This window comes from Argiope bruennichi, chromosome 8 (genome assembly GCF_947563725.1).
Source record: "Argiope bruennichi chromosome 8, qqArgBrue1.1, whole genome shotgun sequence".
NCBI lineage: Eukaryota > Metazoa > Arthropoda > Arachnida > Araneae > Araneidae > Argiope > Argiope bruennichi.
Genome location: NC_079158.1, coordinates 93,120,365 through 93,192,453, shown reverse-complemented (window position 1 = coordinate 93,192,453; position 72,089 = coordinate 93,120,365).

Sequence of the window (72,089 nt, the reverse complement as noted above, 5' to 3'; positions counted from 1 at the left end):
CGAGTGTCCGACCAATTGCAGCGGAAGGACTGGCTGGAAAACAAAAACAAAAAAAAAAACCCGGATAGGTCGGATTTCTATAAATTTATTTCTTTTCCCACCAATACCAGAAGACAAAGTTTTTATACCAAAACTCCCAATTTTAATACGCATTTTTTCGCATCGTATTGAGAACTCCATAAGCCCTCCATTTATCTCAATATGAACGCAGCCGCGACCCGGTGAATCATAGGAGCAGTTGCCGGTAACGTATGGAGTTAAATAGGAGGTTCTGTACTGGTATTTTATATATTTTTATATACTGCACTACCCATTTCAAGAATTTATTAAAGAAAAAATAAGTTAAAGGATATAAATTGCTGACATTTTAAGATAAATTCAGTAATGCCTAATTTAATTGCAGAAAACATGAACAATATTGCAAAGGCAACGCCTTATTAACTACGATGAAATAAAAAAAAACAAGGATGGATAGAACGGAAGCCGGATAGTCGAGAAACGGATACTCGGGAGTGTGCTGTATATAAAACTAAGCAATCTTAGAATCTTATATAATCTTATTGCAGTCTAAGAATTTGGTAGTAAGCAAAGTTGATACATTTCAAATAAGATAGCCAACGGATTTATAGACAATACATCTGCAATTTATTGTTGAACTATTAATGCTATCGTACTCGAAGCAAATTTAAAAGGTTCAAGAAATGTTTGATTAAACTTACAATAATTCTAATATAAGAAGACACTTCCATCACTAATTCCCGTGATGTGGATTTTTTTTCATTTATCTAAATTTATGCCAAAATATTTTCAATGCCCTGGGATGAGATTTGTGACACGATTGAGAAGTAATTATGAATTTGAGTGCTTACTCCGTTTGAAAAAAAAAATGCAGTTTTCTGAGTAGAGAAAGGGAGAGAATTCATTCTTATGGAAACAGTCTATCAAATTATGAATTGTAATCTCTCGCTCGATAAATCGCATAATTCTAGAATTTATTTTTTTACTTTTAAAGGCCATTTATTGAGAAAAATTGGTACAAATCAAACAAAAGAAGAAATGAATGTCCAAAATGTAATTTGGAGTCTTCCATGATTGGAGTCTTTATACACCGAATAACTCAATAATACTAAATGGAATACTTTCAAAATGATGACTAAAAGAGTGATAGTAAATTGGTAAAACTCAGAACCATTGCGGTTTATATAGTGACTTAACATGCTTACCAATAGATGTCGCTGATTAAAATACATGCAAGCACCGAATATAATGAGAAATCGGCGGATACTAAATCCCAAGAAAAATAGCTTAAGCAAAAACATACGAGGGGTGATACAAAAAAAAAGTTTTCAAGCAGTAATATTTGGAAAGTAGAAATTATGGATGGGAATATTGTTACCCAAAGTAGAGACACATGGCACTAGTTGTCTTAGACCACTCGTTCGAGCTGATAGTGTTAGGACTGAGACCTGAAACAATGATAGTAATGGCAAGACGTTTAGAGAAGTGATCTCGCACAGAGGTGTGAGCCGTGATACGATTTGTACGGGCCAAAGATGTGTCCCCATAGAATATTCACAGACAAATCGTTGAGGTGTACGGGGACAGAGCAATGAGTAGACAACAGGTGGCGAAATGGTGTCTCTCTTCTGAAGCGGGCAGAGAGATTGCTGCAAACGTTTAGGTGGGAGGTCTGGGGCCAATCCCTATACAGCCCCGATTTGGCTCCCAGTGACTATTTCCTTTTCCCGGAATCGAAGAAACACTTATCCGAAACAAAGTTCATATCAGACGGTGATGTTTAAAGAGGTACCAAAGGTTAAAAATGTATTAATAGCCTGGGACCTGATTATTACCAAGACGGGTTAAACAAATTGGTCCAACTGTGTGATAAATGTCTCTAAAGGTTGTGAGATTATGTAGAGAAGTGATCGCCACATATATCTCTTAATTCATTTGTATCCTGTGTTTATTGTTAATAAAGCATTTTTCCTTTGCCTTGCAAACTTTTTTTGGGGTCACTCCTTGTAAAAAGTAAAGAAAACATAAATATTATTTTTAATTAATGACGCCTGCTTTTGTCATTTAATATTTTTTTAATTAAATTTATATAATTGAAATTGTTGAGGTTTGAATACTTGATCTATAAATTGATAATTGAACTTTTTCGAAATGAAATAACTATGCGGTAACAATTACAATATGTTAACAATTATTAAACAATGACAATTTACAAACAAGGCAATTCTAAATTAAGCCATTTTTTTTCTCATTTTAATCTAACTCAAATGTTAAAACAAAGTAACTTAACATAAACATTATTGGAATTTTATTTGAATTTTTTGTCTGGGAATTTTCTTTTATCAAGTATTCATGCATAATTTTTGAAAGATGTAGAAGGATTGACCTTGAGATCAGGTATGAATTTTGGTTTAACAGATGATTATCGCTAAATCTTAAGAAAAATAACTTCAAATCAATACTTTGATCATAAAGCCGAAGATTATCCAAATATATGGATTTTTGAAAATTTATTTAAATAATATACATAATATAGCACTCAGAAAAGGCATTTATTGAACTCTAAATATTGTAGAATGTTAGAAGCGGCTTTTCACATCATACGGCGAGAATTAATGAGCTTGTCAGAAAACATCTGTGAATGGTTGGACCTATTTTTCGGTTTCCAGTAAATAGAAGTCACTCCCCTCTTTGTTTTTACATCCAATTTCTGTCGTTACATTTTACCAAGCACTATTTTTTCCCCACCGTACTAATGACGGTAAATTTCACTTGATTTTAATTTTTTGTTTTATTTCCAATTTTTATGGCATTTATATGCTTTGTACTTACAGGGTACCGATAATTTAAGTTGAAAATACTTGATAAGTAGCATAAAATGGAATATGTTTTTGAATGCCTTTTTTCTCACCGATTGGAGTCGAAATTTGAAATTAAACTACAATTGGCTGTCACCAGATCAATTAACCAAATTTCACTCATTTAAATCACTGCAATTACATGCAGGTGGAAGTACAAATCGACATATGGTCAACAGTTAATAGATGTGGTTCAAAATTTCAACCAAATTTTATTTACCTAAATCGTTAATAGTTTGAATTGTTGCTTTCACATGTACGCAAAGATACAGATAGACAGATGGCCAATCTCGTGAGGAATTTTGCTATAAATTTGAATCGAATTTGTACTTTAAATGCTAAACCTATGAACCAAATTTTATCAGACTAATTCTTTATGTTTTATTAGAAAAATTTGTTCTAGGACAGAAAAACTTCTTTTGAATACATTTAATTCAGCATTTAATAGAAGTCTGCAAGTTTAGTGTAAAGTCCCCTATATACATTTCAGCTTTAATTTATCTTGTTTACAACAGACATATAATTAAAAAATACGTCTATTGTAAACATGATTTTTTGGACTCAGAAAGATTCAATATAAGTCTACAAGTTTCGTGTAAAGTCCCCTATATGAATTTCAACTTTAATTTATCTGAAAACCACAAAGAAAGCCTCGCACAAAAACTGGTCAGAAGTATGGGTAAATGAAGCAAGTCAATACATTTGCCTTTTAATATCTCAGCAAATTTTACAGGTAGAAGCATGAAAATTTGCTTCTTTGTCGATAAATTGAGGAAAAATGTTTTAATCACTGACATTTTTCCTCAGGGAAGGAACTATGAAATTTTTTTTTTGTGAATATATATATATATATATATATATATATATATATATATATATATATATGTGGGAAAAGGCAACGACCAGCATTAATATTTGAAATATATTTATTAAGATTAAAGTACAAAGGACAAAACATTACTACATAGAACATAAAAGATACATGAGCGTGAGCTACACGTCTTGCAGTCTCACTCCCTAACTCTCGTCTGCCAATAATGGCGGGAAAGCATCACGTGATTAATGACGTGACGCAACATGGCCAGCATGGCGCCATACAGGATACGGGATCTGTCAGCGCTTCCCACATCGGCCATCATGACAGGATAGGCGACCTCGCCTTATGGTATACAGTACATTGAAGTAAATATATAAAACAAACAGCAAATACGGGAAAATAATAATATGTAAAATTGAAATATTCACAAGATAAAACAAATAAAATAGTCATACCATCCGTGACAGCATAAGTATATAGCAATACAATAGCGTGCACTGGAAATATCGAATAACTAACTAAAAATAAAAATAATATTAGTGTTGAACATATAAAAATATAAAAACACAAAATAAACAGAGAAAAAAATCAAAGTCTATATCGTCCAAATATACACACACAAAAAGAAGGAAAGTAGTTCTCTTTCTCTTTAAGTAGTGTTCAGTGTTTACTTTTAACACAATTCAAGTGATATGTTCTATATTGCTGGACCATGGTTTCATATATTCTGCACAAGTTGAAGTTTTTGATGGTCCATCGAAGAAATCACACTTTTCAACATCGTATGTGTCGTTTGCTTTAATTTTGATTACTTTATATGGTCCGAGAAATTTTTGTTTCAATTTCAGACCAGGGCCAAATTGAGTGCGCTTGATTGCGACGAGATCATTCAATTGAAATTTTTGAGCATGTTTCCTACGCAGATTGTAGGTACGGCGATTTTCTTCTTGGATTTTGAGGATTTGTTGTTTTGCATCTTTACGGAGCTCATCACGCTGTTGGAGAAATGCAGACTGGATCTCTTCGTTGACGATTTCGAGGATTTTTATATCATGCTCAGATTTCATTTTAGTTCCAAACAGAATTTCGAATGGAGTAGAATTGATACTTCGTTGAAATGTAGAATTAATAATTTGCTGAACGGAAGCAACATGGCTATACCATTTCTCAGGGTTTTCTATGGATAGCTTGGAGAGTACAGATATGATAGTAGAATTAAGTCTTTCTACCTGACCGTTTGATCTAGGAAGTCCAGCTGTAATAGCAATGTGGGTGATATGCTGATGTTCACAATATTCTTTGAATGACGTAGATGTGAAAGCGGTACCTCTGTCCGTAATAATCCTTGAAGGATTACCGAAAACTGATCTTTGGCATTCGAGCTTATTGAGAACTTCAGCGGTGTCGGTGGACTTGGTCGGGTAAAGCCACACAAACTTCGTAAAGGAATCGATGATGGCCAGAATATGCTTATATTTCTTAGAAGTGCTGGGAAGAGGAACCAAATGATCAATATGATATGTATGAAAGGGAGTATCGTCTTTGTCAAGTGGATGCAAAGTGCCATCTAATTTGCCACGTTTTCTGTTATTTAGAATGCATGTTACACAGTTGCGTATGCATTGTTCAATTTTCTTTTTCAAGTTCGGAATAAAGAATTCTTTGTTTAACATTTCCTGCTTGCGTTTTACTGCAAAATGGCCTCGTTCATGACAGGATTTAATAATGTTGGCCTGCATATCATCAGGTACGACAAATAAATCGATTCCGTCTAAGTTCTTATATAAAATGTTGTTTTTGACTATGTAGTTCTCGTAAGGTGCATTTTGAAGTAATGCTTTTATAGCTGTAATATGCTCATCTGTCTGTTGAGCTTTGAAAATTTGAAGATTGACACAGTCTTGAATGATCATGCAGCATGGGCTTCGGCTAAGAGCGTCGACATGAGTCATCTTTGCACCGGTTCGATGCTCTATTTCGTAGTCAAAATCCTGAAGGTATAATGCCCATCGCGAAATGCGTGAATTCATTTCTTTTTTATTTAACGTTTTGACGAATGCATTACAGTCAGTGATAATTTTAAAGTGTGATCCGAGGATGTAAATTCGGAATTTTTTAAGAGCTTCTACAATGGCGAGTACCTCCAGTTCATAGCTGGTGTATTTTCTTTCGCTGTCAGACGTTTTCTTGGACATATAATACACTGGATGTAATTTGTTATCATCTTTGGATTTTTGTAGTAGGACTGCCCCCAAGCCATCAATTGACGCGTCTGTATGAATTTCAATGGGACTGCCTTGATTAAAAATAGTTAAAACGGGTTTATCAGAAAGTAACTGTTTTAAGCGTAAAAACGCAATTTTTTGCTGAGCTTGAAATAGAAAGGGGCTGTCCTTACGAAGAAGATCACTAAGTGGTTTTGCTATAGTAGAGTATGAGGGAATAAATTTTCTAAAGTATCCCGTAAGACCTAGAAAACGTTGTACGTCTTTTGCATTTTTTAACTCAGGATAATTAAGAACGGCTTTAGTTTTGGAGGGTGAAGGGAGCAATTTGCCGTGTTCTACTACGTGACCCAAAAATTCAATCTGACTATGCAAAAATTGACATTTTTTAAAGTTTATATCTAGTCCATAATCGCGAGCTACTTTTAGAACAGTGTTAAGGCGTTCGAGAGCCTCAGATTCATTATTTGCGGGAATGACGATGTCATCCATATACGGGAGGACAATGCCTTTTGCAATAAGATCACGAAAAACGGCATTTATGTATCGCATAAAGACAGGAGGACATGAACTTAAACCGAATGGCATATAACGGAATTGAAACTGACCTGTATTTGTGACGAAACTGGTGTAACAACGACTTTTTTCTTTTACCGGCACATGAAAAAATCCGTTACGCAAATCGAGAGTACTGAAAATTTTAGCATTTTGAAGACGATCTAAAATGTCATCAATTAATGGTAGTGGATAATGGTCTTTAACTAATTTACGATTTAATTTTCTATAATCTATACAGACTCTATGTTTTCCATCTTTCTTACGAACTACGACAACTTGACTAGCATAGGGTGAAGAACATGGTTCTATAATTCCATTTTTTAACCACTCGTCTATCTGCGCATTTACTATATCACGTTCGGCAAAGGGTAAACGTCGAGGAGAGTGGAAAATTGGCTCCTCGTCAGTAAGCGTTATATCAAGTGCGATGTTCGCGGTTTTAGTTTTGCTAGGTTTATAGGCTAACAAAATCTGTTCAACCTCATTGCGAGTTTGTTTAGAAATATTCTGACCTATATCAAACGTGGGAGTTTCGGCAGAAATAGCCATTATAAAACTGTCAGTTTCAACAGGATCATCAGATTTAGAAATTTTGGAAAATACAACACCGTCAGGTTTAATTGTCAAATTTGCCTGATTTATTACGTCGCAACCTATTATTAGGTCATAAGTAGTACAATTATTAGGTACCACAGAAATAAAAACAGGAAAACTTTGTTTGTCAATAATAATTTCAGATTCAAAGGAACCTATTATTTTAGTTTGGGAAAAACCGAATCCAGTTAGTGTCATCTTGTTATTCGTCAACGGCGGCGATCCTAGTTTAATCCATGCAGAATGTTTGAGAAGTGTCGAAAAACTACCAGTATCGACTAATCCGGAAAGTGTATTATTAAGAATAACAACCTCTTTATGCATATTCGACGGAGAATGCAATAAATGTAAAGTGTTGACATTATCCCGTGGGGTAGAACTGTCATTCCGAGTAGTACGATGACAATCGGAAGATTTATGTCCGAAAAAATTACAAGAAAGACATTTAGGACCACGATTACGATTAGGGCAAGACTTTGCGATATGTCCAAAATCATTACAGTTAAAACAACGCGTCTTACTGTTAGTCGGATTACTAAGATTCAATTTTGATTCTCTTTGTTGGACAGGGATTTTATGTATTGTATCACGTCTTTGGCCGTCATTAGCATATCTAGAATACGACATCTTTGAATTATTTGCGTTCATTGCACTTACGATAGTTTCGAAAATTCGTAATTTTTCTTTAAACTCAGAATAACATTTTGCACCATAAAGAATAATTTTATCAGAAGGAGAACCCTGTATCCCATTTATTGTGTATTGAATAACAGAACATTCATCAATAAGGGTTTCAGACTGATTCGCAATTTCACGCATGGCAATAAAATATTGCATAAAAGTTTTATTCGAGCGCATTTTACGTCTTTCTAGTTGTTTATGTATTTCAATCGAAGTTACTTTATCGGAAAATTCATTAATGAATGCACTTTTAAAAGCATGATAGGAATTTAGATTTCTTTGAAAGAATAAAAAAGATTTAGCTGCGCCGGAAACTAATCTCTTTACAAAGATTAATTTTTGTTGTTCGCTTAAAGAAGGAAAAAGAGAAAAATTCTCTTCAACATCATAAAAAAAACTTTTAATCGAATAGGAATCATTTCCTGTGAAGTTTCTGCTACTACCACAGAGATCGCGTAATAAAAAACAAAACTGAAGGTTTATTTCATTCATCGTTTGTTTATTCGAGGGATCATTTTCGAGTGATTCCCTTTTGGCGCCAGTAATTAATGCCTGACTGTTATTTATTAATATTTCGTCTGAAGTTACGGGGATGGGGAAGGAAGAATTATTACCCGTATTACTCATAGAGCTGTTATTAATAGATGAAGTTTCGGTTTGAGAAACCTTTTGAGGAGACAAAGGTTTTTCTTCTGTTTCCGATAAAAAACTAATATCTAGCGAGTTCTGAAATTCATTTAAATTTGTTAGGGCTTTAAAAATATTTTCACACATAGCATCTTTGTCGGTCTCAGTTACTTCTAAGTGTAATAAATTAGAAACGGAGATAAAATCAGATAAAGAAAAAATCTTCAGCAATTCTTGTTTATGTTTTTCTACATCTAAATTTTCGAATCTTTCAAAATTTCTCATTCTTTTTCGAGAAGAATGGTCAAAATTACTGTAACCTAACACAGAGTTAAGCAATTTTACGGAATTAGTTTTTGCATATTTAAGGGAGTTAGCGATTAATTGAATATCGCCTAGTTTTAAAGACATTGTAATGAGTTAAAACAGAACTAATGCACATTCACTCGGGATTAAAATTTAAAGGGAGAATGGAATAAAGTAACGTACTATACTATAAATTACAAACTTGGGAAAAAATTGCGCCTACCTGGTTGGGAGCAGTCGAATTATTCACTCTTAAAAGTTCCTTTTTTTTTAAAGCAGCCAGTATATGTCAGCACAGTTGCACAAGAACACGAAGTAATTGAACCTTTAACGTTTCCACTTGAATCATATCCATCCAAAACGTGCACTAACATCCATTAAAATATCCACGGCAAAAATCCACTCTTATCAAAATTCTTAGCATCAATTTAACGTCTTAAATTGTACTAACGTCCACAGCTTTTCAACAATTTGGCGGGATTTGCTAGGGGTATTCACGAGAAAGGCCGAGCCCCCAAAAATGTGGGAAAAGGCAACGACCAGCATTAATATTTGAAATATATTTATTAAGATTAAAGTACAAAGGACAAAACATTACTACATAGAACATAAAAGATACATGAGCGTGAGCTACACGTCTTGCAGTCTCACTCCCTAACTCTCGTCTGCCAATAATGGCGGGAAAGCATCACGTGATTAATGACGTGACGCAACATGGCCAGCATGGCGCCATACAGGATACGGGATCTGTCAGCGCTTCCCACATATATATATATATATATATATATATATATATATATACAGTGTGTTGCCGAATTCGACCGACAAACTCAGAGGGGTAATAACAGGCATCAAGAGGATAAAGAATCACCATACAAATGGGGTCGCGAACAACGTTTAAAGGGGATGAAAATCGCAAAAATATAGGGATTCGGAGAACTGTTGGAAACTGTAAAAAATTAATAAAAAAAATAACGAATGGTGTTTCAAATAGGAATTTTTTTTAAAGTGAAAACACATTTTTAAAGGCTGCGTTTCATGTAAATAACATGCCGATTTAATGACCCAGGGGGTCGTAAATTATTGAAAACGAAAAAGTATTTTAAAATCCATATTTGCAAAAATATTAAAACTAAAAGAAAAATAAAAGCTTGGAAATATGAAGAATTTTATACTCTTTAATTTGACATAAGTCTGCAGTGTGAAAACTGAGGAGGTTTTAAGATATTCAATAAAAACTAAAATGTTTGCCGGGAAACATTGCTGCAGCATCGGCACCGATGTTTACAAAAGGTATTGCAAAATTCTACCGAAAAATTCTGAGGAGTGATAGTAGGCAAAAAGGCGATAAGAATTTCCAAAGAAATAAGTATAATGTCTCAAACGATGGTGTAAAATTTATTTGGTGGAATACAGATACAGCACAGACATTTTAATATAAGAAAGGAGATGATGGGAAACTTTTATAAAAATTACTCAATGTTGCGGCCGCGAAGACCATTACATAACCAATGTTTAAAGGGCCGCCGGATGCGCTCAAACATACCAAGTGTTCTTGCGATTTCTCCAGCAGCAACGACGATCCGTGCTGCGAGATCTTCCACTGTATCCAAAAGTGTCTGATAAACAAGAGATTTCAGGTGACCCAGAAAAAGAAATCCAAGGGATTGATGTCCGGGGAACGTGATGGCCAATCAACAGACCTGAGATAAAATCTGAGAATAAAATTCTTGCAGGAAAGAGTGCATTTTCCTGTGTGACACCAAGCATCCAGCATGCCGAATACCCAATTCAGCTGCAATTGATCGCGTGTTTGTTAATGTGGTATCGACAAAGCGCTGTAAAACTCGGTTTTCTGTTTCAGGTGTGCATGCTTACCCTGCATTTGGCCTCGTTATTTTGATGGATCCTTTTTTCAGCAACCGTCGATCAATATTTGCAAAGGTGCTATGGTGTGGACAACGATTACTTGGATATTGTCTTGTATATTATTTGTGCTATTCGTCCATTACCATCCGCTCTACCGTAAATTAAATGCATATCCGCATATTCGCCATTTGTGAAATCTGACATGTTGTTTACGAATGAAACTTATCGACTATCAATTCTGCATTACTCTTTAAGGAATACAAGCTGCTTTTATACTCATCGAACCATCCATTTTGCAATGCTCGCTGCTTCTATATTCTTCAAACTCATGGAAAATTTACATACGAGAAAGCTTCTTCTTCTCGACTACATTATTCCAAATCCTCGTATTCATATGGCCATTCTCTTCGACAGGCTAATTGTCTCTTCGATGTCTGTTTTTGCGAGATTCACAAAATAGACGTCTCCTGCCACCCTATGTTTTTATAACAATTTTTCATCTCTTGAATGCCTACTATCACTTCTCTAAATTTACCTTTCCAATTTGGCAACGCCTTCTGTAAACATCGGTTCCGATGTTGCAGCGATGTTTCCCGGCAAACATTTCAGTTTTTCTTGAATATCTTAAAACCTCCTCAGTTTTCACACTACAGACTTATATCAAATTAAAGAGTATAAAATTCTTCATATTTCCAAGCTTTAATTTTTCTTAAAGTTTAAATTTTTTTGAAGATAAGAGTTCTAAACTACTTTTTCGTTTTCAATAATTTACGCCCCCCTGGTTCATCAAATCGGCATGTTACTCACATGAAAAGCAGCCTTTAAAAATGTGCTTTCACTTAAAAAAAATCATATTTAAACACCATTCGTTATTTTTTTTTAAATTTTTTGCAGTTTCCAACAGTTTTCCGACTCCCTTTATTTTTGCGATTTTCACCTCCTGAACGACCTTTGCGACTCCATGTTGTATGGTGATTCTTTATCCTTTTGATGCCTACTATCACCCCTCTGAGTTTGTCAGCCGAATTCGGTCACACCCTGTATATATATATATATATATATATATATATATATATATATATATATATATATATATATATATATATATATATATATATACACTCATGTCCAAAATTAAGGTCACAAACATAAAATCTGCGAAAAATGAACAACTATTCATTGTTTTGCCATGAAATTTGGCACAGAGGTACACTAGAATGGAAGAACGAATATAGACACATAACAACATGGAAAAGATTTTAATTAGGAATTAAGAAACAGGGTATATCAAAAAGTGTTACATTATGAATCAGAGATAAAGCATTTATCTCGGGGAAAGCCTGTCTAATATGGAGTGTGACCACCGTGCACTGCTGTACAGGCTTCATAACGAGCTTTCATACTGTTTATGAGGGTGTCAATAAATGCTTAGGGCAACAAAGCTCATTCTTCCACAAGCGCGGCTTTTATCTCTTGGGGGATATTAGGAGGGGGGTTACGCTGTGAAATGGCTCTTCCGAGATCATCCCAAATATGTTCAGTAAGATTAAGATGCGGAGACCTCGAGAGCAAGTCCATACGTCGAATATTCTCTTCCTCAAAAAAATCATCAACGATCTGGGCTCTGTGTGAACGCGCGTTATCGTTCATAAACATGAAGTCTGGGCCAAAAGCACTCCGGAAAAACCTCACATAGGCTTCAAAGATCTCATCCCTATAGCGATGTGCATTGACAGTACCATCGCTATCGAAGACGTGCAGTGATGTGCGACAGCCCAACATTATGCCACCTCAGACAAGAATTCCTTTGCCACCAAATCTGTCGATTTCTTTTACGTAGGAGGGATGATTGTGAGCTCCTCGCCCTCTTCAGATGAAGATTCGACGAGTGTCACTCTGTGGTAAATCTTGACTCATCACTGAAAAGAACACTTCCCCATTCTTGCTGTGCCCAAGATTGATGTGTTCGGCACCACAACAACCGGACGTTTCTGTTGAATGCAGTCAAAGGGACGCACTCAACTGGTCGCTGGGCATAAAGGGCCCTCTCTGCTAGACGTATGTATGCTATTTGTCTGGAAATTCTTATTCCAGACGCAGCAGCAATGTCACGAGCAAGCTGAGGAGCCGTTATCAGCCTATGCCGCCGTGCGTTTAATGCCAAATAGCTATCCTGTGCAGGCATCGTTGCTCTGTGACTGCCTTGGCCATCCTTCCTGGTCACAGTACCATTTGTTTGGAATTGATTCCACAACCTGGATATCACTTTCGGTGCTACTTGTAACCATCGAGCCACCTCCACTTGAGACTGAACAGCTTCAAGCCTGCCAACGGCTCTCCATCTCAAGGAGTCATCTAAACGATTATGAGAACTCATTCTCACTGGAAACAAGTTAAATGTTTTGTTTTAATGCAATATTCTCAAAATTACAGGCAAAATTCCCAGATGCCTAAACGGTCTAATTTCAGTTGTTCCTCAAAAACTAATGCTAAACAACATTTTTTCCCCCAACAAAGATTAATATCGAGTTGCCGGTCCTTCACAATATATAAAATATAATTTGTTTAAAATTTACTGGTAGCCATTTAGAATTACTTGGAAAAACATTTTTGTGACCTTAATTTTTGGACATGAGTGTATATATATATATAGTTTTACTTTTTTGAGACTCTCTGTATACTTTAAAATGGAAAAAATGTTATTTTGAAATAAAATTTGATCTTCTTTTCAATTGTAATAAGTTATTGTCGAACGAAAGAATTGATTACTAAAGATATACAAATTACTATATTAAAATTTACAAAATATGTAATTCTTTTTCAATTAAACACTAAATACCTCTTTCATTTGTTTCCCACACTTCTTCGCTACCTAATTCTTGTATTTTCATATGCCCATCCGAGGCTCAGGGAAATGTGTTTACTTTCTTACTTATATAAAGTGAAATAAAAATGTTATTTTCATTTTTTACTTGCATTTTCTATAAATTAGATTAATTGCCCATAGGAACTCTAATGACTAATCATACTTACAATAAATATTTATATTTATATCTACATAATTCCTTTAGATAAAAACTTTCACTTTTAGTCCCCAATAGAAATTCCTATCATGATTATTGGCATATATTCGATTGTTAAGATGTTATCATCGCATTTCAATTGTTATCGAAAAAAAATATTTCAACAGTCACTTCTGTTGTTATTGTCATCAGCTATGTAACTGTTTAAATATTCAACATATTTACAAGATACAAACAATGTAGCAGAAGGAACAATGAAAACATACACTGTTGCTTTCAACTAAAATTCATTTACTTTTCTGCAACCGTTCGTTGTGTAACTTTTTCTTGTTCTGAGCAATGCTTAGTGCGTTTCTTGACTGTTTCACTGTGGCTACGGCCGTCGGTGGACTCATCGTTTTTGTGTCTATTTGGGAATTGATAAGATATTCCCTATTTCCCCGTTTAACATCTACTGGGGATTTCGTTTCTGATCTTAATTTGGATCCAAATGCGGTAGTACCATCTCAACTGCCTGAACCACGAGTTGCCGTGGTGCGCTCGTATGCAGTGTTTCGATTTTGCCAGGCATTGGACATTCCAGCTGAACTGGCTGCTGCTCAAGTCCAGAAATCTGAGGCTTCGGGAGTGAAATCATACATGGTTTATAAATTCTGCTGTGGATTGAACTTGCCGGCCCGATTGGCTCCCATCGGTGTCCCAGTTGTGGAGTCATATGAAATCTATCTGTTTTCCTTGGCTCTGGACTTGCAGGCGGAATACCGACAGCGGATATAGACAGTTTAACATCGAAACTGTTGGCAGTCTCCGAAAACTGTTCATGACTGATTATCTGCTGACCAAAGATTATCTGCTGCCAAATGTTCAAAGACCGTATCTGCTCCGGATGCTAGTTCAAAAACTGTCATGTGCTTCTGGAAGCTGTTTAATATTATTTACAACATCACAAACTGTGCTCGGTTGTCATATAAAATTATGAAACAAGCATGTTGTCATCATCAAAAACAAAAACATCATCATCAGCAGCAGCAAAGAAAAAAAAAAAACTTTTGTCAGTTGCAGCGATGAAGGGAGGGTTGGCGGGTAGGGAACGAGAGTAGATCACCTCCACGTGGTGTTCCCCGGGCAACGGTGCAGTTCACTGGAACTGCAACGGCTAAGAGGCTACTTAAGCATGAAATGTAAATAAAGATGTTTCATTTCGTCTTTTAAAACTGCTTAGATATCATTTTTTAATTCTTTTTCATTATCTTGAATTTTTTTATAGGAAATCATTAATTAATACTTGAACATTAGTTTCTGCATTTTTAACATGTTAATGTTTATGCATACTTTCTACATATAATTCGAGCGATATGTATGTCATTAAACATTATTCAAAAATTCAATATAGCTTGAATATTTCATCTCAATCTGGAAAATTCAGAAAAAGATACTTCTAGGGCTGTGGGCTTACATTTACAAGATTATTAGAAATACCAGACAACTTAAAAGGCAGAGGCAGTGGTCACTGCAAAACATACTCACACGTTCTGTAATGAAGCAGATATTTCTCAAACCCTGCATAACCATGTGCATCTTGAGCAGGATCACAAATACCTTGCATGTAATTTGATAATTTTAATAAGGAAATATATATCATTGCGGTGAATCTAATATTTGTACTGAATATGATGCGGGGAGATGTATTTTCGACAAACTTTCTTTTTGTCCGATTGTAACCAAAATTTGACACTCATGAATTATTGCTCTCATATGCCTACAAAAATACATAGAAATAGACAGTCAACCCTTTGAAAGATTTGGGTTTAAATCTGGGTAATATGGGTAAAGATTTGGGTATATAACATTTTAAATGCTAAATATGTGTACCAAATTTTATACATCTAGCTCTTTATGCTTTTTAGTTGCTATCGAGCTCGTTTGCACTCGGGGCAGCTGGAATGGCTCATTTCCTCTGAAGGGATTAAGTTCAAAATTTTATAACTATCTACAAATATAATGTCAATTCCTCATACGAAATCCGATCCATATTTCTCAAATCTTTTTCATCATTTTTCTGAGACAGATTAACAGAACGACAGGCAGACACATTTCCAAAAATGTGTTTTTCGTGAAGATCTGTCAAAATCTCGAGTTTGAAATTCTGGACGATTCTAATGTTTTCTCCTTGCATGGCATCACATTCAAGAAGATAAAAATATAATAATTTGTTTCAATCTAAGCTCTGATGAATTAAAAATTTTATAGTTTTCTACAGATCCTTCAGTTTTCTTCAGTCCTAATTAGAAAAGGACTTTGAAACTCTATGATTTTAAATAAAATAAAAGGTCGATTCCGTTGCTACCGAAAATGGGGGAGTTATGAAAATTTGAATATGACTAACTTATAAAATTGCAAGATCTTAGGCTAATTCTATGAACATCTTTAAGAAGGTACGCAAATCAATGCCCATACTTTCTCCAAGACTGACTGACGTAAAATTATGAATTTTACGTCAATCAGTCTTGGATTGGATTGTCCTAAAATACTGTTATTCAAAACTTCGTAAATCGGTAAGATGTGTTCGCAGAAGAAAGAAAATATTATTTTTAGGTTCTGTTTAAATTTTGCAGTGTCAAGAACATTTCCTTTCATAATTCCTTAAGATTAAAGATTTAAGAAAAATAAAATGCTGGCCTCATAACTTTTTCAGCAGTATACTTATTGACCAAAAGGGAATGAAATATTATTTTTTACATTATTTAAATCCTTTTGAAATGAAAACTAAAAACTGAATTTTATGATGAATAAAAGAAATTTTTACTGAAAAGTTTTTTGGGATTTTGCATAAATCATAAAAAATATTCTTTAGTACAAATAAGACTTAAATGCTGAATGAATCTATTTTCTATTCTCATATTTTTTTTTTAAATGTTTAGTTTCAGCGAAAAATCTTTTAAGATTAATTAAAAATTTATCACTTCCTTTCTATCTCAAAGTTCAAATTTTACGGGAATTGACCAAATATTTGAGATGTTCTTAGTAGTCTTAACACAACAGATATGGCTTCTACAATAGCGTGAATTATATGTATTGCTTTCGATATCATCTGAATGTACAAAATTTCATATCTCTGGCACTCGAGGGAGTGAATTAAAAATGTATTAAAAATCACTAACATGAAACAATTTAAGTATAAAAATCCCATGCTGTTAATTCAACAGTCCCTTTCTTTCATACCATGTGTCTTGGCGCAACGTAAACAACTCTGGCTCTTGTGCCATAAAAATCGAATCCAAGAAACCAACCAAACACTTTCCTTCATTGATTTTATGAAGGCCTAATTTAAAAACTTCAAGGATAATTTTTGTAGAGGAGCGAAGAACATGATACTCTTAATTTGAAACTTGAAAGTTTGAAATTATTTTACTCCAAATGATATTCCACTTAATTTTGAAACTGGAGGCCTACAATCTCAAAGCTAAGGCTTCGCCATGAGGCCACCATACTTATGATAAACTAGGAACACTGAAAATTTAAGTGTACATCGATGCTTTTGTGTGCGAGACATGTAATTAATTTTAAACTACTATATAGTAAATATCGAAAACAATTGGTACGAAACTTGTTCACTATGACGAGTCGATTATTTGACTGACTTGCATACTTTTTTATTTCAGTAGATTAGATACTAGTGGGAAATGACTGTTTCATCACTTCCCTTCCATCTTTTGATATCGATGATTTATATCTACGAGCAAGTTTGAAAAAAAATCACCCTCCTTACACCATGTTTCTAACTGATATGAATCCAATCAAAATGACTGTAGAAATGACGTCCAATTAGAAATCAGAGGAGAACAAATATTTTTGGGAATTCAGAATTTAATGGATACACGAACCTATAATTTGCATCATGATAATGCTATAAGACTGATTTACCTAGATTTATATTGTAAAGTTTGCTCTTACTTTTATGTATGTACAAAATTAATAACGTCGCAAGACTTCCAAGTAATAAATGCAGTTTGTAAAATAAAAATGAATATCGCTGTAAAGTATGTTTTTAAAAAATAAAATGTACTGAAATTAGAAAATTAAATGATTCTGAATTAATACTGATGGTATTAAAAGGGTTTTATTTTTATTTTAAAGCGATGCAGAAACAGGATTTGTGCATTAATATGTTCCGATGGAAATGAAAAAAATTATTAAAATATTAATTAATATTAAATTAAAATGGTGAAATAAAATTTCGTTGATGATCATCTTCTAAAAAGAAGTGTCTAAGTGACAGGTTCAAAAACTATACAACTGACTGCCTTATTCAGTATTTTGAGAGATACTTTCATCATATATATATATATCTTACAATTTGGAGATATGTCTCATATATTTTACAGACAGTACGTAGTTCTATAAAAGGATCGTATCAAAACCAAAGGTACCTGCGCCTAGCAGAAAAAAATCCAAAAAGCAGAAAAAAAAAATTTTAATGCATGATTCTGAAATTAATTAAAATAAAGGAAGCCACTAAAAAAAGAATGAAAAGTGAGTCAAGATTTAAAAAAAAAATCGAGATTGAAATATTAAAGCTAAAAAGTGAATTCATGCATAGTAAGTTCACTAAAAATGAATTAATTTCCATAAGTTAAATTTTTCTCATTATGTCAATAATGTTGCATCTTGAACTCTCCTACCTCAGTTAAGCGATTTCATATTTAATTCTCAAAATACATCAAATTTATTTGGCACTAATGACACTATCAGATATTACTTCCAAATAAGTTATGGTCACGAAATCAGTAATATTATACGTGCATGGTGAGATAGATAAATAATTCTAAAAATAGTTTGAATTAATCTTCGAGATTTAAATGTAATAATAAAGGTAGCTGAATATATATAGCAATATAAGTATTTTATAAACACTTAAATTTCAACCTTGTTATCAGAAGAATGTCATTCATAGACAAGGATTTAAAAAGCTACATTTCTAATTCAAGAGGGTTCAGCATATATTCTTAAAATCATATAAATATATGAATAAGTTTTAAAATTATAATGAATATTCTATATTTATAGACATTTATTTATCAGTTTTTTTAAAAAAAATAGAGCATTTATTTGCATTAGATTCTACATAGCTTTAAAATATGCCAATCTTTTAAAGCATTGTCAGTGTATTGTTGACTTTCTTATATACTTGCATAATAAAATACTTTTCTTTGAGTGTTCATTCTCGGAACTACAGAAATTCAAATGAGGAATTGTAGAGGCAGTAACAAGCCTTCAATAACCATGTAAGAGTCAACACTAGAGAGTGCCCATCCTCCATTAGACTCACCTCCTCAGTATCACGTAAATAAATATAGTACCATTGCATCACTCACTACCACATCAAATAAATACAACATTTTTCTGATCATAATAAAAGAAGTCTGCAATTTAGGCATGAAAAGACATTCTAAATTACATTTATCTAAATCATTGCGAATTTGAGCTAATGCACCTGGATACAGGCGATTACACAGAATGACAGATAACTACTCCATTGAAGGATTTGGCACAAAATGTAATTGCATGCTTACATTTCAGAGGCTAAAACTATTCACTGAATATCATCTATCTGGCTTTTGAAATATCTTGTGTACATACAGAATTGTTTTTTCTTTAAATGGATTTCTTTTTAAATTTCATAAAAAAACTACAAATTTGTTGTTATGGGCAATATACATTAATTTACCGTATACGTATGGACAATATACATACGTCTACCTTGTATATTGTGTGAATATATTCAGAAACCAACAAAGAGATATAGGGTCATAATCCCAGAAATGGAAAGAATTATTATTCTAATAATTCTCGGTGCGTTTTTTTTTCCGGATTTAAAATTAACGAATACCTGAAAAGGAGAAAATTATGCAAATTTGAAAGTTGAAATTTTTGACATTTACAATAAGTTTTCTTCGTATAAGAGATAATAAAAGGAAATGCCATTGTCGTTCCGTGTATTTATAGAAAATCGTTTTCAGTAATTAAAAATATTTTTGATATTTTGATCCGTTATTATGTTTCTTTTTGATTTTTTTTATCCATTCTCACATGCCGATAATGATTCCGATAGATTTGCTTTTAAATTCTAAAATTATGGATTCCAGCATATTTAAATAGCTAAATCATGTATTCTTTTATTTGACCAATTCTATTTATATTTATAATTTTTACATTTAAGAGAATATTCTGACAATATAACAAAAAGTATTCTGCTGAAATATTACATACTAGGAAAGATTTAAATGCATGATTGTGAGATCAATTTTAATCCCTCTTGTTAATTTGAAATTATTTATTAACAAAAAATAAATTATACATCGAAATAAATTAGCTAAAAATAAATTAGATAATCGAAATGAATTTAAGCCGTTGGAGAATTATCAGCTTATTTCAATGGTATTAAAAGATAGTTCATAGTAATGTTTTAAAAATGGAATTTAAAGTATCTTCTACTAAAAATTAATTTATTCAGAAAACGAAGCTAAATGGAAAATTAGGCTCAATTTTATTTAAAACATTATGTAAAAACTATAATCTAAGACTTTGTGTATTATTATAATAATTAATTTTTAAAAATATCTCCTGGAAAATGTTGTTATTCGTATTGTATATGTGATAAAGAAATGTATCGAAATTTATATTTATAAAATGAAGCTTCACTGACAGTATATACAAAATATCAAATTAAAGAAATAAGCTCTTTATAAAATTTTTGAAATGATATATTTCATTCTCATAAAGAATGTTTAATGAAAATTTTTAGCAATTTTATTTTCTACGTAATAAAATAATTTTATCATTTTATTATGTTGATCATTTGAGACTTTAGATGTTTATGTAGAATTTAAAATAAAATGCATTAAATTGTAAATTTAATTAAAATATTTCCCATTGTTTTACTTCTAAAATATTATTTTAATTATATTGTTCACTTCCTATGCCATAAATTGTGATTAAAATAATTTTATTTTCATTTCTGTTTGCTGTGTGAAATTCTTTTGCTAATGTCTGGTTATTAAAATAACAAATTTTCGGTAAATGCATCTTAAAATTTTCAAACCAAATGTAAAAATAAACCTTTGATGTTTAGTTTCTATAAAAAATTCTAAACAAGAATTCCGAGAACTTTAATTAAACCTGGAGGCGTTTTTGGAATTTTTAAGACGCGGTATTATAATTAAAGCAACTACCGTTTTAGAAATCATATTTTTAGTGTTGCCTTTTAATTAAATATTTACCCGAGTGCTCTTCCTAAACAAGTTCACCCCTATGTTGTTGCATATTTAAATAATTATTTTTACACTCACAGAAACTAGTTACCACCATAACCATAAATTAAAAAGAGCAGTTAACTCATTTTCTGTTTTTTTCAGTGCTGAAATTATTTTCATTAATTTAAAACTAAGAATATATTACATTAAAATAAATGACAAACTTTTTGAAGAAAAGCATATTTTAAATCTCAAGATAATATGGAATTATTATTTTAACTGAGATAATTGAATTAGAGAAAATTTAACTTATTTTATTCATATTGAATTTATTTTTGTGTATGGATAACTTAACAGAAAATAATTAAAAAAATATATTTATAGATTTGAAAATCTAATTATATTCTATTTGCTACTTTTGCATCTAGTTTCTGCATAATGGAACATCAATACAAAACCGAATAAACGGAAGTTCTTTGAATAATAGATTGAAAAGAATTTTATTTGTCTTGAGGACGAAGAGTAAACATTTCAGCTGATAATAAGATAAAATTCTGAACCTTTTTTTCTATATCCAAATAATTTTATATCAGTTTCTTTACTTTAGAGGCAAAAATACACTTTTGAATACATAAGCTATTGAAAAATCTCATTTTAGAAAAATATTAACTTTAATGCTATATAGCATGCTATTTTTATTCCATTATGGATATTCAATCTCTTAAAGGATTGCTTTACAATAGAACATTTTTTTCATGTTTAAATGTATAATTATTTTACGAAAAAAAATGGAATAATAAAATAATTAAATATCAAAAAATAGATAATTCTAATTACATAATTGTTATTTTATATATTAGTTTTGATCGTGGGTCATTGCTTAACCTATTTCCGCAAGGTACTGTAAGACAACTTTTCAGTATTGTTCTTACCTTATTTCCGCAAGATACCGTAAGACAGTTCCTCAGTATTGTGCTTACCCTATTTCTGAAAGGTATTGTAAGACAACTCATCAGTATTGTGCTTACCCTACTTCCGCAAGGTACTGTAAGGCAACTCCTCAGTTATTCGCTACCAAGCACGAATTTCGAAACTCTTGTGATTGCACTTGTCATTGTTTTTTATTATAGCGATGAAAGTAGAAGTTCCTTCATATCATGACAGAAATATCGTTCTCTTCTTCCTGGCTTTTTTCTGTACTAAAATTTTAAAACCCTTCTGTAAAAACATTTTTCTGCAGCATCTTCTACTGAAACAAGCATACTAAACGTAGTATGCTTTTACGTAGCATATTAAAAAAAGATATAAATATCTGCAAGCCTAAGCACTTATAGCATATTATAGTTTTTTTATTATTATTATTGCTTCGTCTTTCGTCTTTCTAACGCGTTGCCTCACTTTCCGTAAAACAGTTAAATCCCAGTCAACTTTTTGCTTCCCTTTCTTTGATTTCCTTGCCTCAGTTGATTTTAAGACAAAGGCAATCATCAAAGTTCCTTCATATTAGGGCTTTATTGGCCAACCCCAAAAAACTACTCTCCTCATTGTTCTTGTTGTTCTTGTTTCATTGTTCTTGTTCCCTGAAAGAAGATCTGATATCTCATCATGTGTTCCTTTTCTTCCTTATTGCATTGTTGTAGTATGAGCATATAATTTTTAATGATGATTACTTCTTGTTCGAATAATCGATTTTAAACGTTTCAGAAGTAATAGTTTTGACGATTAAAGGTTTCTGTCTCGATTGAAATGACATTCATCTGTTCAAGTTACATTTTTCAGAAACGAAGAGTAAGATTTACCTGAAGTAGAGCCCAATTGAAAAATTATAGACGTCGATTGTGTAGTTTACCATGCAACTACTATAACAACCCATGAACTCCATTCATATTATATGCCATGTGTGTTTTTTGGAATGATCACTTGGATGGATGCCTGATTTGTTTTTTGAAATTTTGAGTTCTGAATTGTTTTTACTCCAACATGAGGGAATTTGTAAAAACAGGAAAAATAGCACAACTTGGTTATGAGAAGATGATTAAAAGACTGTCTATATCATAAAAGAAAATGATCTGGAAGTATATAAAATGAAATAGTGCAACGTTATACGAAGTTGAATGCGCAAACCATTTGACAGATTTCAGAACTCTGGGTTAACTATAAACCTAATAAATTAATGAATTTTAAATCAGAAACATATTTTTAAAATTGATAAAAACTTTCAATCTGGTAGCATTGCACTTTCTGTTAAATACCGAGCTTTGATCTGAGATTGCATAACAACAAAACCGTAAGCAGAAATTGTTTGATTATTTACAATATAAATGTAACAAAATACATTAATGAAATATTTCTTTTTAACATAAAATTTTTAGTTATAATGCTTTCCCAGGTAATGAAGAATTTATATTTCAAATGGATTCAACTCCGTATCATTTTGCCCCAATATATACAAAATGGATTCAAGCAACCATATTTTCCTACTGGAATCCCAAGAAATTGTGCAGATCTTAGTCCAATTAAAAGTCTAGTGAGCCAGTAAAAGAAAATTATTAATCACAATCAACCCAACAAAAAAGTCAATTTATTAAAACAATAATTAGATTATGGTATCACATTATAACAAACAGCTAAAAGCGTTAGTGAACTCAATCGGACGTTATCGCAAGGTCGTAATTAATAACATTATCGTAATTGATGATTTGCGTACACTATTATTTCTGTGTTCACATTTTGTTTCTTTATAATTGTTGTCCCAATATAAATATAAATTATAAAAATTAATATATTATTATTTATTAAATTATCTTAAAATGATACGTATTATCAATTCCCTTAAAAAATTTCTATTCTGAATATGCTCCGTTGTTCCATCGAATCTCAAATTCTTTTTAAAATGTTTCCTCAATTTCGGCCACTACAGTAATTACAAAAATACCCTTCATTTGAAATAAAACTGTTTGCTTTTTAATTTGGTATAAAACACGAATCGTGAGATAATTCTTTAGAGGTCGACGGAAAATTGAGCAAAAATGCCATTCGATTTATTTAATTTTATATTTAATTAGATATTTAAAGAAATAATGAATTTTGAAATGCACTTAATACTAAATTTTGAAAACACACTTGACCTAAAATTACACAGAATTACAAGTTATTCTTCGCCGCATTGGAAATGTTGTGTGAAACAAATAGACAAATGCATTTCCTGACATATTACAGATACCGTTCATGAAACATAGATTTCACATAACTTCATTTATATTGATTTTAATACTCTTGAAAAATTAAGCAAATCATATCTGCTTTTTAAATCTAAGATACTTAAAAATATAAAAATTACGTATATAACAGTATACATAATTTATATATTTTATAAAAATGTCATTATTTCCTAACGGATTGTATTAATTTTGTATTAATAAAGGTATTAATTATAAGTTGCTTAAAATGTTACACTGTAAGATAATGTTGCATTAAATTCATATTTTTAAATAAAGAAATACCGTAAGAGGAAAAGAAATTTGTACAATTTATTTGTTTTTATATCTTCCAGAAATTTAATCCTTCAGCTTCAGTTGCTTTAAGTATGAAATACTATTTTTAATGGAACTTCTTAATTAATTTTCTGTTAATTAACTAAAAACTACTTATTTAATTCTTTTTCTACCCATCTCGTTTAAATATGCAATTTGTTCTTTTCTTTTCGTTAGCAAAAGAACATAATAACTAAAGAAAATCCTTTGAACTTTGCTGCTCTTCGTTAGTATCATATTTCTTATGACAAAAAGGCAAAAAGTAATTTTGCTTTTTTTTTCTTGTTCCGGTTTGTGCTCTTAATAAATTAGGATTCTTTCTAAAAATTTCTCTACCTACTGTGAGCTGATTTTGAAATTAATAAACACTTCTGTATAAATGCATGATTCTTAATAGAACAAAAATGTTTCGTACAGTGGTACGTCCATTGCATTTTTCGATGTTCTAATTTAAATTTTATTTATTTATTTTTATTATTAAGAAAATATAAATAAAATAGAAGCTTTCCATATCTTAAATACTTCTTGAGCTATATAAAAGGTGCTTTTACGTTTTTTTTAAATGCAGCAATTGAAAATTTCTATTACAATATTCAATTTATTTTTGCAATTTTTCTCAAGGTTTTAGTAATACTCGTTTAATACTTATTGATATACTTATATCAAATAAAAATAAAATTTTAACTTTCGTACTATTCTTTTTTCTTAGACTATTTAATACAAATTGTGCCCATTAAAATCCCAAACACCACCTCCTTAAACGAATGCGTCTGGACGGTGACAATTGTTTACTTTTTGAATCGAATTTGTTCTATCTGATATCTTACTGTTCCAACTAGTAGCAAAATATGGAGTAATTCGAAAACGGAAGGAAATACGAAAATAAAATTGAAATTGTAGATCACCAACTATTTAATCTAAAGAGACACTTTGCATATATTGATGCCATGAATAGAAATCATAAAACTCCTATATGTTACTGGTGATTTCAAAAGTAAAGACATCATGAAATATGGAAAATAAAACACATATCCCTGGGCATATTTAAATTTCTGGCTGCGAATATGTATATATAAAAACTGGGCAAAATTGTGGATGACAAATAGGTTCTAGTATCCAAGAAGAAGCATTGATAGAAAATCTTCATGTTTCTAGTATTTGCCAATTTTTTTCTTGTACATTTCATCAAAAAAAAAAAAAACATTTACTTTTTGAGTCTATGTTATGACTACAAGAAAAGTCATATCACTGACTCTCCAACCCACCCAAAGGCACACGGATAATAAATACTGAATGACCGGATCGCCGCAACAGCAACACTGGTGGGAACTGTAGTTGAGTCCTAAGTGCCATCATCGGCTAGGTACAATCCTTCCCGAAGGAAGTACTTTCCGTAATCAATGGGAGGAGTCAGACCTTCATCTATTTATGTACTCTCCACCAAAGTGGCGAGATCCAACCACCATGCCAGAAGCATCTCGTCCTCAATTCGAGGTGCCCCTCCCGGGGGGGAATTGACTGCAAGGAAAGTGATTAATGATAAATTTAATTTGCATAAACTCTTTCTTACTCTCTTGCCAGTATTCTTTGGCTGAAACAAATCAACACCTATTCATTCAGAATTTTCTGCCCTTGAACGTTTAAGAGTGTAGAAATGTACTAATGAAGTGACCATTTTGAAAATCGTCATACAAAATTACCATTTACTAGGCTATATTCTGAATATTCATATGCGGAAGATATTTTCGTACTACATCAATATTATTTCATAATTTTATAACTGATTTTTTTCCTGTATCCCAAATCATTTTTGAGACAGGACCGTAATTCAAAGATTTTCCGTTAGATTCAACTAAAATTATGTAGTATGGTATCAGTTTCAAGTTAATAGACATGTTATTACACCTAGATACGATTTGCTTGCTTATAGATTCCATTGCTTTGACATTAAAGGGATATCATAATATAAACTATCACCCTATATAATATTTGCATAAAAATATTGCGGTTCAAATATCGAGATATATTTAATTTAAAGATTTGTATCATATTTGTGTTGCAATATTTCTGCTGTATAACTTTTTATATTGTTTCGAAATTTCCGGGGTTCGTTTGTATAGTGTGAGTTATATGGTGTGGAGAACACTCAATCAGCAGGCGACAGTAGAAAATGAAACAACGACGTTTATTTACACGAAGACACACAGGACAGCACAAAGACGACAACTATATACAACACAGAAGACGATTATCTTCGGCCGAGACGTGCAGCATACAACAGCATACACAGCAGCATACAACAGATTCTACTGCAGACAGTAGGACACAGCTTAGTTCAGCAATAGCTTCACTCCGTCGCTGCTCCACTTAGCTCTGGAAGGCCAGTTCTTTTTCGTCGATTCCGACTACTCTGCCCTAGCAGCTGCGGCCGCTTCCTTTTATAGGTCTCAGGAGGCGGGGCTAGACGCCTCTCAACCAATCAGGAACGTTCGAGGCGTATCTCGGTTCCTACTGGACGGATAGGGAAAATTCTCGATGTTTCGGGTATAATCTATTATGGCGCCAAAGTCGCCAAATTCGTCACCACGTCGCCAAACCGGTCGCCAAGCTCTGGAACCTCCGACGCGACACCGGACTCCGTCCAGTATAGATGACTGTAAAACATTCTTTCCAATGGTGGGACCAACTATGCTGGGAAGCAGCATTACAGTTCGTAACAATATACTTGCTATATAACATACATGTCAAATTTCAGCAATATTAATAACGAAAAGCCGAGAAACCACTTAGAAGGTATAGTCTATACAACCAAATAGTTCATAACAAATCATTAGGGAAATAAATCTCCAGCCACGCAAAGAAAGCGCAGCAAGTATGAGAAAATTCGATCCATTCTATCATCTCCCTTCAAACAATTATTTAAGACGCTTTTTGATAGAGTAATGCATATAAAGTAAATCTATGTTTGTGGGAGATGGAAATGATAAGGAAAAACATTCAATAAAATAAAATATATGAAAACAGTTTCAGATGAAAGATGACATAGATATAAAAATTGATTAATTTCAGATTTTGTTTCCATAAACAATTCGCCTTACATTTTCTAAAAGAATAACAATTGACTAGAACATTTCTGTCCACTCCTAAGTTTCATCTTCATAACATATTAACTAAAACTAAATGGAAAAAGACTGCATTAAAAAATTATTATACATTGTTTCCCTTTATTTAAGAGACATCGAAAGAAAGGATAGCATTAAACAATTGCAAAGAAAAAAAAAATTACTGTACATTTTTTTTTCCTTTTTTCATGAGACATCAAACGAAAAGATAACGTTAAACAATTGCAAAGAAAAAAATTAGTATACATTTTTTTTTTCCTTTATTCACGAGACATCAAACGAAAAGATAACGTTAAACAATTGCAAAGAAAAAAAATGTTGAAATAAGCTGAAAGTTAAAAAAGACGAATTAGTGGTCTAATTGATAGTAGCAAGTCACGCTTTTTATAACATTTATGGGAGTTTATATAGAATTTATTTATGTGTTTCAGGATTACAATTTAGGACCATTGGCCATCTTGTGTATGACTTCCACTCTTGTATTAAATGTACAGAGATGTTTCATTCTGTTTCATTCAATGTTTTTATTTCCTGCTAAACTGAAATGAATTGAATCTGATTTATTTACAAATTATATTGCCGATAGCATAAATAAGTTTTGGCTTTTTGAGGTTTAGCCTTAAGCCTTTCATGGAACTTATACACACCATATGCAAAAGTGAATAAGCTTCAAAAGTATTTTTAATTTTTTTGATTAATTGTTTTTTTATGATTTCACAGGGTTTATTGTTTACAACTGCATTAAATTTAAACATTTAAGATATAAATATGATTTACGCCTTCTTTCTTAGTAGATTTATTAGTGGATCATTAATGAATACTTTACAATTCTTAATAAAGAAAGTTCAAATTAGATAAGTAGCGGAAGACATAGATTGATTTGAAAATGAGTTTTTTTTTTTAATATTTTCTAAAGCAGTTATTTCTATTTTATTCAGAAAACTCTTTTCATCTTTATTTTGAAAATTTATTTATTTTTCTAAGCGATAGATGTTAGTAATATTTTTTTAGTAGAGACACAATTGGAAGTAAAAATATTCAAAATCAAGCAGGGCTACATTTTAATCAATGGTATGTTTTGTTTACAATTTCAGTGAAGTTCCTAATGTCTATTCATCTTTTACTCTAAAAGATTTCCTTACTTTCGACAATCTAATTTGTATATCAATTAGCTTAGAACCATTTCAATGCTAACGAGAATTGAAAGGAGCTTTGTATTTATTCCAGCATTCAATGGGAATTAGCGTAGAACAGCTGCCGTTGATCGCAAACTAGGTAAAAAAACCCTTGTTATTCAAAGATACATTCTACGTAAACCCCCAGAAGAATTGTCAAAGGTACAACTTGCGATCATCAATCCTGCTTCCAGATATTTTTTGTTTTTGTTTCTTAAAGTCTTTGTATGTTTCTTTCTTATTTTTGATGGTTCCTATTCTTGTCGGCTTGAGCCATCCAGGGATAAAAGTCGTAAATTATTTGCAATGATATTCATTTGTCTTTTTTCCGGGGGTAAAATTGTTTGTAACGGATATAACCAAAATCGAGAATTAAAAAAAATCCTTTATAACCTGATTGATATAATTCCTTATATGCAGTATTTTCTAAATTTGGATTCTAAAGTATATTTTTCGCTATAAAAGATGGAATTATTTTGAGATATTTATAAATATCTTGAAATTTCATTTTTGCAATAATATGCTGCAAATTTTGTTTTCTATTTCCATGGTTTTTCTTCTAATTCCATATTGAGTTCCCCATCCCAAAAAATGATAACAAACATATGCTTTTAAAATTTTGGGTTTTTTTTATGAGAAGTCTAAATTAGATGTAGTACTTAATGGCTATTTCTTTATACTCAATACATAAAAAATTAGTGGTTTTTTTATGACTAGTAAATGTTGTTGTTGTTATCTTGTCCAGTAGATAGGATTAGATCTGTCCAAAAGTGTCTATAACGGCTTTGGCTACATCAATAATCTCAGAAGAGTAGAGGAGTTGATGCGGTGAATTGAGATGGATCTTGAAGAGCTTCGCCAAAATGGCTGGGCAATCAAAGATATGGTCGGGGGAGAGTTCAGTATCAATGCAGTGAGGACAACTTCTGTAGTTCCGATGTCCATCGGAAGATATTTTCATTTCCCTGACGTGTTTAGTCCTTAATCTAGCAATGGTTGTGGATATAATATGATCACAATTTAGGGCAGGGATGGAGTGCTTCTGAATAGAAGCAGGAAGAAGTCTGAGGCTGGCTATTACATTAGCATCAGTCACGGTCAGGCTGTAAGAAGGTTGAGGGTTTTCTCGGGCCTCCTTGGCCAGGATATCAACCTTCTCATTACCCTTGATATCGACGTGTGCCGAAATCCATTGGAGAATGCAGGTTCTTTGGGCCTTAGTTATTTCGTTTAAGAACAGGATGATATCTTGGGTGAGCTGGGAGTTTCCTCTTAATATGGCCTGGAGGACAGAACGAGAGTCCGAGAATAATAAAAGTTCATTAGAATTTTGGATTGCTTTGGTGTAGTAGAGATTCAAAGCCTCCTTTATAGCTACCAGCTCACAGGTATAGTTTGAGACAATTTTACCAAGAGATATTTTGTGGGATTCATATTTGTCATTTGCATAGGTCAAAATGATTCCGGCACCACTCCGGTCAAGACTGGAGTATGAAGAGCCATCGGTAAACGCAACGGCCACATTTTGAGTCGAATTTGAGAGCTCACGGATGGTGTGGAGACCCTCCTCCATTATCACTGCAGCTGGTACTTTTTTCGTGCAGGGTTGTAGAAGATTTAAATTTATTTTAGACTTTGCTGAGGGACTCATGGGGAAAGAGGGTTCCTGAATATATGAAAAATCCTCATGCTGTAAACTGATTTCCGTTCTAGTTTCTTTGTGAAACTGAATGGTGGAAGACCGTTTTAATCTGGTTTCGCCATTCCATGCCTTAAATGCCCTACTTTAGATATGGAAATCTCTTGTGCTTCTAATTTTATTTGTGAACTTAATGGTGGCCAATTTTCTTCTGCTTTCCAGAGGTTCTAGGCAGCACTCAGTTTCAGCGTTATAGTTATTTGTGGACGAAACAGCAACAATGATGATTTTAGATGCTCTGTACTGTACAGTGTCAATTTTGTCCCTTGAAGAAGATGAGGCCGGTGCCCAAATGGGAGCAGCATATTCAAGAATTGGCCTTACGAGTGAAGTATAAATATTAAGAAGAGTTAAGTCATTTTAAGTCCCTGTTAGAGATTTGTTCAAGGTATAGAAAATCTCAGTTCATCATCAAGAGTGAGGCCGAGGTACGTTGGATGCTTAGTGCGTTGGATTACAGAGCCAAATAGATTTATAGAAAGATTAAAATTTCCTGTCAGTCGAGAAAATTCAAACATTTGTTTTGTCAGGATTTACAGTGAGCTTAAGCTCTCTTGACCAACCCTCAATACCCTCCATGCACTGGTTTAGAATTCTTTGTGAGAGTTGAATGTCCTGGTGAGTGTGCCAGACTGCCACGTCGTCGGCATAGCATGCCACACTTGCTTCTCTGCCGATGTAAGGGTCTAAGGTATTCATGTAAAGGAGGAAGAGGAGAAGACTCAGAACTGAGTCCTGAGGAACACCAGCCCAAGTTCAATAAGTCTTTGAAAAAGATCCATTCACTTTAACCCTGAATTTCCTTCCTCTTAAGAAATCGTTGATCCAGATGAGGCAGTTAGCCAAAATACCTTCCCTGTGGATAATTTCAATTAGTTTCTGCCTCCAGACTCTGTCAAAAGCAGCAGAGAGGTCCAAGAAAACCACGGTAGTCTTCTTGCTAGGCTTTTCTTGAAAGCCATCAATTATTGACTGGCATAGGTAAAAAAGTTGATCAACTTTACTATGCTTAGCTCTGTATGGAGTTTGATAAAACTGTAAGATCTCTTTCTCTATTAGACATTTCATAAATCTGGTATGGATAATTCTTTCCATTGTTTTGCAAAGGAACTGGTTAGCGACATCGGAATAAGCTTTTGCAACTGCTGGCCGCTTTGCCTGGCTTAAAGATAGGGATGATAGTTGAGTTCTTCCAAATTTTAGGCATTTTGCCTGTGCGCCGAGATAAGCTAAAAATCAGAAGCAAAAAACTCTTTGCATTCTGTCCAAGATGATGCAACATATGTCAGTAGATAAGGGCAGTTCCAGGAGATTTTCTGGGGTCGAGGCGCTGGATAGCGGATTCTAGTTCTTCAAGAGTAAAATCAGACTTGAAACTGTTAGACTCAGATGCCTGCTTATTTAGTTTAACGATGGATCTTCACTTCTTGAGGGGTTTTCTGTCTTATGGGGTGTACGATAATTTACTTGTATCTTCATAAAATTTAGCGAGCAGATTTGCTGTTTCTTTATTTGTTCTGGCATCGACATTTCCAGTTGTCAAGATATCTGTATGAATCTGTTCCTGTGCAGGATTTTTGGAGTTATTTAAAACTTTCAGAAGGTACCAATATTGGGGGGTTCCATTTCTTGGATCGAGTTTGCTGTAAAGCTCAGTTCATTTCTCCCGTCTGCAGGTGGAGATCTCCTCTTCAACCCTGCTACTGGCTGTGATCAGTTTCCTCCTTAATTCCTCGCTGTTGTTTCTCATAAGCTCTTGTCTCATGGAGTGTCTTTCATGTATCAGCTCCTCAACATTATGATCCCTCCAAAACGGTATTCAGTATGCACGTCGTTTTCCTCTTGGGATGTGATGCTTAGCAGCAGTTTTAATGTGACTTGTAAAACCCTCAAGGAGTTTCTCGAGATTTTTAGATTCAGATGATCCGGAACAGAAGCTCTCCAGCTCTTGCTCAAAACCCTCCCAGTTGGCCTTTATAGCATATCTCAGAACCTGACAGTGAGATGACTAGTAAATAACATTAGAATATAATTCCGTGAATATATTCATAATTAAATGTGTTTACAGGTCAAATTTTCAGCAATATTGAAATAATTTCAAACCATGTTTAACATAGAATAACAATCGATAAGAAGTACTATCAAGAAATTCTACATTTACTTCCCGACGCTGAGTGGCACAAACGGTACAAACATTCTACATGAGACAATCTGCAGCTTCATCACAGAAATGCAATCTTCTAATCACATGAGATATAAAGTTGGTTTTTATCAAAACACAAGATACATATACTTCATTGGTTTTCCAATCTTATAAGGGACCGTGCAGGTTCCTTACAAGATTTGGCTTTACCTCATTCAGGAAAGATCTCTAAAAGAGGATCCAGAATGTAGAAAAAATACATTCTGTAGTAGAGCCATCGAGTAATTCAACAGTAATCTTTCAAACATTTTTTTTTCCAACAGAGACAGAAAAATGAGAGAATATAACAGAATGAACAAATTAAAACAATTATAAATTGCTATTTAAAAATAAGTTAATTTTTATGCGGAGATGTCAAATACAATTTCATGAATCATTATAACGTATGTGATATTATATTTAAACTTATAAACTGATGTTTATAAGAAATATTTATTTAAGAATTGAACAAATTAAGAAAGTTAGGAAAAAGAAATAATTTAATACCCATTGATTCAAACTTGTATTTTAGAATCATTAATTTAATGCTTCCGTTGTAATGAATGAAATGTTTTAAAAAATAAAATGTTTCTTGATTGCGAAATTAAGATGAAATTAACCGAATTGCCATAAAAGTTATTACTATGAAGTTATTTACTCAGCTTATTTTCACTAAAAAATCTAGCAATATTCTTATGAGTGAAGTAATTTTTTTCGACAAATTATTGCACAGTTTGATTTTTATTATGTATATTACATTTAAACAACTACTTTGCATTTAAAATTATGCATTCCATTTGATATAAAAATAAAAATTCATAAAATTATTCCTTCATTTTAAAATTCTGCTGTAAGTTTAATTACATGCTTGAGTCGTTGATTTAATGATATAGCAAAAATACAATCCCTTGTTAACATTCTTTAATTTCTTCTGAAGTAGTTCTTTTATTTCTTTTGACAATATATTTATGAAGGGTTGATGGAATTGGATCTGTGTAAAAATTTTTATTCATATCACATTTCATACAAAGTAATTTTGAAGAGAAGTTAAGAAATCTGAATATAATGATAACAATTTTTATTTAAATCATTATCTAGCAATAAATTACAATAGTTTTAAAAGTAGAATAAAATTGTAACTAACAAATTTTGTAATTAACAACTTTCATACTTTATTTTATAATATATCCTTTACAGTTCTTCATGCCATAAAACTTTGATAAAAATGTAACCACTATAATAATTAGAAAATCTAATTTTCCTAGTTTTGAAGTATTTTGAAAAGTTAAATTAAAATAAATTAATTAATTGATGAATGAAATAAATGAATGATTTAAATGATGTTAAACTTTTCGGATGTAAAATTATAAAACTTCAGAAAAATAATATATTTTAATGTATTAAGAATTAATTAATAAAGTATTTGAAATTAATTGAAATAAAAAAAATAACATTTTCAGATAATTGAAATTTGAACTAAAGTTAAATTACTCTTTTTAAAAAATCATTCTCTCATTTTATAATCAATTTTTTTTTAATGCAAAAACTGAAAGCTTTACATAATTATTAATACAATTATGGATTAATTATTACTAGCTAAAAGTTTCAAATATAGTAACATTTTGCACAAGAAACATAAATTTGAAAAATGTTTGGTAATACAGGTAATAATAAAGGGAAATAAATGTACATGGATTTGTTTCTATAATTTAATAATCCGCCACAACTAATTTATTCAAATTAAAATTATAATTAAATGGAAATTATAATTAAAATTCTATTGAAGTTAAACTTAAAATATTTGGTATAACATACGTCTATTCAATAGGTAGATTTGAAATTCATTTTGATATGTGTGATATCATTTTAATCATAATCATTATATATGTTATGGAAAACAAAGAATCTTTTGATTAATTATATTTAATTTGCAATTTATTTCTAATGAAGTTTTACAATATTTTATAAATTGATGACTAATCTATTTTTGAGAAACTTTTGCATGTTTTTGGTAATCTACTGTTTATTGAATTTCTAGAATATTGAATATCTTAAATCAAAAAGACATAAAACCGAAACTTGATCCGTCATAAATTTTATTAGTCATTCTCCCAAAATTTTTAGATGACTTATGTCTGTATTCTTGAAATTCAAAACATTTAGCATTTGACCACATACCCTGATTAAATATAATTGTATAACAAACAGCCTGTGGTGAAGATACATTCTTAAGTCTAATGTGAATGAATAACCTTGCATGTTAAACTAAACCAAGCGAATTAAAATTTATTTATGAATGAATTAAAATTTATTGTATTTGAAATGTATTAATTGGCAGTTGGTGCTAAAAAAGACGGAAGATTTGAAGATAAAATAATAAAAGAATTAATAAAATTTTTCAAATGAATAAAAGATTTGAAGCTAAAGTTGAGTGCAAAATGGTTTAAAGTAATATCTTTGCCAATACATGAAACATTAAATTTATTTTTTATGTAAATGATTTTAAAATTGGCACCCATTCAGAAGTCTAAAACTAAATTTAAATATATCTTTCCTTCATAAATTGAAAAATTAGCCATATTCATGCCTAATAATTCTGCTTGTCTGATGCGCATTTTAATACTTATTCTTGTTGTATTTAGTGCTCACTTAAAAGAGCAATCGTGATAAAGGAAGAAGAGAATGGGAATCAGAGTTATATCAGAGATGCTTTCAAAATAAGGGAAAAAGCCGATTTAATTAACCTGCTAATTAACCCATTTAATTAGTTTGTTACCTAATTTTGTAAAGATGCGATAATAAATAATAAAGTTATAGAAGTGCCCATTGTTTTTTTTTGACGACTGCACCATAATTTTTAAATAAATAATGATGTGTGAGAATATATAAAAATAGTTATTTTATAATTTCATCATGCAATTTTTCATGCCGAAGCATGTTTTCTTCCATGCATCCATATTCTAATGCAACATTAGTTTCTACATGTACCTTGAAATTTTTATATAAATTGATTTAATTTTGATTACTTTTTAATTCAATTTCTGGAAGTCAGTGAATTTCAATTTTTATAATCGCTTTGATCCTGTATATAGTCCTTTGTTAAATAACAAACTAAGACTCTTTATTTATTCAATTTTATTTATTTTACTGTTACTTTAAAAAAAGATTATTACTATCTTTTAATATGGAAAAAAGATATTTTTACAATGATTATTTTTCTAAAGTTACAATTACGTTTTTACTTTGAGAAATTAGGAATAATAAATTAACAATTTATGTTTAAAATAGTTATCTCATTATTACAATTACGTAATTTTTACGTGCCGAAGAGTTTTTTCTTACAGGCATCCTATTCAAATGCAACATTAATTTGTACATATGCCTAGAAATTTCTATACTATAAACTGATTTATTTGGTTATCTACTATATTTGGTTGCTTTTTTTCTCCAATTTCTTGATACCAGTAAATTTTAGGTTTTATAATCGCTTTGATCTTGTATATATATTCCTTTGTTAAATAATAAACTAGGACTCTTTATTTATTTTACTGTTATTTAAAAAAATAATATTACTGTCTTTGAATATTGAAAAAGATATTTATACAACCAGATAGTCAAATTTTACCATTACATTTCTATTTTTCTTTGAGGAATTAGGAATAATAAATTAGCAATTTATGCCCAAAATAAGCAAAGCGTGTTCTATACGTTTCATTCTCATTATAATTTTTTATTTGTATATAATTGTTTGTGATTTTTTTAATTATATTTTAGAGATTATATTTTGTATATTTTATTATATTTTAGATGGAATTTTTAAATTGAATAAATGTCACATCAAGTTGAATTTCGTCTTCGAATACACTTCTGATTTTTTTTCTTCCATCGAACTGTTTAATCTGTAGCGCATATTTCATTTACAGTATTTTATTTAAATATTTTGTTGAAAGTTACTTTTTTTCATTAGTTTTATAATTTTTTAAAAAACATTAAAAACTGAGTAATAAAAGCAAAGGAAACTCTTTATCGTAGATTTATCTCAGCATATTTCTTTAAAACATTTGTTGAAAATTGACTTCTTGAACAGTTCATGAATATTTCTTTTCTGCATTTTGCTTTATTTTTGTTTTCTAGGATTAAAGGCTTAGAATACTCTGTTTAAAAATATTCAATTTATAAATAACTTTAAAAGCATTTGAAACTGAATAATGAAAAATAGATACCCGTTGGCGTAGATTTAAATCAACATATTTCTTCAAATGCTTTAATAAAAATTGATTTCTTCACCCGTTTTGAAAATTATTTCTCTCTGTGTCTTGAATTGTAAAAATTATTATTTTCTAGATCTAAGTAATTTTGTTTTCTAGGTTTTAAGGGCATTGAATTGTTATAAAAACGGATTTTATATTATCCTAATATATTCAAAGAGCGCCTCTATTTACGAAAATATTTTTCCTGCTCAAGGGTTTCCTAGAGCAAATTTTATCTTCCTTATAAATGAAGGAACTAATTATTATTTCATAACTTATTCCTGTGATATTTGAAAATTCAGATTTATTTCAATTTTGTTTCATATTTATATTTATATTACTTAACTGAAAATATCTAAATTGAAACAAAAAGTAAAAATTCTTATTTTGTAATTCAAAAATAGACAAAATCATTACACATATTTACAATTTATAAATTTATATTGCCACACACTTTATAAATTCGTTTTATTTCATTTAAAGATTACCATCTAAACATTTTTATGGACGCAGTTAAAAAACAATTATTCAATAAATAATTTTCATTTCCGATGCATAGTTTCTTTTCAAAGTATTATGATTATATACTCTTAAACCCTCGTTTTGCTGAAAATTTATGAAACGTTTTTTAATTTCGTCTCTTTATATTCCGTATTTTCATGTATTATTTTCTTTGATAACTATAAACAATGTCATAGTTTAAATAATAAATCAGAATTTTGGCAATTTTTGCATTATTTCCAACAACTAATTACATAGTTGCTTTGCAATTCTAAAAGTTATCATTGTTTTATCAAATTTTAAATCTAGGGACTTTTTTTCTATTGTTGATTGATAAAGAAGAAATGTTCTATGAAATATATATGTGTAGTTTAAAAGACGAACAAAGAAGTGGAGCTACAATATCCAAATTTTAAAGACATATTAAAGAAAATTTAAATATTTGAATGGTGCTATGATTTTATAGGACTATTCTTGAAAGTCTGATATTTTGACAGTAGTTTATAGTTGTCTAAGCTAACTAAACCACTTAACTGAAATGTAGCCAATATACCCGACCATCAGATGGTCACTAAAGGCAATTTAAGAATAATGCATTTTCTTTTTCGGATATCACAATTTGAAATCTCTTCAACATTTGATTTATGAAAGATGACCTTAATTCCATCTATTTTATTTCTTATTTGAGTTCTTCTGGTTTCTATATTCTACTCCTATATTTTCTGTTACTTCTACTTTTTTATTTTTGTGGAATAGTAGTCCGAAGAAATTGGTGAACAGATTTGGTTTAAATTTCGAGTTCCGTATTCGAATCCTGTAAATTCAGTCCTTATACAAGAACATAATAATCTTCTTACTTCCCAGTAATTATTTATAATATCCTTCAAATATCTATTTTTATTGCATGCATCGTTATTATTTATACAGTCTCAAAGCATACCATCGTATTTCGCAAATGTTATTTATATTGTATACACAGAGAAATCCGAAATTAATTAAGGTTTTCCACCAACATGAGGACCCTTTTCCATTTTAGCAACTTGAATGCATCGCTTAATCAAAACTGTCATTCTACAACCTAATCAACACAACACGTATTAATACCAGAAATAATCACAGAATTAGAGTAAGAGGTTTCATTCAGCACTAGCATTCAACCATAACCCCTTTTAGAAGCAGCTGTTTATCTCACATGCTAGTCTGCAAATGATGTTAAAATCAGTTCGACGACGAATGCTTCACTTGAAACCTGTGTCGTGCATGCACATTCTCTGCTGCAGAAGTGAATGGTTGTTGAAGCCTTATTGATTCGGCTCATTTTGAGAAGAGATTGTCTATTTACTGTTTGAGTGAGGTTAACATGCTGAAGAATTGTCATATGGTAGTAGTAAAAACAATCCCTTTAACGCTACGAGGTCAATTAAAATTTAGGATTCTTTGAAAAGTCATGAATTTCATTGAATTCTGATGGAACCTGTTATTATTTTATCTCAATATCCTTTTGAAATATTTTTTTAAAATAAAAACATGGCATTTTTATAAACTCGTTTTTGTCTAAAAACGTGTGATATAATAAAAGGTGATTTGTTCTGTCATTTCAAAAAAATTAACATTATTTTCGTGAGGAAACTGCTAAACGGTATATAGTTTTACATCATATATTAAATACAGGTAAATCAATATTCTCTGCTCCTAGCTGTCTAAGACAGTGAAGTTAGATGCATATGAATTGATTTCATAAAGGCTGAAATCGAATAGTTTGGGGGAAACCTATATGCGTCATTTTCATACTTCGATAATTAATCTTAATTATATTTTAATTAATTAATATTTGTACCTTCTAATTTCGTTGTTTTGTAGTTAGCTCTTCATCAAAAGGAAAAATATGGAAAATTAAATTTGGAAATTTCTTCTTTGATTGTTTTTCGCTCTATAACTTACTAACCATTACATACCTTAACCTTAACACCTCTCCATGCCCCTGCGACTATAATCTTTACGATTATTTAAACAGTTGGGTGGACATGGAGAGTGAGAGTAGATCCAGACCCCCGTGCCACTTTATTTAAATCAAATACTTGGTTACAGAAGAACAAAAGTATTTAAAATATGTACAGAAAATGTTCCTTTTGATATACAGGTAGGTTACATTGCTGGTTACAGTTGCGGTCCCCTCTACAAATGTGGGGACCGTTCTGGTTTCTAAACACATTTGGTTTGCGTTGTGAATTTCATATTCAGGTATTACAATTGAGAGAAGAATAAAAATAAAGGAAAATAAAAATATTTACAAATGATTTACAGATGCGGTCCCATTGGTAGGTCCTGGACCGGTATTGACTTTATTTGGTGCGGTCGATTGTAGTTTTGCAGTGGACCAAGTAGAGAGCAGCTTCTTGTGTAGTTAGATTTGGTTTTGTGTGTTTTACTGGCGCAAGACCCAAATTTGCTTATACTGCAAGTTAGATTTGGTCTTGTGTTTAGAGCGCTGTGTAGGAGGTCTTTTGAAATGGCTCAGTGCAGAGGTCGATGAATGGCTTCTGGCTTTGAGAGGACTGAGTTGCTTTGGGGAGGCCTGGGCTGATGGTGGTTTGGCAACCATTACTTACCACAATATATAAAATAACATAACTGATGTCTAAACCAGGGTCATAAGTGTTTAAATTCTATATAATTCAAATAAACTGAATGACTTCCTCCCTTTTTATTTTACTTCCAAAGTAAATTTCAATATATATACATAAAATACGTATATTTAAATATTTTTGAACGATAAGTAGTAAAAGTAATAAAGAAAGAGGGAGAAGAAAAGTAATAAATAACTTTTAACTTACTGCCTTCAGTCTGTTTTATTCTGAAACGGAAAACAAAATACATGCATTTAAAATAACCATAAGATATATTTTTTCAAATGTCTACAAAATTTCTAATTTATAAGCAGATGGATTCAATGCTAATTCAACTATTTAATTGCCGAGGTATTTATTATTGGAAGACTTTTTTTAACTTATTATTGAGGTATATTAGAATAATATTTTTTAGAAAAATAAAATTCAAAAATAGATAAAACATGTTACCTAAATTGAACTTAATATTTTTTTCAGAATTTAAAAACAGATTGATTAAAATATTGTTTTTTTAAAAATCTGTATTGATATCTAATTTAAGTATTCATCAAAATTCCGGTCACTTCCTTTTTCTTCATTTTACCATTAATAAATTATATAAAATTTAAAAAAATATATATTTAGTTTTTGCAATTAAACATGCACACAAACATCCATAGATTATAAAAAATTATATTATCATGTACAAATCATAAAAACTTATTAAGATTTTTACCTTTCATACACACTATTGCATTTAGGTAAATTGATTTTATTACATCAAATAACATAATTAAATTTGAATTACAGTTTAGAAAAATAAATTCTAATTACCATTTGTCATAAAAAGATTATTTCCATATTTTTAAAACTATTGATTAACAAAATTTCTACTGATGCAGTTCTTTCAAAATTTTAAAACAGAAGCAGGAGAAATATTTCAATGTCTAAAGCCTTTAATTACTAAAAACAAGAATTCAGGAAGAGTAATTATGAGTTCGAGTTTATTTATAAACCATAATATAATTAAAGTAATTGCTATTTTAGAAAGTTTCTTTTCTATTTCACTTTCATCAAATATTTATCCCAATAACCTGCATAAAAACGTTCTATCAACTCTATTGTTGATTGATTCTTCATACTTCTGTGAAAGCCCATGTTTTTCCTATAAACACATATAAAAAAGTCAATTAAATATCTTGTTAGTTTTTTTTGTTACTGGAATAAATTTCATTCAGTTTAAATTTAAAAAAAATTGTTGACCCAGAAAAACTTTAGAAGCTTTGAGAATTTATACCTAATATCTCATCGCAATCTTGCATATTTATTATTTTATAAAGCTATTTACAATTTATTTATTTCATTAAATTTATTGACTTATACGCATTTATTCAATACAGAAATAACTGGAAAAAAAACGGAAAAAAAAACAAAAACATTTTATTTCTTTGAGATTCAATTAAATTTTACTTGAAAATCCTTATAATACATATAATGGATTAACAGCATAATATCGATGAAAAATATTTTCTTTAATAATATTTCGAAAATCAATTCCAGTAGCCAAATATTGAAAAGTTTCGTCTTCTATCATTTACGCACTCATTGCATATTAACTGAAAATTGATATATTCTGATATATCCTCTTTCTTCAGTTTCAAAGTTGGCAAAATATTTATTTAGTAAATATAAGGAATGGAATACATCATAATTTTTTGAATTTTATACAAACAGCTAATGATCATTTTTTATTCAATGTCATCAGCTGCCTTGTATTTGTTGCATCTTTTATACCCAGGAAAAAGAGGAACTAAATGGTGATTCTCACCAATGTGTGTTGATGTAAATGAGTAAGCAGTTTTTTTTTTCAAATCAAATTTTATCCAAAACATCTAAGGAACATTTTTCATTTGATGTCATCAGCTACATTTCATTTGTTACATTTTTCATATCCAGGGACCAGAAAAACTAAATGGTGATTCTCACTATTGTGTGATGATCTAAATTTTATCCAAAACTTTGCATGAACATTTTCCATTTCATGTCATCAGTTGCCTTTTACTTTCTACATCTTTCACACGCTGGAACCAGAAGAACTAAATAGTGATTCATACGAATGTGTGTTGATCTAAATAAGTAAAGAGTTTTTTTAATCCAAATTTTATAAAAAAATCATCTAATGAACGAACATTTATTTTTATTTGATGTCACCAGCTGCCTCTCATTTGTTACATGTTTCATGCCTATTCCGAAAAATTATCCCTAAGAAATTAGATCAAATGATTTGCTATTCAAAAAGTTACTCTAATTATAAGACAGCTGTAGAAGTAATTGATATAAATGATAATTAGTAATATACTACAAATATGACTAATCATCATTAATATAAATTAATATACTACACAGTTTATTTAAATTCATAATAACTAAATCCAAAATTACGAAAATACCAGATAAAATTTATCATAATTAAAACAATTAATATTTTCAAATTTTCTTCAAATTCATTGTTAAAGCGATCTTTTTATTAGGATTTTTTTAATGATTACATTTCTTGAATATGTATTGTTTAATAATACATTTTTATACATCTTCCTAAAAAAGTAACACTTTTTTTTTTAAATATTGCTCAATTGAAAACGAATATCTCCATTTGTAGCAGAGCTAGTGATGCATATGAGACTAGAGAGAATCGTTTTCATTAATATATGTAATTCACGATTACAGGTGATGCAAACCTTGAATAACTAGACAATATTATAATCAAACTCAATAATAAAAATTTATGTTGACTCAATTAGTTGAACTACTTAAAGGAAACCGAAAAACCGTCTAATATAATACTGACTGATTAGGTCGTATGAAGCGAGTTATGATAGATAAACGGAAATTACTTAAAATTAGCCTTTCTTAGCTTTGAAGCACTAGATATCAAAAGAAAGATATTGTTCAACAGGTAGACAGTAATTTTAAAGGTAATTTAATTCATTATCTCCATCTAAATTTTTTTAAAAATTATATGAATTTTTATAATAATACTTAAATTCTGATATTTCATATTACATTATAAGGTTAAAATAAAGATAAAATATTTGGAAGCTTATAAATGTTAATTAAAAATTGTGTGTTATAAAGTCTTTAATTTTTAAAATATATTAAATTTGCATGAATAAAATTGATATTGTTAATAATTTTTTAATGTATTAATAAATCTTTTGTCCGATAGAAATCAAATATGATATTATGCATGATCTTAACGAATTTTTGAAATACCACTCCTTATAATATTACGAGCTGCTTATTCTTTTTATAATTAGATTCATTATTTTTTAAATGTAGAGAAGTGTTTCAGTGATAAGATAAAAAATATATTTATTTCTGCTTTACGAAATAAGATGAAAGATCATTTATTAAGATATAATCAAATTGGAAAAATAATAATATGAATGTTTTTCTTTTCTTTTACTTTTTGAAAGCTTATACTTTTCGCTTTCCAGACAATAATAATTTGAACTCTGTTTCTCCAACTTTCAGTTTCATAAAAAGTGAAAATAGAGGGTAAATTTAAAAAGCATTTCACCAGTTTCTTAGTTATATTTACCGAAAAACCCTTTTCATGAAATAAGGTTATCCGTAATGGTCCTGATTATAAATGATAAAGTAAGTCAACAAAAATGTAGGAAATGTTTGTAAGGAGTATTCAATGAATATTTTATTACCAGTTAACAAGAATAAATGCATTTTTTATACACGAGTTACTTTATTTACTTTTTCGCTTTTTAAGAATTCTGGACATGTCTCGGGATTAAATTTAGGGAATTTTTATTTTAAAATTATCATAGTAAATAAGCAACACAGATTTTCAAGATTTTCTTCAGATTGTAAGATATGTATTAGGAAAAAACTTAATGAAACATTATATTAAAACAAAATGAGCATTAAACTAGTATTTTTCAAAATTTTAGCGTGCTTTCAATATGATATTTCACAAATTCTTATTAATTTTTATTTATTTATATTTTAGTATGCATTTTAGACGATGGTAATTTATTATTAAATTGATGTAAATTTTTTAATTTCCTTAACATCGGATGAATTTACTTTAAAAATGTACAGTGCAAATGAAGATATTTTAAATTAAACTTAAAAATATAAATTAAATTTAAATTTTTACATAGTTAAAAGGCAATTTTTATCATTCAACATTTCAAACAACGTGTAAAAAATACCTGATTTATAAGTAACATGTATTTCCAAACATTTATAAATATTTAATGTTGCATACATAAAATATATTTAAAAGCTCGTTTAATTCGGATGTAATTTTAAACACATAAATATTTTACGATGAATTTTGAAAGAAGAAAATATCTAATATTTGAAGATCAGGTATTCAAACAATTTCCACGGAAAAGATATTGAATAAATACCTCGAAACTTTTACTTTAAAAAAATCATAAAAATTGACAGAATAATAATTAAAGAAATTATTCGGGAGAGTGATGAAATACTAATTCCAGAATACATAATGTATGTATAAATGAAAAATATCAATGAATAACACATCTAAAATTTATTAAAATGAATATTCTATTAAAAATTGCAGAAAAAAGGTTTTTGTATGTTTGCTCTGATCAAACAACAGAAAAATATTTTCGAAAGAAAGGAGTTAGGATGGAATTGTAATATTTGAGGGCAGTTTTGCATCTGAGAAAGGAATTAAATTTTTACAGAATATTAAAACCTATGAATAGCAGATAATTAATAGATTAAACTTTATTTTAAAAACCTAAAGTTTATAGAAATAGTTGTAGAAAATAATATTAAAAGTTGGAAAAAAATACCCAGACTCGATAATAAATTAGAGAAAAGTGCATCTAAACTGTGAAAAAAAATTGCTTTAAAAAAGGTGCATTGTTCTTGGCAAAGAATAATTACTTTGACAAGAATACTGAGTGTATTCCTTAACAGTGACTTCCTCATGCAGTACTACATTCCAGAATATTTATTAAAAGGTATAAAATTATTCTACACTATTTAATAAATAAAATATATCAATAATTTGTAAAGCACAAATTATATAAAAATAAAATAAATGCAGAATAAAATGAATAAAATTAATAGTGATAAGAAATACCAGTAGTTTTTAGGCAGTTTAGGAAATATGCTATGACAGATCAATTATGTACAATCTGAGAATTGCTTATAAGAAAATTAAATAAACAAAACAGAAGAAAACAATGACATCCAAATATATTATTCTGATGCTGAAGTTTATTTCCAGAATCATATGGTTCCTCAAAATAAATTTCTGCCATACAATTTTTTTCGTTTTAACACTTTCTATTATAATCAATATACATAAACAAGATAAAAAATAAAAATAAAATGTTATGTACATAATTAAGAGATTGTATCGTATATTGGAATTTCTCCGAAAGGCTCTATAGCATGTACGCAATATTTTATTTTCCTTTATCCAGATGTTTTAATTTCTAGAAAATAATAAAACCATTCTGATGTGAGTGAAGATAAGTTTTGAGCTCTATTTTCGCCACACTTCTACTCTTTTCCTTTAACAGAAAATGTGCCTTAATCGTCTGATGCATAATGGGATAAAAATTATATCTGTCCAAGTTTTCAATGGAAGTTCGTTCTTCATAGTTTAACAAAGGTTTTCACGTGTTTTATATTTTAGTACAAAAATTGTTGCCTCGATTGATATTGTGAATAATGTGTAAATTAAAAGAGTACTTTGCCAGAAATTTGAACTAATAGAAGGAGTTGCAGGAGTTTTATTTATGTTTAGATGCTCAAAAAATATCGTTCAGTAAGCGTTAAAAACATTATCTGTTTTATTTTCAATCTAAAGACAAGTTTATAATATTGTAGTGAAAGCTTATAAGCTAGTTAACAGCTACGCTATACGGGCATTTGCTTTTGCATTGTGGTCATGTTACTCGGCTGCGAACCAGAAGGTCCCAGGTTCTATCCTGGCTCATACCAATCCACTACAAGATAAACATACAATTTTTATTGAAGAAAAGTTTTATTTTGCTAAGAAATTAAATTTTAAAAGTGTTATTTTTATTTTAGAATTAGAATATCACCAATAAAATGTTATCAAAATCAATGTTTCGGAATGTTACCGTAATGGTAAGCTTACAACATATTTGTATGTGTATTGTATCATTCTTACTCTAGTGGAAATTTTAATTTTTTCCTGTGAGATGACGATTAGACAGATTTATTCATCTCAAATACATCGTCATAAACGGAAAAAATATAATAATCTGGTACTAAAATATACAACAGACAGTCTCAGGATACTGAACTGAAACACTTTTCAAATAGGAGAATAGAATTATTAATTATATTAAGAATTGCTCTGACAGCCAGCACAGTTTATCTTTCAATAATACTTCTTTTTACAAATATAGTAAATTAGAAGAAAAATACAATAGATAAAATATAGTAGATGTAATATTATGCAATCTGAAAACGTGTTTTGCATATCGAAGTCTGATTGCCAATACCGATTTTGCAGAACTGAGTGACAAACAGATGTAGTAAAGTGACTTTAATATTTTTCATATAACAATTAATGGATATAACAATCTTTAAAGGATTTTGAAGATAACACAAGAATCAACTACTGTTTTGTCTGACAACAAAATATATGAATTTTAGAATAATAATGCTTTTTTTTAAGAAGTAAAATTGCCTTTTTGATATAATTGTACAAGAAATATGCATTTTGTGTCCTTATAAATAATGTATATCAAAGGGAATAGTTTTTTTGAATATGTTATAGCAGAAGATGTGATTGAGAATGTCAAAAATGTTAAATATATTTTATGACATATTAGCCATTTCATAAAATATAAAGGAAAGATTTCTTTTAAAGTTGAATTTAGCTTAAAATTTCTCTTATTATCAATAATTTTTTGGATGAAAAGTATGAATAATCAGATTTCAAATTGACATATTTAAAGAAATATTAAGGAATAATTCTTCATAAATGAAAATCAGTTTCGATTTATGAAACTTTATTTTTTTGAAAAATAACAGATTCTAAGATCTCTAACTGTTGAAATTTGTTAAAATTTGAAATTAATAATGACTTTTGAAAAAAGTAATTTTGTTCGAAAATATATATTTATTTATATGTGGAATTCACTGTTTCATACAGATTAAAGAAAATGGAATGCTTTCAATTGAAAGGAATAAAATGAATGTTTAATGTAATTCAAATACAAATCATATTTATCGAAATCTAGAGCACGAGTACAGAATGTATTATTGGATATTTGATGGAAGAGATCAAATTCTAAATATATTAAAGGGACAAAAGATGTATTTTAAAATGATCGTGATTGATAAACTAACGTTCAAAATTTGATTAGGGACAAAAGTGCAGTTCATTTTTTACCGATATTTTTAAAGTATCAAAATATTATCATACATAAAATATTGAACGCATTGCTGACGTGATTTATAATGTAACAAATAACTGAACTGGAATCGAATAAGATTGAGAAAATGCACAAAGCAAACATTCTCCTTTTTTATATATATTTTAAAATTTATTCAACTCTATAATTCCCAAGTAATTTTTAATTCGGAAAAAAATGCATTTTATTTTGTTTTTATTTATAAGAGGTGCTTTATCAGGTCTTGGGACATATTTTAATGAAATAGTAGAACCTGAAGAAAGATAGAAACATTAAAAATAACAAAGTATCAAGAATAGAAAAGTTATTAAAATAAAAATATATTGTTAAGATATTCTAACTGGCAATTTTTTTCCTTTCATTTCTGCTTTTAAATAAGAAATAAAGTTTAGAAAATTTAATTAAAAAATATTATCAAGTTATTCATGTGGAAATATTTGTCAGTATTCTAAAATTAATGCAACAGTTTTGACAAAGCCGTTAAAATAAAATAGGAGAAAATGGTATTACTTTCACTGTTTGTAAAGAAAAAAAAAGTGTCAATACATATTTTTTGTAGAACGAGTAAGATCTTTTTCAGAAAGAATTAATTTCCTATCAGTTATTATAAGTAAAATAGTAGAAATCCAAACAGCTATTTTTTTGACATAGCACAAATAAATTTTTAAACATGCTTCCTTGAACTAAATGACTTATCCTTATCTGGAAAAAGATTTAAGTTTAAATTTGAAGAATATAAATAGTGCATTTATTATATACCATTAAAATACCATTGAGATTTTACTTGTTAGATGTAATGTATATTTCTTTTTAAAGACGATTTATTGAGAAGCACAAATTCATCTTTTTATCACACTTTGCAACTAAATGTTAAAAAAGTGGATTTCAAATTTTAAATAATTATTTAAATAACATCTAGTCAAAGAAAATATTTAAGCGAAAAAAGTTGTCTTCCTGCAATATGTTTTCTTAGTGCTAGTATTTTACATAAAGAATAAAATGAAAACCATTCAATCTGCACTATTTAGCAAAATATAATATATTAAACAAAATCTTTACAGAAGTTATCTGTTAAACTTTAAATTTAAGCAAATATTAAATATTGACAGAATAGTAAATATAGAAGAAACATTCTTCAATTAATAAATTCAAAACTTTAAATACAAGTAACAAAAGAACGAAGTCAGTTCTCTTATGTTGATATATATATATATATTTATTTTTAATCATTGTTATTATTACAATATATTTTTCGGCTTTCATCAAAAAACTGTTTGAGTCCGCGAAGAAATATTTTCAGGATAAAAAAACAGAATTGGTTTATCAATTTTTTTTCAGAAACTTCTTATATAAAGAAACTATTTAAATTTAAATAATGTAGTAAATAAAAGTTAGTATTTGGTTTCTTCATTAATAATTATTTTAATAATAATGATTTCAAAATAATTCCCTGTTTAATAATTTAGATGTCATTAATCTTTCATGTCAATTTTTTTTCCAAAAAATATAATACAATCAAAGGCAATTTCAGAGTTAAGATAAAATTAAAAAATGACGTTTCTTTTTCTGTATCATTTTTATCTAGAGAAAAATGTTATATTTTAAGATTAATAAAAATCACATTTGTCGGTAATCAAATTCATCAATTAAATTCGTTTAAGTAATTCGTGCATTATTTAATTTAGGCTTCATTTTTAGAACATAGTTTTATAATGCGATGCTTCAATCAATTATTCACTATATATTGGAAAATATAGAACTTATTAATTGTTAATTATTTGGACCACATTGATTTGACAAAAGCAAAATTAGTACAGGATATTTGAACAACATTGTGTGTCGTTTTAGAAAGTCCAAAAACTGAAAAGTATACTTTTGCTAATTCAATTAAGATATACGATAAAATGTTCGAATACAAGAAAATTAAAATATAAAAGAATTGTTTGAAACTAAAACATTCAGAGAGAATGTATTTAGAAAAGATAAGGCTTAATAATTATTTCAAAGATATTTGAAAGTTAACTTGGGAAGTTTTCTGTGTACTTTTCAGACTATTGTAATTTAAATAGTCAATGAAAAATTGTGAATTAATTCAATTCTAAGTGAAGAAAAAAAAACTTTACGAAAATAACATCTATAATCTTTAGATGTATTGATGTAGCTTACTTAGTTGATGGCAAGCGTGGAAATATGGCAAATCGTTAACTTTTCATTTAAAAAGTCATTTAGAGCAAAATATTGATCGTAATTACGTGCGATTTAAGATAACCTACACAACAGTTCATGTGCTACAGATTCGCTTAAAAAATAGTGAAATTAATGGAAGAAAGATAGAGATGTAACACCAATATATAAAATATAGTGTACGATAGAAAATTTTACCATTTCATATTTCTACAAATGAGATCGAAAAGGAAATAGGTGTTTTCTTAATTAAGTACCTTGTCAAAACTTATTTTGACTTGAGATTAGCATAATTTATGAAAATGATCGCGTTATCAAATTTAACCCGCGAGCACTCGCACCCATTTTCGAACACGAAAACTCGCGCCGGGTATCTCATACCCTAATTCATTTCTGCTATTTAAATATTAATTAATACTGTTTATATGCAAACCTTAGGTAGTTAAATATTACAAAACAATGCATTTAAGAATTTAAGTGAATTTAATAATAATTACTTACATGTTTAGAGACAATTTTTACAAATTACATACTGATGCTCTACACAGAGACTCCTTTCACATTTTTGGCACATAAACCTTGATTTTCTGTCTTTATTACATGGACAAAATGCACATCGTTTATAGTTTCCTATGAGCTTTTTTGCAGGTGGTTCACTATTAGTAAATCCCAATTCTTTAGAAATGCTTGGATTTGTTATTATTCCTTGAGGCTTACGGTTTCTGTGTTGTTCTGAAAGAGCGAGTCCCAGTGTTTTCAGAAGCGACATTTCTTGAATAAGGTGTATTACCTAGAAGCTTGCTAATTATATTCCTTGAAGGCTTCCTAACATTTTGCCGATATTTTGTCTTTTCCCATTTTGTTACTTTATCTTTACCTATATAACAATCTGTTGTTGACAGTGAACATTCATATTCTATTTCTGTCTCAATTTCAGTGGAAGAATCGTGATCGCTGCAGTATTTTTCATCCTCAGAGGCAACACTATCGTCAGATAACGGTTCATCGTCACTAAAAAGTTTCTATAAGATGTCGTAACTATTCACTTTCTTCCTCGTAATTCATATAGCGCGTCATACTGCACTAAACTAAGAGACAGAAATGGAAACGTTTGACGAACACGAGGACTCGCATGGGTATGACATACCCCCAACCCCTCTTTCTCAAAATCTATTTTTAGAACAGAACTGGTTTTTCCCCTAATGAAAGAATGTGGCCTTGGATGCAGCTACATGAAATTCTGGCCTAATCCGAAAAACAGGAAGTAACAAAAACGCTGAATGAAAATGGATCGGGCATGTCATACCCGGTGCGAGTGCTCGCGGGTTAACAAGTTTATCAACAATTCCTTTATATCAAAAATTTCTACAAAAAAATGATTCCTGCTATGAATCAGGAATATAACGTATTATTTTTCATATTTTAAAACATAACAAATCAAACCTTAGCTACTAGAATTCGAACGAAGCTGCAATGTAAAATTGCCACTTCAAAACAAACAGGAAATACAAAACACATTCAGAATGATAACAGTATCACTTCATAGTTTTGTAGAATTTCAATTACCTTTCGCAAATTTGAATCGAGTTTTACTCCGAGCATATAATATCGAAATTATTATTCACGAAATTTCTATACTAGAAGGATCGTGATGCGAGTGTCTGAAAACCTTTACACATCAATTCCTTGCATGAATGCTAGTTGATCCTAATTGACATGGGAAATTCTATGGACAGATGAAGCTAACTTTCCCTTGAATAGTCAAGAAATTGCATACAATTTCTGAATTCTACTAGTGTCTATTCTCTTTAATTATTAGGTTGTCTAACTTTGACTATAATCTGAGAGGAGCTTTCGAATTGACAAATGAGAGGTTTGCCAAACTGTTCATTAAAAGATTTAATATTTCCACTAATTGGATGCCCTAAAACTCTCGGACACAAATGAACTTCTAATGTAAACATGAAGTTGGAAAATGAGGACACTATCATAGACGGCTTCTGTATCATCCAAACTTCGGTTAAAATTGCAAGGTTTGTAAGAACTTAAAATATTTTTCTTTAAAACTCAGAATTTAGTAGGATAGAATTAGCCAGATAAAAATGCATATGAAAAGTAAAATGAAAATTTCAAAAGTTGATTTTTTTAAAGATTTGATTGAAAGCGAGTGAAGAGAATAACAGTTTAATCCAGCTTTCCGAATTAATTTTTTTTAATGTAAATAAGTTCAAATGATTCATGATTAAATTAAGATAAAAGTTTTTTTTAACTGCTTTGTTTCGTTAGGTAAACATTTCAAATAGTTTCAATCATATTGAATTCAAATGAATAAGATTATCCACTTAATTATAAAATAAGGATTTATTAATGCTTTAAGTTGATGAAAATATTCCTTTTAACACTCAATTTTATTTAATTCAATAGAGGCGTTATTACTTTCCAAAACATTGATAACAAGATTACATTATAAAATAAAACGAAAAGAGAACATGAAATATGGTTAACGTCGAAACAGGAGAAAAAAAATAAAGATTACATCTTACAGTATTGTCTTTTTTTTTAAAAAAAAAAAATCAAGCTTGCAAGACAAGTAAATGTTATAAGAATTTGACGGTCAAAAACTGAAATCGTTCAAAATCAAAAGAAACAATTTAGCTTACATTATTAAAATGAAAACACTTAAAATTTCAGTGTTTAATCGAAATTATTAAAAAATAAGTTAAAAAATTAGATATAATTTTAAAAATAAGGGCCTTGGACTTTTATTATCCTTTGTTTTCAGAAGTTTATTAAAACTTTTAATAGTTTGATAGCAAAAAACAGGATAGCTATAAAAATTCAATTTTTATTATTAAAATGTGTTTATTTTGCATTAAATTTTTCAATACATTTAAACAATTAGAATTTATGCTTATATTAACATCCTTTGAAAAATTGGTCAAATTTATTTTATTCAGTTACTGTACATTAATAACTTTCTGGAGATTTATGAATAATCGTAGGTTAAAATTTATATAGTCAATCAAGAAATGAAACTACTTAGAAATGAAAGAATAAAATATTTTATTTACAAATATGTTATACAGACAATTCGTCAACATATTGAAAATTGCACATATTTGAAGTCTAAATTATACAGAAATGATAAAAATAAAATAAAAATCGTTATTAGACTTTAACATAAACATACATATTAATTCTAAATGAACAGTTTGACTACCTTTATGAAGGCAAATAAATCGGATCCCCATTATGTAAATATTTTTAATAGAATGTGTATTCAAATACATTCCTTTAATTACTTATCCATATTTGAATAAATAAAAAAGCCGTAATTTTATCAAAAACTGTCCGTGAAATTATTTGAGAAGTTAATTTGAATTCCATTAAATAAAACATGATTAAGTAAAAGAAAATTATGAAAGCAATTGAAGCATTTATTGCATCATTTTAGTTTTCTGTAAATTAAAATATTTCATTTTAAAAGAAGCATTCATTTGTAATTATGTTTCGCTAATGCATTAATATCGCGAACGTACATTTTTTACATAACATTGATCATCATGGTGATCAGACATGATGATCAAATGTTATTCTCCTAATTATAAAGACGCCTGATTGGCTGTCCGGATCAGCTAATCAGTTGCCCATGATGTAAAATTATTTTAATCCATTTAAAATTTGGTAGAATTCCTATAATCTCAAAAATATATAAAAATTATATTTTTTTCCGTATTTAATTTTAAAGATGATGCTGAAATTTTTGAATTAAACTTTAGCCAATAATAAAAGTATTTGATAAGGAATGCAATAAATTGGGAAAATTTGTTAATTTCTAAAGATTTTTTTTTAAAACGGAACATTTCAGATTTAAGAATTTCATTACAAATTAAGTAATATTATTAAAAAAAATGAAAAAAAAAACAGTCCTGGTACACCATGAAAAGTTTTGAATTAAATCCGTTAAAATTGAAAAAAAATTAATTACAAACTTTATTAAAAACGGCATTCATAGTTTAAAACATTAACAAGAACACAAAATTAAAAAAAGTTTCAATAATTGTAGAGTAATCAGATTTACTTAGATGTTTGTTAACAGTGATTAATAATCTATATAGCGTTTATTCAATTATTAGTACAAAATAAGAAACATAACAAAGTTTCTCAATAAGGCAAACTATAAATGTAAAGTACTCTATTGAGTTCTTAGACTTGTGTATATATAACGCTTAGGGGAAAGAGTGTAGTGTCTTGGTAACAGCAATTACTGCATAACTTAAGTAAGAATGTCGACTCTTTATGACAGTACGTTAAAAGAAATACTTAAACCACTTATTTTTCTGAATTAAATATATTGTTAGGTCTTGCAGTAGCTAGTACATTCCAATAGAAGACATTTTTAGTTGACAAAAAGCATCTTACTTTATGCGAAACATTGCTGGTAGGTGTATGCTTTGAAGCATTTAGAAACTGCAAGTGATAACTCAAACTGTTCACTTTATGCACGTTTGCCCTCTTGCGTTTAGTATTTAGTCAGAAATTTGATTTTTTCTTGAGCAGAATTTCCAAATGGAAGAAAGTTTGACAAAACCTGCAATTACATATTAGAGTTAGATATGAAAATAATAAAAGCAGCGATAAGAAATTAACAACATTAGATAAGAATTTGAAAAAAATCCAGAGCAAAATTGATTTAAAAGCAGATAAAAATTTAGCTACCGAAATCTGACTTTGCAAAACTTCCTAAAACCTTTAAGGTCATTTGACAACCTTTAACGCCAAGCTCAAGGAAGTGACCCCATTCACTTGATCAATAACAAACCAACCATTCGGGTTACTAGTTAAAGTCCGGACGAACGATATACCAGAGACCATAGTACACCATCTATTAAATGTGTTTCCAAGCAAAATCAACAAGTGAGGTTAAACTGTACATCACAAGTAAGTAGCGAACATAGCGGCAGCATGTCTCATGGAGAGCTTGCAATTTGAATGAGAAGAGAAACGAAGGTAGCTTACAGATCTTTTCGATCAACATAATATCAACATAATGAATACGAGTACAATATCATGCACATCAATATACATCATTTAAACAATAGTATTTCTGGCAAAACTTTAAATAAATTTCCACGTTACAGAAAGTACCATCACAGACGACACAAAGGTAATCTTGACAGTCTTATATAAATTAAAATTTTCTTTGTAGTAAATAGAAAGACTAGTTAAATATCCATAGAATATAATAATTTCCAAGTAGAAGCTTTGAATAAAGAATTGCATCACAATCAAGATTTAGACAGGCAGCTATCCAGATCTTTTCCTTCATCAACCAATACCATTAAATACCAACTACTAGTACAACAGAATATTTTCCGATGCTGAAGTTGTATAAAATCACGATCTTGTATTAAATAATGATTATGTGAACAATTTGCTAAAATACACAATAAGCAAATTAAGGAGAGGCATAAAATTGCCTATATTGAAAAAAAAATGAAAAATATATGAAACATGCAGATTCATAACTGCATAATTCTAAAAATCGCTTTCAGAAATCATACCAGAAGAGAGCGAAAAGAACGTGTGTTACAAGATATAGCCCCTTTCCCACATATCTTAATTTTTTAATGAATGATTGGAACTATCGAGAACATGAAATTACAATTTCTGCTCATATGAAGATATGGCTTTAAGAAAGCCAAACGAAGCTAATATCAATAAGTACGAAGAAATTATCAAAAAGAATTTTACAAAAACCAATCGAATGATCTTGCAAATCCCCATACTAATGCTTCACACAAGTGTATTAAACATATAATAATACATTTATTTAACTCCTTTCTCTCTTCTACATTTCTCTTATTCCAACATTTCTATTTCTATGATTATAGATATTTATGATATTAATCCACATTTCTCTGTTTCATCATTTTTACGAATTATTGCATATATATCTTGATTTGATTTAGTTATTTACAGTTATTAATCTATTCATGATTTTTTTTTCTTACCATTATATTTGTATTGCCATTTAGGCTATATATTGCAATTCTTATTAATATCAAGCATCAAAACTAATGGTTCCTCGAGATTGGTGAAGTTCCATAAGATGCATATCCAATTTCTAAATAAATTAGATGGAAGAAGCAAGTAGCGAACCACCATAATCCAATAGCAACTAGAAAACCCTAATTGCTAAGGTTTTTTATATACATGTCCAATTTGTATCAGTAAGATATCGGAGAAGACACGTAGCATCAATATTATTTTCATTATGAGTTGTTTTTTCTGGAAATAAGGTCAAATGGATGAGAAAGACAAAATTTTCTTTGTAGATGGCACACTAGCTAATATCCAGAATTCCAGTTTACAAGCAGACAATGATAGTGTCAGGTAAAGAGATTATTAGTACTTCAATATTAACCAACAACTAATACGCAGAAATACATAATCATTAAAAATTTTCTAAAGCTTTCAATATCGCTAATTACAGAATTTTGTATTAAAATCAGTTTTTCAAATAATAAAATTGCACAAGTATGATGTCATCGAGTATCGAAAATCAACTATTGCAAAAGTGTTTGGAATAATTTCGTGTAAAGTAATTGTAAATGATTTCATCAATTCATGGATAGTTATACACATTTGTTTTAGCAGATGGTTTTTAAAACTTAACATTACATTCTTACATCTCCTTGGAATTCCAGCAACATCCGTGAAACGGCTCAAGACAAAAACATTTTGACCAAGGTAAGGAGAATAATTGATGGCAAAATCCAGTCTTCTGTATTTGAAGCTTGTTCTGCAAATTTTACCAAGAGGCAAAATCTACTAATAACTGCAAAGAAAATGGAATTATTAAGTATTTAAGAGCCCAAATTAGGTGCCAAATGAAACAATGAAGAGCATTATATAATATTGAATCTTTATACATATTGGTAATTCTCTATTTCATCCTTAAACACGTTTTACTTAATATTTTTGATCCGATGGATTTCAATCTTTAGAAGATTCAAGTTCACAGAAATTTGGATTTATAGTTGCAAACGCCATTATTGAAATTAAAATTTAAATAGAGCACACGAGTGACGCATGCTCTTTAGTTCTATCAAATTAATATTTCTCCATACACAATAAGAGGCTCAAAACAAGGGTATCAAATATTTCGTTAGATATATTTTATTTTTAAAATGTACATAAATATTTTATCAACTAAGAAGACATTAAACATTCATATGGGAATTTGAGATTTTTGTAATTTCTCAAGTCAACTTATAATTCAAGCACAATAAATATTCCACTATTACGGACCGATACAAAAAATATTTTAATTCCTCAAACATTTCCATTTCAATTTTAATATTCTCATTTTAGTTTGGAATTTTTTGTTTTGTATTTGACACGACATCATGCCCTCAATAGAATTTAAAATTTCCGAATATATTTTAGAAAGGTTAAGCTAAAATCTTGTTAAAAATTTAAGTATTTCAAACTTTTATGATAAGAAACTATGGAAACTTATACAGCAATAATTGTAAGTTTGTCTTCGATACAACACAAGTTAATTACTTCAATACTAAATAAAAAGGTTTTATCATTTCTATGTAGAATCGTAGCCATAAATTTATTAATCTTTAGATACAATAACATATCTAGAAATTTTATCATTAACATTTTTAATAAGGTCAGAAGTATAAAATAAAAATACTTGTTGATGAAATAAAAGATTTAAAATAATGCATCAGGAATCAAATATGTAGGTCAAAATAAATGTGAATCATTAAAAAAAAGACAATATTTCATAAAAGTTTAAAACTATATTTAATTCCAATTTATAAATTTAATAATGAAATTTATTCGTGATGTTTTTCAATTGAATTTCTTTAGCATTTTAAGGGCTTCGTGACATGAAATTTATATTTCAATCTCATTTTTACCTTTAAAAATTTGTTTACAAAAATGTGCATTATACACATTATAAAATATCGAAAAATATAACATTTTAAGTTTATTTATTGAATAAATAGCATTGAAAATGTTAAAGCAAGGAAATGGGTAAAATTGTGTAATTATAATATTTTAGGAAATAAAAAATTTACTATAAATCATTTTTTCAAGCATAATATTAGTCAAGATAAATGAAAATATACAAAGGTGAATTCCTACTTACCTACAATAGATTGAATAGAACGATTCTCTGAAAAGTGATCACGAACTTCACTTGACAAAGGATGACATGACGCAACTTTAAAATTTCAACACTGCAAAGAACTGGACTCAAATGCAAATTATTCTGAATTGTTTCCAGGAAATATAGGTAGATTAATCACAAACTTTTCCACAAACAAGCGAATAAGCAAAAAATGCAATATTCACAATTTTAAAAACCTGTTTACGAGTCATCGAAATGGTGATCCTTAATTTGCTTTCCTTTGCCAATACTGCAATAATTTAGGTAATGAAAATAATCCAAAGTAATATAATGGTGATAAAATAAATATATTGCCGATATATTACATAATTTTCTATTGAGATGAATACAGCTTTCTCAAATACAACTTGAAAACTTTCAAAATTGTGACTTTAAAAATTATCATTAAAACTCTTTGAACTCTGGGCGAAAGAATCTCATACATCGGTTCCTTAACGAGTAAAGCAATATTTACAGGTCAAGGTTTTCTCACTATGATATTGGAATGTATTTTGCAACAAAGAATGAGTCTTGGATATTAAATATAGTTCGAGTTTCAATTATAGCTATATTAGGGCTTTTGAAACCATTATTCTAACTGTAATGATCATTCAATTCAGCTAAATACTAAGAAACTTTCAGGATTTTCGTAATAGCTATAGTCAAAATTCATGAATCAGAAGTTTCCAATTAATATATAAAAAATATTTTTCTTCTGAAGACAATGCATATATTGACTCTTCATAATCATTTCCTAAACAAAAGTGCACAGCGAATTTTCTTCCATAATTTTCCGTAGAAAAAATTTCTTTTATTACCATTTTGTTTAAAATGAAGAAATGGAGATTTAATTCTAGATCAGTTTAAAAGCATATCTCGTAAACAGGCTCAATATGCTTAATGTTTCATTGCAGTTAGAATCCAGTAAAAGGGAATAAGTTTTTGCATTAATTCAGTACTTAAATTTAGTCGAAATTTCAAACGGAGTTTGTCTAAGAATGAGGTGGATTAATTCACGACTGAAACATTTCACTTTAAATGAAGGAAAAATAAAATTATACATAAAGTCGAGCTAAATATTTTTCGATTTAAATTTCGTACGAAGTACTATGTATACATAAATCAAATGTAAAATCGTGTATGAAGGTATTAACACAATGCATGGAATATTTTGTTAAAAGTAAGCTATCCACCACAGAGTTAGAAATAAACCAGCTTTTTATCAAATCAATAACCTCAGAAAAATCTTATATTCAAAAACTAACACAGAACAATAAAAATACAGAGATGAAATAGGTCTAAATTTCATATCTAATTGCTTCAATCCAATGAAGGACTGAAGTCCTTATAATTCCTACAAACAATTCATTATTGTAATCTAAAAAAAATCGCTGGTTAGAGGAGAAATCATGATTAATTAAACTGATAATCGTTATCCACAAATAATCGAATGGATCAGCAATGAGAGTATTCAATTTCCTGATCCAAATTTTTTCAGAGACAAGAAAGAAATAGTTGTCAAATAGCAGGATAGCGAGGGATAAAATCGACGTATTTTACATCGAAAAAAGCATTTAACCGGCGTCTGACAAGTATACCCAAAAAGGTATAAAATTCTATCATTAAATCATTCTAATTCTTGTATATAACCTATTCCAAACAATCTCTCTATATCACTTCCGTAACACAATTCGGAACGCCTAAGAAGCAAGATCACACTTAGTAGCATAAAGGGAAGATGGAGACGTCTTATGACATCATTTCGGTATTCACATCCTATTTCGATTCGACTTCGGAAGAATAAAAACAGGGAGCAAGTATAATAGTAATATTTTTTCCCTATATCAACCAAACTTATGATAAATGGAAAATAACTGATGTAATTGATTCTTTACGCCTATTCCAATCTTATCAAACTATCTTGTGTTGCTATGATTTTAGAAGGGAATAGCTTCTGTTCGAAAGCTCAGCATATACGCATTTATGTTTTTCATGGAGTACATGAGATTATGAGTTGATACATATATTTCTTGAAATATTGTATTGCGAATATAGTAGTTTAAACAACATTTTTGTATAAGATGAGGGTATTTCTTCATGATATGACTTTTTATCCATATAATATTCTTAATTCCCGTATGGATGCAACATTTTAATGCATGTGCTACAAGAAGTTGTCCGAGCAATCGGATCTTTCCATTTTCATAGTAAGGCTAGTTTTGTAGATTGTAATGTACTGAATATGCTAAATGTAGACAGTTGCCGACTTTTAGGAACAAATTATCTAAAATGTATTGTTTTCTGAAAATCTAACATTTTTCGGCTTGCTAATTTGTTGGTCATTCGCGCGCGATAAAGTGAATTCTTTCTTTTATTCAGAAATATGAATCTTTTTAAAGCATCTACATATTTTCGGAATTTTTAGCATTGAAAATTCCAAAAAAAAATTTAAAGAAAAAAGACATGAAGGGCGATTAAGATACAAGATGAGGGATGAAAGAAATAAAATTTCTAGGATTAATGCGTGAAACTAATTGTTGAAAAATGCTAAATTCCTTCCAATTAACTTATTGAAGTCCGATTTAAAAAACAAACATTTTGACTAAAACTTTATATAAAGTATATTTTCAAATAATTACAAATGAGTTTTAACACTAAACCTACCGGGATTTCACCGATAAATTGGAATTTCTTCCATTGGAAACATGTCATTTGACCGACCCTTGGTAGCTTTATTGTTAAGTGCACTCTGATCTTTGTATGATGTTTTAGAATGTAACAGTCATAAAAAGTATCGAGCAATATATTAACAATATGCTGCAAACAAACAAAAGCTACCGTTTGTGAATTTTATTTCACACTTGGGAAAAGGAACTGGAAGATATATCATGACATCCTTGAACACAAAATGTAGTATGTAAAATGATCAAACTCTTATTCACACCCGACATCTACATAAAATTTTAAAAGCTCGAAACATGCTGCGCAAATTTTCATACGCTAACTATTCCCCAAACATCTCACTAATTCTCTCCCTTAATGACAATCTTAATCTAAAGAAAAAATCTACATATAACAGATGATTTCAACATTATCATGGAATAACTTCACCATATTTTAGTGCATGAATTATTTTTTACCCATTTATCATTTTTGGAAAGTTAAGAAAACCTACTCCTTTTCAAGTTTACAAAATTCATCCATGACCCATTCCTCGCTCAAATCTCCACCATTCATCCATGACCCATTCCTCGCTCAAATCTCCACCATTCATCCATGACCCATTCCTCGCTCAAATCTCCACCATTCATCCATGACCCATTCCTCGCTCAAATCTCCACCATTCATCCATGACCCATTCCTCGCTCAAATCTCCACCATTCATCCATGACCCATTCCTCGTTAAAATCTCCACCCTTCATCCCTGACCCATTCCGTCCGAAAATCCGCACCATTCATCCCTGACCCATTCCGTCCGAAAATCCGCACCATTCATCCCTGACCCATTCCGTCCGAAATTCCACACCATTCATCCATGACCCATTCCGTCCGAAAATTCGCACCATTCCTGCATGACCCATTCCGTCCGAAAATCCACACCATTTCTGCATTTCCCGTTCCGTCCGAAAATCTAGAAAACTCATTCAAGATCCATCCCACTTCAAAATCCAAAATTTTTATAGGCGATTCATTTCTTCCCAACCTACACGACATTTACCCAGAACTCATTCAGCATGAAGGCACAGTCATCATAATTAATTTTTATTTCAATTTGAACAAATATACACTTCAAGGATATGCATATTTCGAACATGACCCATTCGAGAGTAAACTCTGCATATTCACTTACATTAAAGCATTTGAATACTCAGACATCACATCCTACAAAACATTTCCACCTATTCCTGCCATCACATTTTCACTTTATTCTATACGATGGCTCCATTCTTTCAATCGTAACCCACCAGAAGCCAAGATTCGCAATTTCCCAAGTCATTTACATACGAAGTCTCAGTTCAGTCATGGTATATTTCAATGAAGATAATATTAGCCATTAAGAACCGCCCCACAAAATTCAGTTACATATCTAAATCACAGAAATATACTTAATTTTCCATCCCTTTCCTACTGAACCATGATCAATTTTTACTAAATTTATTCCATAACACAACGAAAAACTTTCTTTAACAATCACCTAAATTAAGGCTTTCATCCTCAATTATAACCCAATAACAAGTAGATTTTCATTCAGAATATATTCCATAAAATTTATTAGTTAAATACCCACATAACTCTTCTTTGATTTCTTTGACATTTAAACTAGTATTTATTTTTAAATTACAAATTATACCATTCGGAAATCCGTAACTTTGAATCAAAATCATGCGATTTTGAAATTTATGCAGTTCAGCGGCAATTCCAATGTCAAGGTTCACTAATCAACATTCGATTTTGTAACTCTTTGCTAATACCAGCGGATTTGAATTAATGACCGAAAAACGGACTTATTTCCGAAGCAATGTAATTTTTCGCATGATTTGATTATTAATAATTAAACATACGACTAAGTGTAGAATATTTTAGGCACTAAAATATTTAAAGTGAGTTGCACTAAAACAGAAAAAGCTCCAATTACTAAAACTTTCACACAAAAATTGAATTATTGCTTTCATTTACAAATAAATAGCCACATAGCCACAGCCAAATGTTACATTATAAAGAACATAAATACTATTAGAAAATATAATTTATTCAAAACTTTAACTATTAAAATCTCCAAGTAAGCAAATGTTAAGAAAATCTTCATACTTCTACTAACGAAAACAAATTATTCAATTTATTGGATGAGAATTACCAACAAAGTTACAAGATGAAAGATGTTGGGGATTTTCAGAAAACAAAAAATGTTAGATGATTTGTTTCTTAAAGTCTTAGGCAATTGTCTAAATTTAGAATATTTAATGCAATAAAATCTACAAAACTAGCCTTGCTATGAAAATGGAAATATTCAATTGCACGAACAACTTCTTGTAGCACATGCGTTAAAATATTATACCATTACTGAATAAAGTGTATTATATAGACAAATGCCATAATATAAAGAAATACGCTCGTTTTATACAAAATTGATCTTCAAATTATTCGTTTGCAAAAAACATTTCAAGAAGTTTATATTATGTATGTGCATCTACAGAGAATATCTCACATGCTCCATGTCAAAGAAAAGCGAATACCTTTACATTCAGGATAGAAGCTATTTCCTAAAATATTAAACACACAAAAGATGTGATATTTCAATAGGCGAAAATTTGTAGAAACGTATGTATCAGTTAGATTCTATTAATCATACATTAGTTTGTTACATACAAAATATTTTTTATCAAGCTTGCTATCTGTTGCTATTCTTCCAAAACCGAATCGAAATTAGATTTGATTACCGGAATGATGTCATGAAGAGTATCTACATTGTGCTATTAAGTGTGACCTAGCATCGTGGACTCGAGGAAATGTTTGTCATCATTTAGATAAAAGAATTAGCATGATTTAATAATGATTTCTCTTTTTTTTTCGACATACATGGCAGTCGGAATTGGTCCCCCTTTCGAGGTAACGTATCTTATTCCATACTATTCTTATATTTCTCAATTTTTCTCTTCCTATCTTTAGATGAAATTCGGATCAGAAAATTGAGTGCTTTGATTGCTGATCCATTCGATCATTTGTAGATTAAGATTGTCATTTGTTTAATCCTGATTTCCTCTTTCAACAATGATTTTTCAGATTACTTTAAATCCTTGCGTATGGAACAAAAGGAACTTCAATTCTTCATTGAATTGAAGCAGTGATATATTAAATTAAGCCCCCATTTCAACTCTATATTTTTATTCTTTTCTTGTATGCGAATATTTGAAAAAATTTTAATGTTCATGATTTGGTCAAATGCTGTTTTTTTTTCTAATTTCATGACACATGCTTTATATTTTGACAGAATTTTCCATACAATGTGTTAATATTATCAAAATGGATTTTAAATTTGATTATGTATATTCTATCGTTACGATTATCCCAAGACATAACTTCCCTTCTTAATTATACACTTTGTTTTAAATTGATACCTAAACAGTTACCAAGCTTCAATTCAGATTTGATTCGGTTTGAAATTTCCGTCAATAAAATAGCTTTAATAGAAGTGATTTGATTATTTAGTTCTAGTTCATATTGGGAGCCTAAAATAAACAGGAAAATTGATGAAGCATATCAGTTGTTTACAATGATGCGTCTAATTACGTTATTAATGTCATTTCATCTCCGTTTTATTGGAGGAATTTAAATATTTCACTTGTTAATATAGAAATTTAACAAACAAATGCATCTCCTAAAAAGCCTTTAGTCTTCTTGCTGATTCCGTTAATACATTCATGGAAGCACTAATCTGGCAAAGAATCATTGTTCATATCAGAAAATTACTCAGAAATCATTTTTCCTTTAGTTCGTGGATACTGTGTTCATATATAATATTTCATATTACTATATCCTAGAAGAATAAAAGTAAGCTTTCTACTAATACGTAATGAGCCATTGATTATAATGGAATTCACTAATAATTCTAACATATAATTTCAATTCATACATGAAGGAAGACAAACGGAAGTTCACCAAAATTGAGAAACGCAGTATCTTGGAAATAATCCACCTTTGAGAGAGGAGAGACATCTAACGGTGGATGATTTGACGGCGACTTGAAGCAGGAGATATTATTTTACGAAGTCTGTATCTAGGAAAGATCTCGAGTCCACTTGAATATTGACGGATAAGTAGTAGATATTTGGTTCTACAGTGTATTCTAAAACATTTCTTCCAGTAGAAACGAGAGCTGAAACGAAAGGAAAGCGAATCGGTTAATTCTGGACAGATGATAAATGAAGGGTGAATTCAAATTGGAAAAGGAAAAAAAAACTATTAAAAACAGAGTTAAATTATTCTTTACTATGAGTTAGAAATAAAATTTTATTCTTAAAGCAATAAAGGAAGCAAATATTTTTAGATAAAATTTTAAATAACCAATGCGATTTTTGGCCGTCTCACTCATTGAAAAAAGCCTTTTTAAATAAGAAACTAGATGCCAGATTAGAGGAAATTTTGGTCCTCAAAATCTGCATTTCAAAATGTGCAAAATATAATAAATTACAGAGTAAACTTAATTAATCTGAAGATTAATAAAAAATGCATAATAAAGATTATTTTAGAAAATCAGTTTCATAAAAATTTCTGCAAATGGAAAAATAACGAAATTTGATGAAAGACAATTTGATAAAAAGTGACACTTTTACACTAACACTTAACACTTTGGAATTAATTTCAATTCCATTCCAGGTAATGACATTTTAAATATCGCATTTCATATTTGTGTTAAGCTACATTAACATCCTGTTTGAAAGCAATTTTAGGGCTATTTATGGATGGCCCTCAATTTTGAAATATGTCAAATTACGAGGACAACAGACGAGTTAGCACTCACTATCCTGGATTCCGCACTAAACCATTATTACAGCGTTTGGCCCATGAACGTCATATTTAGAACACAATAGGTCCGCATACAAGACCGATTTGTTAGTGGAATCGGGTTCTGAACCTGAAAACCTCCAGGACTACCGACGGAAGAGCAATTAAGGAATTGCGTTCCCTTTATGCAAGTGGAACTGTAATTTTAATCAGTTTTCTCAGATTGATACCATGTCCGACTAACAGGTTTCATTTCTTCGGCAACTTACAACTCATGGTAACATCAGTTGCATGTTATTTTTTCCCATGAACATCAATTTCTTTCCTGATTGCTTAGTAAAGGCCATAGCTTTATTTTTTATTTTTTTTTTGCTAGTGAAAGTTGCAAATTGATTAAAGCAATTTAGGTATGCCCAGAGGTAATCGATGCATTCAGAAACTAATGATTGTTGGAGCATGGCTAAATCTGCTGGTACCACATACATCTAAATAATCGATTCTTCTAAATCTTACACCATTTATCTGAGAATCACAAGAGTTATTCGATCGTTTTTGAATTGATCAATTATTGACAAATTATCAATTAATTGGTAAAAAATTTGTTTTAGTATGAATAATAGAATATCGCGAATAAAATTTTAAATAAATCTTTTCACATAGTTTTTAAATTGTTGCATTAAGAGCTTTAATTATTTGGAAGTTCAATTGAAACAAACGATTGTATTTCGAACCAAGTTTCAAATTTTATAGTTAAATTTATAATTCGAAAAGGAAGAACTTCATGAAATATTGGAATGCCAGACCAAATTTAGTAATTAATCTTTACTACAAAGAAAATAGAAGCATTTCAAACAATTTATCTTAATATGCAAATGGTTCAAACGTTTTTTCCTCACTTTTTAATAATATTTTATTTTAGATAGTATCTTATTTCAGGTGGTTTTTGAAACTCCAGCTAGTTTAATTTTGACAATCTTGTTAATTTATCGCATGCTGGAAGTGATTCTTAAACAAGTAAATATTATATTCAAATTGCAGTATGTCTTTATGGATATTTGAAAAGCACGGGATAATTTTTTTATAGTTGGCTTTAAAAGTGACTGTCTTTCTAATTTAATGAATATACAGAATTATAATTAACAAAAACGACAATCTGAAGGTTATTCATTCTGGTTTATTGAAAATACATGAAAGCTAAAATACAAGACATCTGTATTGAAAAATCTAAATGATAGGATAGTAAATGAGTTTACGGAATTCATTCTGTTGCAAACCTAAAAAAAGTTTCTCTAGCTTTGTCGACGTAAAATACATTAGTTGGCCATTCAAATATATCTGAAACTTGAGTATCAGCAGTTTAGAGAGATGGTCTTTTTTCAAAAAGTCTGCGATTAGTCAAATTTATGATAACATTAAAAAAAAAAATTTTTTTAATTCGATCACTTTGGTTACTGATATATAAATAACAAAAACAGTTAAATAAAACGACCGATTTCAATACTTAATAATATGTCTCATTTTTATTATTTAACTTCTTTATTAAATAATTGAAAATGACGTAGCATCTTAATATTTGCATGTTTTAATAAGTTTATATATAAATGAATGTATATTATTCGAAGCAGTCAAAGCTGACTGATAGAAATACCGATTATGTAATAAGTCACGTTGATAGACAATAACGGCAGATACAAAGTTTATTTGCATCTATCATTCACATTAAATATGACACGGGGTTATCTAGTTGTCATTGAGGATAAACAATCTAATGTTCATGAAGTTTGATGAGACAAGCATTCTGATGAAAAAGAAATTTATATATTATACTCAGCATTACTGAATGATATAGTTCTAAGAAGCAAATATTTTAGAATGAATTCAGTTTTAGATATCATTTTTATTTCAAAATAAGACTTTACTCCTTCACGGATTTTAAATATATTAAAAAATTGAAAATCAGTTTTTCTTTACAACTGAGATATTAAACTTATTAATTTTGGAGGTTAATTCCCGAAATTATAGACCAATAGGAAACATTTTTCTGAATTAACCATGCATTTAACCTTTCAAAGGTGTTAAATATTTTTATAACTTAAAGAAAAATTTCCATTTTAATACACCTAAAATTAAAAAAATAGCATATCATCAGTCTAATAATATTAAAAATTGTGCAGGGTATATGAAAATATGCATTTAAAAAACTTAAATTCAGTAAACTAGTGTTTGAAATAAATGCTTCTCTATCTTTATAAGTTCAGGCAAATATTTTAAAAACTTAAATCAACGGGAAAAAGAAGCCTCGGTTTTTTGAAATTTTTCTTTCTTTGATTAAGATTACAAGACAATTTAAAATTTGAATACGTTAAAAAGCATAAATTAATAAATCCAAACAGAGAAAAATTTGTCCTGAAGGCCAATCACAACGAAATATATTCACATAATTTTTGTACCAAATATTTATAGAATTGATCTAAAAATGCACTGTTAAATAAAATACAAAAGTTTTGGATGTATTTTATAATTTAAAAAAAAAAGAATTCCGAGAATATTTTCTCAGACACTCATTACCATACTTCTATATCAAACCAGTGAAGTCATTTTAAATTACTGAAACACCTTAACACTAACTTTAATGTGTAATATAATCTGGATTTTAAATTAAAAATCAAATCAATCTTCTTAATTTTAAAATTTCTTACTTAATGATAAATATAATTGGATGCAAACAATAAAAAATCAGTCAACATCGTTTTATTCATTTCGCACTCAATTGTCAAATAGATTTTGCCATATCTCTCACCTTCCAACACGGTCAGAGAATCTTTGATGATTGTCTTTGGTGCAAGGCAGATCAAGCCTACCCTAATCATATTCTTAAATGTTTAAATTTTACCGTTTTTGAGATTTTAATGGATATGCTATTGTTTTTGGACTTTTCAGAGATCTTTGGTTTCATGGAGGTGGTATTGCACAGCTACACCACCTGGGATCAGAAACAATAACATATTTCGTAATTTCCTATACAAGATGCAATTTATTCAAATTCACTGCGAAACTATGTCATAACTATTTTTTCAACGATATACAGCTTATATGGTCCATCAAATACACATGTCCTATTTGATTTAGTTTAAGGGACAGATTGTGAATGATTTTTAATTAAAAAGAAATATATGTTTTTCGGTAGACCATGTAGCGTCTAAGTGTCAACCAAAATGAATGTTTAACCCTGCCCTGCAGTAAATAGAACACGGTTGACTTTCTACAGATTATTCAGACAAATTGCCCCCACCCCACCCATTTTTTTATTGTTGCTGAAATTTTTTTTAAAAAATATCCTCGACTGCACATAAAACATATCAGTCAAAAAGTTTAAATAATTCTAGATAAGAATTGTTGTCAAAGAATATTACTTATTTGGCAATGCGAAATCTTATTTCTCAATCCTATGTTGCGTTTGTATATCTTGTGCTTAGGAAATGGATCTGGAGCATAATTTATAGTTGGACACAGTTATCCAAAGAAATTTAGAAAAGAAATTGTTAAATTGACATATTTATACTCTTTTTCACTGAAAAAAAAAGTCGACTCGCTCTTGGTTCTAAATATTTCAGATTCTGCCCATTATAATTCATAACGATGACTGCTTCAATGATGCATGAGAATGATTTCTTAACCTAAAGCATTGATAAAGCTAGACGATTATTTCCGTTTATTTGCTTTGATTCATAAATTTAACAGTCCAAACTCATTTTATTTTATTCTTTAATCAAATGCTTCGCTTTTAAATTTTTTTAGCAACATTTTTTTTAACCTTGAGAATTGTCCCAACACGGAAGATGTGTGTCATGATAATGGACAATATCTCATTGAATAAATATTAAATCTTATGAAATTTAATGCTAATTAATTAGTATATAAAAATTTCATTAATTTTTTTTAAAAAAACGAAAAAAAAAATCCTTTTATAAATATAATCATACTACTAAACTGCAACTAAAATTCAAAGACACCCAACAAAAAAAAATTACAAATCAGTCAAATAATTTATCTTTTTAAAAAGAATCTAAAAAATAAAATATGTATACAATTAATATTACATTCTACTTCCTAATTAAATCAATAGAGTTTAAAATTTTATTTCAAATAAGCACATCTTCACAGATTTCTAGAATTTCATTTTCCAAAGTTACAGAATTATAGTCCATTCAAATAACGAAACACAAACAATACATTTTTCAAATTTAATAATGTTAAAAATAGAAATACTAAGTTTAAGTAGAATTTTTTGTCAGTTGCATTTGAAATTATCAGATTAAAACTATCACAACTTTATTCACATTACGACAAAGACTAACTTTTAGAAAACCGGAACATCCAAACTGAAATTCATAACAAATTCCTTATGGCTGAAACATTTATCGGTATTCTTGAATTCGAAAAAGAAAAGCAGAAGTTCTCGCTTTCAGAATATCTGCTTGACATGAAGACTAATATATATATACCGAATATGAAAATTCAATTCTGCAAGAAACTTGCTATTAAGACTATTTTAAAAATAGTCTGAATTTTAAAAATAATTTAAAAACGGCTTAATATTTTATATACTTAATTATATGCCTGTAATATATAAAATATAATTCACTAATAATATTTCTCATATTTAAATAAACATTAAAAAGCAAAATAACTTACTTTGTTTGGAGAATTTATATCAAATATTCATCTTCCAAGGCTTTAACTAGATTCACTGACTTAATTCAAAAATTCTTCGACGAAATTATCAAAATATAGAGAACAGCCAATGTCTTTAGCTGAATTTAGAGATATGTAAACCAAAAATTGTTCCTTTAATGTTTCCAAATATAATTTCCCATCTATTCCCATCTATGGCGAAATTACTAAGAGCGCAGAAGGTTAATATAAGTACACTAAAGAAGCTTTTGCAAAGGAATGAGAAAAATTAATCAAACAGAATCGACCAGAAATGTACTAAATAAATTCTATCATTAAATGGCGATATGGATGTATCCTTCAAGTGCAAGTTTTTCTCTTCTTCAAATAATTTGTACAAACAGACGCCCAATAGTCATAGGTAGAAAATTGATATCTGGATTTGTACACCTATAAAAGGGATTTGCATTTAATTAAATCTAGAATAATGTAAAACCTCGTAGGTAGAGTCTTGTTTTAAATCTTTTTTTAGATTTTGAATCATGATTTGTAAAATTTCAATACAATAATTTTGAACCTAGGCAGATGAATAAATGTTTATTGATAGTGAAGGCAATTTCCCTGATTTTAAACTAACATAATTCACTAACTTGCCGATGAATGATTCTGAATTATAAATTTAACATGATTAAGGCTCACGAACACACATATTTTACTAATTAACTCTAGAACAAGCAAATCTTCTACATTCATAAATTTTACTGAAAAATGTGGTGCATGAAATGCGGGGAAAAAAACTAAACAAAAGATATAATAGAATCAATGGTGAAATTTTATAATGAATATATTACTAATGTATTTAAAGAAATCAAAAGATTCAGAAAAACTCATCAATTTCATATTTCATTATAACCTTACACGTTAGCATGCCTATTTTTCTGATTCATTGAAAGGTACAGCAGTATAGAGGTTAGCGAATATTTATGATAAAGAAAACTTAAAATTTAAATTTGAACCCTGAAGAGATTACAATGTTGCCACAAAATAATTTTTTCCCTGTTTGGAGCCACTTGTAGCTCAAACTGTTGAATGAAATGAAACCGTATTTTGAAAGAAGGCTGTTGATGGCAGGAGCAGATAAATTTCAAAATGAGAAAAAAAAATATCAAAAGAAGTGAATGCAATATTTTTAAACAGAGAAACTGCACATATTGAAAACAGTACTCCTGATCAAAAAACGAGTATGTTGATTAATGAAAGTTCATTTTCTATTATATATACTTTTCCGCAACTCATGAGCTCATGATACTCCTTATTGTCTCGTTTTCATTTGAACCGTGTCAAAATTATTCAAAGCAGAATTTTTATTCACTGAATTTTTTGTGAAATTCATTTGTCCATATCTTTCACCGGCTACATTGAAATTTTGCTTCAATTCATTCATTAATTTTAGTTGCTACAGATGTTTTTAAATAAGGTAATTTATTTTATTGTCCAGTTTTGTTTTCTTTGAATACATATATTTTAATAAAAATATTATTGTTAAAGATAAACATATTTAATATTGTTGATATTTTATACTTACATATTTTTATATTTTTAGAGGTTTGTGTAATAAAAATGATTGCAAGAAATTAATAACGTAATAATTATGTAATTTTATAATTAATATAGAAAATTATATTATACAAATAAATCAAAGACCTAATATTAATTATCGCATCTACAATATTATTTAGCAAAATTTTACGACTTAAAGGGAAGAATTTAATATATTTACTAAACTACTCTTTGCAAATATTCTATAACTATTCTAAGCAATCGCATGACGTTAAATGCATCTAGATGCATTAATGCATTTCTTAAAAAATGAATTTAGATGTACTAATGAAATTTTAAAAAAAATCTATTTTATTACATTATATCTGAAATAAAAGACGTTCCCCGGCTGCACGTTTATTCGATTATCATTTGAAACTTTTAATTTCTGTTACAAAATTACCATAATATATACCATTTTGGTATACTTTTTTAACTACTTAATAACTAAATAATTTAATAAAAATAAATTAATTCTTTATTTCAGCACAACTTATAGAAAACTTTATACAGTTTTGATCCGAAAGGCAATGGATATTTTCCTCTTTACTTTTTAGTTTTCCAGTTGTCTTTTGAAATTCAAT